Source organism: Lampris incognitus, chromosome 1 (assembly GCF_029633865.1).
Source record: "Lampris incognitus isolate fLamInc1 chromosome 1, fLamInc1.hap2, whole genome shotgun sequence".
NCBI lineage: Eukaryota > Metazoa > Chordata > Actinopteri > Lampriformes > Lampridae > Lampris > Lampris incognitus.
In genome coordinates this window covers 40,725,388-40,797,476 of record NC_079211.1, presented here as the reverse complement: position 1 = coordinate 40,797,476, position 72,089 = coordinate 40,725,388, and the positions used below count along the sequence as shown (strand labels likewise).

General features: G+C 42.7%; 3 protein-coding genes across 3 annotated transcripts in view; 1 reads left to right on the top strand and 2 right to left on the bottom strand.

The window, feature by feature from the left end:
- Positions 1-7,263, bottom strand: part of LOC130110531 (myosin-10-like) — a 17,363-nt gene extending 10,100 nt beyond the window's left edge. The window contains exons 1-4 of the mRNA XM_056277665.1: positions 7,255-7,263; positions 6,934-7,148; positions 2,839-2,926; positions 1,703-1,815 (exon numbers count right to left, since the gene is read on the bottom strand). Of these exons, the coding sequence (XP_056133640.1) occupies positions 1,703-1,815; positions 2,839-2,926; positions 6,934-7,148; positions 7,255-7,263 (425 nt within the window). The remainder of the gene's footprint in view (positions 1-1,702; positions 1,816-2,838; positions 2,927-6,933; positions 7,149-7,254) is intronic.
- A 26,517-nt stretch (positions 7,264-33,780) lies between these two features.
- Positions 33,781-38,374, bottom strand: leprotl1 (leptin receptor overlapping transcript like 1). The gene is made up of 4 exons (XM_056288258.1): positions 38,304-38,374; positions 37,499-37,574; positions 36,668-36,854; positions 33,781-35,882 (listed from the first exon to the last, which is right to left on the bottom strand). The coding sequence occupies exons 1-4, from the start codon at positions 38,317-38,319 to the stop codon at positions 35,766-35,768; spliced, it is 396 nt and encodes a 131-aa protein (XP_056144233.1). The 5' UTR covers positions 38,320-38,374; the 3' UTR covers positions 33,781-35,765.
- Positions 38,375-38,792: 418 nt separating this feature from the next.
- srp72 (signal recognition particle 72) lies at positions 38,793-55,019 on the top strand. Its single transcript, XM_056282520.1, has 19 exons — positions 38,793-38,892; positions 39,419-39,539; positions 40,027-40,150; positions 40,553-40,696; positions 42,247-42,358; positions 42,455-42,486; positions 42,907-43,031; positions 43,540-43,597; positions 44,276-44,407; positions 44,912-45,040; positions 45,498-45,570; positions 45,772-45,836; positions 46,145-46,240; positions 46,369-46,472; positions 46,813-46,890; positions 47,693-47,830; positions 48,991-49,028; positions 50,121-50,280; positions 52,714-55,019. The coding sequence occupies exons 1-19, from the start codon at positions 38,793-38,795 to the stop codon at positions 52,883-52,885; spliced, it is 2,001 nt and encodes a 666-aa protein (XP_056138495.1). The 3' UTR covers positions 52,886-55,019.
- The last annotated feature ends 17,070 nt before the right edge of the window (positions 55,020-72,089 follow it).

The window sequence follows — 72,089 nt, the reverse complement described above, 5'->3', positions numbered from 1 at the left end:
CCATTTAGCGAGTAATAGCCTACAATTATTTTTATTTGCATTGTAAAGTTGTGCACATTTTATCAACATTATTTGTGGATGCATATAGGCTAGACTTCTTCCTTCTCCGCACTTGGAGAATATTCATGGCGGAGATCTGCAATGTGCGGATTTGTTATTGCTAGTTAAGATTAATGCTAACACGGTAGTTCAGAGTGGTATGTTTTTTCCGTTAAGTGTATGCTACTTGGTAATTAGCTAAATGATAAATAAGAAAATCCGTTTTAATCTCCCTATAACACGAAGACGCTGCGTGTTACTTACCAACTCATCATTAGTGAGATGGATGGCACGCTCGTACCGAAAGCGAACCGTACTGTGACTTTTCTGTGCAATGCTGCATTAGCATTCTAACAGTAACGTTACTTAACTTACCTATACAATTTCACTTGGTTCTAGTGATATGATATACCCACACGACCTAACCCAACATCTTGGACCAGTGGTTGAGTTACTTCAGAGGCTATTGTTACCGTAGCTAGATAGCTAGCTAGCTAACGTTAACTGATCACCAACCATATCATCAACTGACTGCATATCACTTACTTTTCTGGGTGCATCCTTGACAGATGTCTGTTGAAGTTTGAGGTTGTCCCGGTCTTCTCCTCAATAGTTCGTTTACATATCGAACATCTAGCAGTGATCTTGCTGGAATTTGTTGTAAAATCTGTGTAAGCAAAGAGCACAATTCGGGGCGTCTCTTGAGGCATCTTCGCGCTACTGAACATGACGGTATGCACGCCAAGTGAATCCGCATGTAGGTGGAACACACGTGCCTGCCCTTACACGAAATTGAATAATGTTACAGTATTAATATAGCTATCAATATATTTTAATAGGGCCTATTATTTAAAAAAATCTAACAAAAACAGTCTTTATCAATTAAAAAGTCAAGAGTCCGGGTCTCCAACTTCCGAGTCATCAGTGCTCAAGTCCAAGTCGAGTCACGAGTCATGAAAATCAGGACTCGAGTCGGACTCGAGTCCGAGTCCTGGACTCGAGTACTACAACACTGCCCCAATCCCCTGTGAATAGCACACACGGCCATTGCAACTCGGTCATGACAATCTGCATATGAAACCGCTGTTAGTGCTAGCTCGCCGGATTCGGTCATTATGCAACTGTGCTCTTTAGTATAAGGTTGGTGATACCTGCAGTCAGCTGAGAGTGACGAAGTCACTGTGATAAGTAACGAAAGGTTTCCCTACTGAACTTGCTATCCAGCTGAACTAATTCAACCTTTGTGAGATGTGCGTTTGTATGTGTGCACAAACGGTGATTAGATCAGATCAGAAAGGTCGAGAACGGGACGTCCGGGTAGTGTAGCGGTCCTGGTGGCTGCACTAGCGCTTCTTCTGGTTGGTCGGGGCGCCTGTTTGGGAGGGGGGGGGACTGGGGTGAATAGCGCGATCCTCCCACGCGCTACATCCCCCTGGCAAAACTCCTCACTGTCAGGTGAAGACAAGCGGCTGGCGACTCCACATGTATCGGAGGAGACATGTGGTAGTCTGCAGCCCTCCCCGGATCCGCAGAGGGGGGTGGAGCAGCGACCGGGACGGCTCGGAAAATAGAGTAATTGGCCAAGTTCAATTGGGGAGGGGGGAAAAAAAGGGGGGGTCCAAAAAAAAAAAGAAAGAAAGGTGGAGAACAAGAAGTGCTTCACCTTTTGACACAGCACATCCAGTGGCGCTGCTGGTGACAAAGGCACTCAAACTGCTCTGCTGTATCCTGCAGTTTCCTCAGGCTCCCCTGGTCCTGCTGCTGGAGCTCTCTCACCTCAGGAACAGAGACAAGAACCAGATGGGAAATGGTTTTATTTTTCTATAATCGTCTCTTAAACAAAGACGTAATCAGAACAACACACAAGAAACAGAAATCGAGAGAGTTCGTGGTAAGTGTGTGTGTGTGTGTGTGTGTGTGTGTGTGTGTGTGTGTGTGTGTGTGTGTGTGTGTGTGTGTGTGTGTGTGTGTGTGTGTGTGTGGTTAGAAATAAATGTCAACTGTAAAAAAAAAGAGGAATTAAAAAAAAAACCCTGACAAATGATCTCTTCTTCTGTGTAGATTCAAATAATGAGAAGAAACACCGCATGGGGTCCTTCTGATCACCGGAATGATGAAGCGGAGGGAATGGACTCAGACTAGATTTAAGATGTGCCCTATAATTCACCAGCATGACGCACCGCAAATAGATGTTCTCCTCAAGTCTTTTCCCCCCAAAACTGACACAGTGGTCTGTTGTTTTGTTCACTTGGACTTTTCGCAGACGTCTCCTTAGAGAAATCACAGTACTTGCGGACCGGTGCTTTTTTCGGTGATGGGCTGGTTTAATCAGGGGGCCAAGAATGGAGCATGTCTTTGAAGCCAAGTGTAAAAAAAGAAAGAAAAAAAGTATAAAACGGAAATAGTGGCCAGATCCAGTATACAGTGATGCAGAATAAGTGCTGGTTAAACTCTGAAGTACCGAGTCAATCAATTTTGGTCTGATTTAAAAAAAAATAGAAGGAATCTACTCTTCCAAGGCCCGGCAGCAGATTCACCAGTTTCCAGCGGCTTGAACCAAGCAAGCTAAGTGAGTGAGAAGTGACTGTTAATACATTACTTATGACTAGGGAATGCACTACAGGGCTGACCTGGCACAAGTCTTACATTACCTCGAACTGGATGAGCTGGGCACTGGGCTGATGCACTTCTGGGTTTCAGACTGAACTTGAGGAAGAAATGGCCAGGGCTGTATCTATTCTCTTATGTACATGCAAAGATTATCCCATATGTCTGAATGAGGAGATGCAGTTCTCTCACCTTCCTCTGGTAGGCGTCATGTAACTCTCTCAGCTCCTCAGCCTGTGTTTTGTTGCTGTTTTGTTGCTCCTCCAACTCCACTGTCTTACTGTTCCGTTAACATAAATGTAAAGGAGGATGGGGGGAAAAAAGATGTTTATACTGTGAGGAAAGACAGAGTGCTCCATCTCTTCTCCTCTGACACTTTGATGATACAACTCTGGTTTATATGACATCTTGGCCAAACAGTGAGTGCAACCGGATGGCTGTGTTTCTTTTCACTTGCCATACCAGACAGGTGAGGCTAACTTCAGTCTGTCCAGTCTGTCCTCTGCACATCCATCACTGTCTGGTTTGGTTCGGCCACCAAACAGGACAGGGACAGACTACATCGGACAGCTAGGTCTGCAGAGAAAATCATTGGTGCCACCCTGCCCTCCATTCAGGACTTATACACCTCCAGAGTCAGGAAACGGGCATGGCAACACCACTGCAGACCTATCACACCCGGTCACAACCAGTTCCAACTCCTCCCCTCTGGTAGGCGCTACAGAGCACTGTACCCCAAAACAACCAGATATAAAAATGGTTTCTTTCTACGGGCTGTCATTCAAATGAATGTGCAACAATGTCAGTAAATCCAACCATTTTCTATATACTGTACTGTACATTGCACATATGGTATGCTCTGTAGTGTCCATCTACCTCAGGCATGTATCAGCATCTCTGGTATATGAAACGGCGGCACAGTGGCGCAGTGGCGCAGTGGTTAGTGCGGTCGCCTCACAGCAAGAAAGTCCTGGGTTTCAGCCCCGGGATGACCTTGGTGGGTCGTCCCGGGTCGTCCTCTGTGTGGAGTTTGCATGTTCTCCCTGTGTCTGTGTGGGTTTCCTCCGGGGGCTCCGGTTTCCTCCCACAGTCCAAAGACATGTAAGTCAGGTGAATCAGCCATACTGAATTGTCCCTAGGTATGTGTGTGTGTGTGTGTGTGTGTGTGTGTGTGTGTGTGTGTGTGTGTGTGTGTGTGTGTGTGTGTGTGTGTGTGTGTGTGTGTGTGTGTGTGTGTGTGTGTGTCAGCCCTGTGATGGCCTGGCAGCCTGTCCAGGGTGTCTCCCCACCTGCCTCCCAGTTACTGCTGGAATAGGCTCCAGCATCCCCGTGACCCTGAAAGCAGGATAAGCAGTGCAGATAATGGATGGATGGATGGATGGATGGATGGATGGATGGATGGATGGATGGATGGATGGATGGATGGATGGATGGATGGATGGATGGATGATATATGAAACACCGAGGGCAGTCTGACAGGATGCAGAAGTGGGGCAGGCTAAGCTAATTGGTAGCCCATGCAGACCGGCAGTTCTGACAGTCACCCTGGCTGGTGTTCAATCTCCTGGACAGCGTTTTTTTTTTTTTTTTTTAGATATATATGTGTTAGTTTGGATATATGGGTTCTTGTAGTTTTTGGGTGTGTTTTTATCTTTGTGTTGCACTGCTGTGGGCTGGGGAAACGATGTTTCATTTCCTGTCTGTGAATGTTCTCATTCATCCAGGTCATGGTTATCCAAAGGAGTTGAATCAAGTGCAACTGGATTTGGTATATATCCGTGAAGACGTTTCGCCTCTCATCCAAGAGGCTTCATCAGTTCGTGCCTTTCTGACTAGACCAAGCTAGTCTGATGTTTCATTTCATTTCATGTGCGCAAGTGCGTGAAGTGAAATGACTGTTTCTGATTTGATATTCTCTGCACCATTACACTTTATCACTTGTATTTCACCTGTATGTCAGTCCACATCTGAAGATTGTTGTGTTGCTGTGTTGTTATTTTATGTTAAGCACACTGAGAGAGCCACGAAACCGCAGTCAAATTCCATCTATGTGCAAATCCCCGGGCCTAAAAGCACAAAATTCCCCGGGCACTGCAGGGTGGCTGCCCACTGCTCCTAGCTACACAGCTAGGATGGGTTAAATGCAGAGGAAGAATTTCCCCACGGGGATTAATAAAGTAGTTATAAAAAATTAAAAAAAACACATGGCCAATAAACATGACTCTGATTCATCAGAGTCATGTTTATTAAGATAGTCAAGTCAAGTCAAGTTGGTTTTATTTGCCCCCAGAGGGGCAATTGTTGTGTAGCAGCGGCAACATTTAAACACACAAACACTCCACAGAGCACATAAGGCAAACAGGTAAATAAATACAACATGTAGTGAGGACAACAAAGCCAACGCAAAGCAATGCAACAGTAAAAAGTGTTAACAGTGTTTATCAAGGTCGAGCTGGTATTACCTCTTACTGTTGGAATATTAATACTGGAATATTGGACAGTGTGAGGTAGGATGCCAGATTTTAGGAAAAATACATCAAATAGAATTTCAAACCCTTTCATGTGATGGTGTGGTCTCTCTTTGACCTGTCCCACATGGCAAACCTCGGCTATGTGACATACAAGTTGGACACTCATGCTATCCGACCAAGGTCTGGCTCATAACATATTAACACCCTTTTACCTGTGCAACTGTTTCAAATAACTCCCCTTGTAACAATCTTCTTTTGGTCTGCATGTTATATTTTGTTAATTTTCCAAGCAATGCAGTGAAGTTATAATACAACTAGTGTATTTAGCCCTCAATCATAAACAGATGCTGGCAAGTGAGCCCAGCTGCACAAAGGCTTCATGATAATAATATTCAGAAAGCTAGAATTAACAACAGAACGTCCACTGTTTTAAGGGTGTGTCACCAGATCTGATATCCAAGCACAATACGCAGTATAGAGACCTCTTTCAGAGGCAAGTGTAAGAACCGATATCATTGGTTGTATTGAGGACCCCCCAAGGGACACAGGAACGTGGATCGATGACGGCTGCACCCTTCACATTGGGCTTTACTTGGAATGTAAGAAACATCAGCTTGTTTCACTGTTCCACTTTTGTAAGTGGTCCAATCTGATGAGGCTCTGATACGCATCTAAAATGTTGAAATGTGAGCATTAAGATAATCTTTTTCATCGTCTCACTTTCACTTGCAGGCCAAAGTGCCCCTGGATCACATGGCTGTGAGGAACGGCATGGCAGCTTTGCATCCATATTTCTAAAAGAATATCTTGCTTAATATGCACTTTACATTTTCTTGTTTATGTGGATTTTTATCATTTCTTGTTAACGTTTAAGCATGTTGTGACACATTAAGCATGAAATGTGCTATATAAATAAAGATTAACTTGACTTGGAATTACAATGTGATAACATATTCTGACACAAAGCCAAATCCCCGACTCAGTGGGAATGGGACTGAGAAGTCGGGATATTGAGTCAATTTTTGCTGACTTGAAAACACAGGTCTGCACTCAGATGTTTTTATTCAGCCTTGAGCTGATAGTGGGAGCCGGAGATCGGTTCTGTATGTTTGCAGAGCAGCTGGTGACAGCTTCACTTGGCTCCAGTTGGTGGGAGATGGTAATCAAAGGTTGGGGATGTTTCATTAGCTTTAATGTTTGCTTGCACAGTAAGCACTCTTATCTGGGTTAAGCCTTTGGTTTTATGCTTTGTTGCGTTTGTACATCTTGGGTGCAAATGAATGCAATGTTAAGTATGCAAATGAAATCACTGCCAACTGAATATATCTTAAGGCTGTAAGAAAACCCAGGGAATGACAGGTTACCAAACTTTTCCCCGCAACTCAAAGTTGTAACATGTTCTGCTCTGCCACTGTGCAACAAGCCATTGGATTTGCACCTTGTTTAAATATTACAATGCTTTGATTTGGGCAACTTAATCAGTGCCCACCACAAGGTAAACGACCAGAAAAATGATAAAAACATTTGATAACAATCGTTCTCGTATGTTGTATTTTCTCTGAAATATCTCAATTTCATGTTATTTCTAAGTATCGATGCTTATTTCAAATTTGAACTGATGTAATGAAACTGGTACATCATTAACTAAATTGCTGTAGTAGCACCATCATTCGGTATTTGAAAAAGTGGTAAACTGAGGCATCAGTGATTGACATCAAGTGACCTCACATGAAGACCAAGGTAGATTGCAATCATTTCAAGTTGACCGCTTTAGATGGCATTCTCTGCAGGCTCAGACAGCTGCTTGCGGACCTACCTGTGCAGCTCTGCCTGGAGGCTCTCTATCAGTGTAGCTCTGTGCCGGGCCTCAGCGTGCAGCTCTTCCACCAGGCTCTCCAGCTGCACCTCAGAACTCTGCAGACACTGCAGCTCTGAGCTGACCTGCTCCAGATGTGTGCCCAAGTGTGTAGCATCACGAAGGCTCTCCTCTGCCACCAGGCTCACACGCTGTTGCAGGAAGTCCACAAGCTCCTATAAAGAGAGATGGGATGCAATGGTGGTGAGATACTTAGGTGAGTCAGATCACAGCAGATGAAACTTAAACGCTCTCTGTGGGGATATTTGGTGGTTGAAGCACCATATACATGAAGATAATGTAAGAAGCGAGGACTTCATTAAAATGCTCAATGAAACTACTATGGCAAATAAAAAATATGAAAATATGTCAGCCTTTGATAGAAATTATATGCAGTCTTCAGATTTTGTGGCTTAGGGGGCTCTACCAGTGTATACACACACACACACACACACACACACACACACACACACACACACACACACACACATATATACGTACATTTACATGCACACACATGCAACTGTTAAATGTCAAGTCACACAAAACTAAAACATATGTTGATGAACACATTGTCTTTCTTTGCTTTAGTTTCTCACTAGTACAACACTCAATGTGAGAATACTGGGTGGTCTTGTTATTTTTACTTTATACAGAAGATACACTAATTCAATTTTATTTACTTGCCAATGTAGATACTCATCATCTCATCATCTATACATAGATAATCATTGATTTTTCAATACTCTCTTCTATCGTTAGTTCAGTACTTTAGAATATATTGTGTCCTTTGTGTTCTTTATGTTGAAAATTCCACAAAATCAAATTCCTTTTATATGCAATATTTGGCCAACGATCAAAACCATGATTGACAATAGGTTAGTACCTGAAATGGCCTGGTTAGCACACTGGTACTCACATCTTGTACAGACTGAAATAGGGATGTGTCTTATCCAAAAACGCATGTAGGTAAGGTAGTATGCAGCAAGCCTTAACATGAGGCCACAGTAAACACAGCAGGGTGGGAAAAGTAAGGCATGCTCTCCTACTCCTCCTCTAAGTGAAGCCTTTCTGGCACTACTTGATACTTTTGGGTTCGCTCAGTTTGTTCAAGAGTCGACTCATTGCAGTGGTAACACCCTTGATCTGGTTTTATCTAAAGGGAGGTTTCTGATCTGAATGTCTTGCCAACCACATCTGCTGTGTCAGATCATTTTCTCATCAAATTTGAAGCATTATTGGCCTGTCCAGTTAATGTCAGCGCAGATGTAATTGCCACTCACCACATTGGTCCCTCCACTGTAGCTGCATTTGGCCAGCAGCTGCCTGAAGTCTTGGCTCCTTTCACTGTGATAACTGACTCTGTTGAAAATGTCACTAGTGACTTAAATGAGGCCCTCTCTAATCTCCTCGATTCAGTTGAACCTCTCACTACCAGAGCTAGACAACTAAAGAGGCCTACACCCTGGTTTAACCACGAGACACATGCTCTTAAGCGGGCCTGCAGGAAACTGGAATGTAAATGCTGAAAATCAAAATGGGAAGTTTTTTAACTATCCTTGTATGAATGTTTATTGAAATACAAACGTGCTTTATCTGCTGAAAAAACAGTGTATCTCTCTCACTTAATCAATATTCATAAACTTAACCCCAGATTTCTCTTTGACACTGTATCTAAACTTACTAAAAAGTAGCTGTCTATTAGCTGCTCACCATTCACGGCCCATGAATTTCTAGATTTTTTCTGCAGTAAGGTTGATGAGCTCTTAAACAAAATTAGTTCTTCAACTCCAGCTACTCCTGCAGATCCTGTCTTACCAAATATATGTCTATACAATGAGTCACTGACAGTCCCAGTTATTACAGCTTTTAAGACTATCTCTCGATACTTGACTAAGTTCATGCCAGCTTCTAAACCAACTGCTTGCCTACTTGACCCCTTGCCAGCAAAACTTTTTAAAGACCTTTGGCCTTTTCTGGGACCTACAATGCTAGACATTGTTAATTTATCACTTACTACTGGCATTATTCCCAGCAGTTTTAAGACGGCTGTGGTTAAACCTCTACTTAAAAAACTACACCTCGATCCAGGGTCTCTTAATAACTATCGACCAGCCTGTAATCTTCCATTCTTTTCTAAAGTACTAGAGAGAGTTGTGTATCGACAAGAGAGTTGTGTATCAACAACTTTCGACCCATATAGAAGAAAACCATCTATATGAACCTTTTAAATCGGCTTTCGGCCCTGTCACTCCACTGAAACTGCTCTGACCAGAGTGGAGAACGATCTTTTACTAGCTATGGACTCTGATTCCACTTCTGTGCTTCTACTACCGGACCTCAGTGCAGCCTTTGACATCATTGATGACTGTACACTATTAGACAGATTAAATTGTAATTTTGGTGTCTCTGGCTTTGCTCTCTCTTGGCTTAAGTCCTACTTATCTGGAAGAAAACATTGTATCTGCTATAGTAATATTACATCAAAATTCTCTGACGTTAAATATGGTGTGTGTAACCCAGTTAAAACATGTGGTTATAAGGGGTGATGCTACAGTATAAATAGTGTTAAAACATCTAAATAAGGTTTAGTTTAAAAGGGTTTAAGAAGGTTAAAATCATTTCTAAAAGTGTGATGTGTTTTTGTTTATTAAAGAGTATAATGTTTTCCTGGAAACTGTCTAAACCAGGATTTACGGGGGTTAATGACATGCTGCAGGAGTACCGGTCGGGGAGGTGTTTCGGCACGGACGAGAGAGGGGAGGGACGGTGGACGACGGAGCCGGAAGGGAGCGAGCGGCGAGTGAGCGCGATACAGATAACTTCTGTGTTGTCTGTTAAGTTTAGAATGCACAAACCATTGTGTAATTTATATTTTAGGATTGTTTACACAACAGTCGGGGTGAGTGTATAAATTATATATTGTCGGAACGTGAGGAATTTCTACCCGAAATTCAAAGAGCGTTTAGGTGTGTGCTACCGCTAATGCTAAGCGCTCGGCGTGTAGCATAGAGTCGGTTCATTACCCGTGAACGGACATTTGCTAGCTTAGGTTTAACTAGCTCAGTTGAACTGTTCGAGGGGTGAGCTGCTGCTTCCAGCCACCAGAGGGCAGAGCAGAGACCTGGGACGAGGTTTGGAGCAACCAGGGCTTCACTCAGCGTGTTTCCGGCGACGCGGGAGAGAGAGGGTAGACATCAGACGGTGACTGAGCGAGATGCCTACCTGCTGCTAAACCTGCAACCGGGACGGTTGAAGAAAGACAAACTAGGAACATTGTCTCAGGTGTAATGATCTGTGCCCTCTGGCTATGTTAACTTATAACATTAATAAAGCAAGGACGACTTCTCTCGTGCTGGGTGTTTATTCACCGACCGGATTCCGACTGACGTTGTTACGTACATCACGTGACTTTGTTGTGGCGCTACGGAAAGCCGTAAGGGACATTACCAAATCAAATATTACTAGCAAATATTACATCTCCCTTTTTCTGAAAAGTGCTGCTTTCTCTGCAGAGATACAGACCACGTTGAGCACGTTTATAAGCGAATACAATCTTAATAAGAAAGAATATGAAAGTGGAACTCTTATATAACTGGACTGCAACAAAGTAGTGTAAAACATTTCCTTCACTGTCTAAATGTGACACCGTAATAACATTTCATCTTTTTTTTCATTTCATTACTGGCAACTGCAAACAGCAGGTAGGTACACAAGGTAAGTGAACACTGTAAATATTTCTTTTCAAAACATAGCAGGTATAGAACAGGTTGGTGTAAAATTCTCTCTTTTTTAACATTCATAAGTCAAGGATTTGTCTTGGTTTGATCGTGCGACCTGACCTCGTGGTGTAACCAGGCTGTGTGTCTGGTTGTTGCTGATTGTTCGTGTCTGGAGGTTCAGCATGCTCTTGCTGATGGGCTTGTGTGTTGTTGTTAGCGCTGGTAACAGTCTGCTGTGAAGTGTGTGTGTGTGTAGTGTGAGTGTTCACTCTGCTTTGTCGCAGGTGTTGACGGTTGCGTTGGTAGATCTGACCTTCTTTGGTTTGGATGTGGTAGCTCCTGTCTGTGTTCGCTGGTCTTTCCACAGTTGCAGGTCTCCAGGATCCATCCTCCTGCCGGAAGCGGATTGGTGTGCCTGCGGGCAGGTGGGGCAGAGGTTTGGCTGTTCGGTTGTAGTATGCCTGCTGGCGCTGTTGACATACCTCTCTCCTTTTGTGAACATCCTCCTGACTGGCGATCTGTGGCTGCAGGTGTTTTGCTGTTGATGGGAGAATGGACCGCAGCCTCCGACTCATCAGTAGCTGTGCCGGTGATTTCAGGTTGTCCACCGGTGTGTTGCGATACTCCAGTAAGCTCATGTAGGGGTCTTTGTTCTCAGCTTTGGCTTTGTCCAGGATGCGTTTGGCCGTCTGGACAGTCTTCTCGGAGAGGCTGTTGCTCTGTGGGTAGTGGGGGCTTGTGGTGGTGTGTGAGAAACCCCATGTCTGTGAGAAGTTGCGGAACTCACCAGAGCTGTAGCACGGACCGTTGTCGCTGAGGATAGTCTCGGGGATTCCGTGTCGAGCCATTGCTGCTTTCAGCTTCATGATGACGGCAGATGAGGTGCAGCTGTAAAGTCTCTCTAGCTCGAAGAATCTGGAGTAGTAGTCCACAGTGACTATGAAGTCCTGTGAGTTCCATGTGAATAGGTCTGTGCCTATCACTTGCCACGGCCGCTCGGGTATGGCGTGTGACATCATTGGTTCCTTTGCATTTGCGCTGTGCCGTTCTTGGCATATGCTGCAGTCTGCTACCGCATCCTCGATCTGTTTCCCCATGCCAGGCCAGAACAGTAAGTCTCTTGCTCGGCATTTGCTTTTTTCCACGCCAAGGTGGCTGGCATGGATGCGCTGTATCATGTCCTTGCGAAGCTTTTGGGGGACAATGATTCTCTCACCTTTGAACAGGATACCGTCCATTTCTGAGATTTCTGTTCTGTGGTTCCAGTATTCCTGGATGCTGGGCGGGCACTTTTTCTTTGTGTCTGGCCAGCCAGTGAGTGTGGCTCGTCTGAGTGCGGTGAGCTGTGGATCTTGCGCTGTTTCCTGCTTGATTTCTGTGAGTCTTGTGTCGCTCACAGGGATGTTGCTGAGGACTGTGTGCACTTGGGCCTCCATCCCTTCCTGTAGGTCACTGTCGTGGTGTTCTATTGACTTGCGTGACAGTGTGTCAGCCACCGGTATGTCCTTACCGGGGCGGTGGATGATTTGGATGTCGTATTTTTGGAGCGCCAGGATCATCCGTTGCAGCCGGGGTGGTGCTGCTGCCAGTGGCTTTTTTAGTATTGCCTCCAGAGGCTTGTGGTCTGACTCCACAATCACTTTTCGTCCGTACATGTACTCGTGGAACCTCTTGCAGCCGAAGACCACAGCGTAGAGCTCCTTCTCTATCTGTGCGTAGTTTTCTTCAGTGCTGTTGAGTGACTTGGACGCATAGGCAATTGGTTTGCCATCTTGGAGCATGACAGCCCCAAGGCCACTTTTGGATGCATCCACTTGGAGTCGCAGCTCTTTCTGCGGGTCGAAATATGAGAGTACTGGACCTGGGTGCTGTGTAATGAGATTCTTCATCTCTTGGAACGCCTTGTCGTGGACTGCATCCCACACAAACTCACTGTCCTGTTTCAGAAGCTGTCTGAGGGGTGAGTTTATCTGTGAGAGGTGTGGAGCGAATCTGGCGAGGTAGTTGATCATGCTGAGGACTGTCTCCAGCTCTGCTTTGTTCTGTGGGGGTTGCATGTGCTTGACCGCCTTCACCTTGTGTGAGAGCGTGTGGCCGAAGTAGCTTACCTCGGACACGCATATGTGACACTTGTCGGGGTTGAGCCTCACCCCTCGCTCCCTTGTGCGCTTCAGCATCGCTCTGAGACGCTGGTCATGTTCCTCTTTAGTCTTGCCGAACACTAGTATGTCGTCCACTATGGCCGTCACACCGTCCGATCCTTCATATGTTTCATCCACGCGTCTCTGGAACTCATCTTGAGCGGACACGATTCCGAATGGCAGTCTGAGGAAACGATACCTGCCAAACACTGTGTTAAATGTCGTCAACATTGAGGATTCAGTGCTCAGTTTGATGGCCCAATAGCCTGACCGCGCGTCTAACACGCTAAAGTACTCAGCTCCAGCGAGCTTTGTGGTGGCGTCCTCCAGCGTGGGGAGGGGGTAGTGAGGTCGTTGTATCACTTTGTTAAGAGCTCTGGGGTCTAAACACACTCTAAGTTTGCCTGTCTTTGGCTTCTCAACAATGACGAGTGCGTTCACCCATTCTGTGGGTTCTGTTACCTTACAGATTATGCCGCCTTTCTCCATGCTGTCAAGCTCGTCCCTCAGTTTGCTGCGTAGGGCGATGGGGATTCTGCGTGGCGGGCAGACGACCGGCGTTGCATCTGGTGTGACGCGGAAGGTGCACTCGCCTGGGAACTCTCCTATTCCCTGGAAAACATCTGCATACTCATCCATTATGCTCTGTGATGTGACATTGTTTTCCTCGCTCACAGCCATCACTATTTTTACCAAGTTTAGGTCACGGCATGTTTTCATTGCCATGACTGGTGGGGCGTTTGTGTCAATGACGTAAAAGTCCAGCATCATTGCATTGTCTCTGTACTTACATTTGAGTTTGCATGTGCCTTTCACGCTCAGCGCGCCTCCTCCATATTCAGTGAGTCTGTGTATTGCTGGTTTCAGTGTCACATTTTTGAACAGCGCCTGGAACAGGTTGGTGGGAACAGTATTGGCCTGTGCCCCAGTGTCTAGTTTAAACTTTACCTTCTGTGGAGGTGTGCCAATTCCAACCTCTACGTAAGCCTGCTCGTTGCTTTTTCCGTTGTTCTCTATTGAGATGCAGTCTATGTACAGCTCTGTCTGTTCTCCCACAGCGGTGCTCTCCACTGTAATGTTGTCGAAGTACAGTTCTTCCTGCTCTCTGTCAGTGGTGTACTCTTCTGGGTTCTCTCCGACGGCATGTACTGTGCCGCGGTAGTACTTTGTCTGTCCCTGGGAGCTAGACTTGCATACTTTAGCAAAATGATTGAGCTTCTTGCATTTAATGCATTGTTTACCCTTAGCTGGGCACAGGGGCTTTAGCACCCTGTAGCCCTCCACAATAGCTACACGCCCTGGCGGCGGTGCTAACGTTACCCTCCCTTTGTCTGAAGTTAGCGTTAGCTGCTTTGGGTGCGTTCGGTTTGTAAGTCTTTCTGCCTATTGCGTGCACCGTTTCATGTGTGCTGCCCTGGCCCATAAACTTTAGCTGTTGCTTTGCTAGCTCGTGTGAGCGGGCTACATCTATGGTTTTTTCTAGCGTTAGCTCAGCTCCCTGGCTAAGTAGCTTTTCTCTCACTCTGGGTGAGTTGGTGGCAAACACGATGCGGTCCCTGACCATCTCGTCGGCATTTGGGTAGCCACAGTCTTTGACTAGGAGCTTTAGCTCAGTTACAAATTGTTCTAAGGATTCACTCTCTCCCTGCATCTTTTCATGAAATTTATACCTGGCATAAATCGGGTTTGCTTTGGGGGTGATGTACTCAGTGTACTTATCGTAGTACGTTTCTAGCTTCTTGGCTTGTTCTCCGCTGAGTGTCCAAGTGTTGTGCACATCGCGCCCTTTTTCCCCTATCCAGAGCAGAAGGTAGCTGCATTTCTCCTCTTCGTTCTTCCCGCGCAGGGGGCCCTTGAACATTAGCTCCGTTGTTTGTCGAAATCGTCTCCATGCTTCAGGTAAGTTCGCCGATTCCCAGTCCATCCGTGGAGCTGGAACGCCGTACGAATCCATATTGGGTATTTAAACTCCGCTACTCTGACACCATGTAATGATCTGTGCCCTCTGGCTATGTTAACTTATAACATTAATAAAGCAAGGACGACTTCTCTCGTGCTGGGTGTTTATTCACCGACCGGATTCCGACTGACGTTGTTACGTACATCGCGTGACTTTGTTGTGGCGCTACGGAAAGCCGTAAGGGACATTAGCAAATCAAATATTACTAGCAAATATTACATCAGGTACCACACTCCTTTTGCTCACGGAGGAGCGAAGGGGCCATTGAGTTTTGGGCCACAACGATCACAAGCACCGAACCAGGCCTGCAACTTTATATTTTGTTTTAACATAATTTTGGTTTTGCCTGCTTTAGGGGACAGTATCCAGGTGTGTGTGTGTGTGGGGGGGGCACGAATTATATTGGTTGAATTTAAGTGACATTGAGATTGGTTAATTGTGATTTTCTAGGAGAATCCATTTTGGTGTTAAAGTGTAGTGTTTTGTTATGCACCTACAGTGTTGAAAAACCTCAAGAGGGTTTTCCTGAAGAAAGGGAAATTTCAGTTTGAAGAACATTCCTATTATTATTTTAGTTTTTCATTTTAAATCAAAACTCAATTCTTAAGTTAAGTAAATAATTGAGACTTATTTTTCTATAAGACCTGAGTTGTGTGATTTTATTATACGTACCTGCTTAGAGGGAATGATTTCATATTGAAGGAGACATACAGACACATTTGGTTAGAAATCTTTATTAAAACCATAACTTTAAAGGTAGCTTTAAAGGTAAGTTCATAATAGGTAGGTTTAAAAAATGCAGGTGTGTACTGTAAAAAGGGATCCAGGACAATAATTAAAACTGAGTTAATCAGGGTTAAAATGTATTAAAAGAACCCAAAAGCCCTGCCCTTATTAATATAACTGTTGAGGGGAGCACTACATGTACCTCAGGGCTCAGTTCTTGGCCCTTAATTTTCTCTCTTTATATTTCACCTCTTGGCCAAATTATACGCAGTTATGGAATAAATTTCCTTTGCTATGTTGATGATACTCAGCTGTATGTGCCTATAAGGGCTGATGATCATACTCAAATGACTAATTTGGCTATACAAATAAAATTGAGTTGACTTGACTACTCTCCACAAAATATCATCTCTTACTTACCAAACAAATACTGCCAAAGAAAGTTGAATCAGTTCATCTGGACACAACAAAACAAATACTGTTGAAGTGTCTTTGAGCATGACGCTAACCCCCTCCAGTTTCCCCTTGTGTTTCTCTGTTCCCTGCCTCCCTTCTGTATCTCCCCTGTGTGTGTGTGTGTGTGTGTGTGTGTGTGTGTGTGTGTGTGTGGCTCTCCCTCTCTCTCCTCATTCACGGTTCTCGAGAAAAAATCTCTTGTGTCACAGACAATGCGACCCTGAGAACTGCTATTCACTCAGGAAAGCCTACTCTACTCACTCCTCCTTTACTTTTGGCTTATGGATTTGCCACTCAGCTGTAAATAAAGTGGAATTTATGCAAGCACTTGCTAATCTGTCAGACATTCAGGTACTAGCCCTGACCAAAACCTGGATATGTCCAGAAAACACTGTCACACCGGCCGCACTCTCTTGTTGACTCTGCTTTCTCACACACACCCATTCTGCTGGGCATGGAGGTGGCATGGGTGTCCTCATTTCCAAAGACTGGAAGTTCACTAAGCTTTCTCTGCTAAGCAACAACTCCTCCCTTGAATACCATGCAATCATGGTTACTGCTCCTATTAAGCTATTTGTGGTTGTCATAAACCGCCCATCAGGGTGTTAACTGGGGAACTTTGTAGTCGAACTAGACATGTTACTCTCAGCCATTCCTGACAATGACACACCACTGATTGTTATGGAAGACATGAATATCCTTACTGAAAAAAAACCCAAAGTGAATTACTTCCTATCTCTTCTATCCTCCTTTGACCTCAGACAGATCCCCATCCCTCCCACATACAAAGCAGGCAATATTCTTGATCTGATTTTGACTCAGAACTGCTCCACAACAAATCTGTCACCCCTCTACATCGTCTGTCAGACCACTTCTTTATTCGATTCATGGCCTTCTTACTGGAACATCCTCATGTTCCTCCACAAATGGTCTCCTTCTGCCTAAACTTCCAGTCTCTTACACCAACCCAGTTTTCCAATGAGGTCTTGACTTTCATGCCTCCTCATAATGAATTCTCTTCACTCCCTGTCAATGAGGCTACAGACACTGTTCCTCACTAGCCTCCTGTCTTAACAATATCTGCCCTCTAGCATCCAAACCTGCTCTTAATGCCCCCCCAGCCCATGGCTTACTGAGGTCATCAGAGGGCCAAAGGCAGGGCTCAGAGTGGCAGAGTCAGAGAGAAAATGGCATAAAACCAGAGTCCACTGACCTCAGTGTCTCCTAGCATTCTCCTCCAGTTTAAAAACTGTTAAGACCACTTACTATCAGAACAAAATCTGTGGTACTACTGATGCTTGAAAAAAAAAATTTTTTTTTGGCTTTTAACTCACTCCTCAATCCGCCTCCTTTTCTGACCTCCACTCTGCTCACTCCTGACATGTTCACCTTGTACTTTACTGATAAGGTTTCTGCCATCAGTAACCAGTTCTCTGAGCCTGACCAACTCTGTCTGCCGCTGCCAGCTAACAGTGCCTCACTCGTCTCATTCTCCCCCCTGACCGAGGAGGAAGTCTCTAAGCTTCTGCTGGACTCTCGTCCCACTACCTGTCCGTTGGACCCGATACCATCCAACCTCCTACAGACCATTTCCCCCACAGTCACACACATTATCAATTCCTCGCTTACAATGGGTGTGCTCCCCACTGCATTAAGCAAGCTCGGGTCACCCCGCTGCTCAAAAAACCTACATTGAACCCAGTCCAGGTTGAAAACTACAGACCGGTATCGCTCCTACCCTTTCTATGAAAAATACTTGAGCACACGGTCTTTAACCGCGTCTCTGAATTAATTGATTATTAATTCATCTTCAGCTGCTTCTCCGGGGTTGGGTCGTGGTGGCAGCAAGCTAAGTAGGGCACTCGAGACGTCTCTCCCCCCAGAAATGCCCTCCAGCTCCTCCTAGGGGATCCCAAGGTGTCCCCAGGCCAGATTGGACATGTAGTCCCTCCAGTGACTTCTGGGTCTACCCTGGGGTCTCCTCCCAGTTGGTCATGCCCAGAAAACCTCCAAAAGAAGGCACCCAGGAGGTATTCTAATCAGATGCCCAAACCACCTCAACTGGCTCCTTTCGATACGAAGGAGCAGCGGCTCTACTTTGAGCTCCCTCCAGCCGTCTGAGCTCCTCACCCTATCTCTAAGGCTGAGCCCAGACACCCCATGGAGGAAATTCATTTCAGCTGCTTGTATCCGTGATCTCACCCTTTCGGTCACTACCCAAAGCTCATGACCATAGGTGAGGGTTGGAACTTTGAATTCTCTAAATTCCTTTCTGAGAATAATCTGTATGATCCGAATCAATCTGGCTTTAAGCAAGGTCACTCTACCGAGACTGCACTCCTGTCAGTAATAGAATCACTGCCTTTGGCTGGAGCTGCTGGTCAGTCCTCAGCTGTATTGCTGCTAGATCTGTCAGCTGCCTTTGATACTGTTAACTACCAAATCCTCCTCTCCACACTCACTGTTCTTGGTATCTCAGGATCTGCCCTCCGCTGGTTTATGTCCTACCTCTCAGGGAGATATTTTAGAGTATCTTGGAGGTGAGAGGTGTCCAAACCGCACAGCTTATCCACAAGGGTACCTCAAGGGTCAGTGCTCGGTCCCCTTCTCTTCTCAATATACACACAACCTCACTTGGTGCAATCATCTGCTCCCATGGTTTCTCATACCATTACTATGCTGATGATACCCAGCTCTTCCTGTCATTCCTGCCAGATGACCTCACCGTCTTGGCACGGATATTGTCACACCTTGCTGATATATCTACATGGATGAAAGAATGCCACCTATCTAAGACTGAGCTCCTTGTCCTCCCAGCCAGTCCATTCTTACATCAACAGATCAATATCCAGCTTGGATCAACCCAACTCACGCCCACAAAGTCTGCCTGAAACCTGGGTGTCATAATTGATATTGAACTAACCTTTGGGGTTCACGGGACCTTGATTAGTCAGTCATGCTGATTTGCCCCATACAACATCAGGAAAATCAGACCCTACCTGTCTGAAAATGCAGCACAACGCCTGATACAGGCTCTTGTAATATCATGCATTGACTGCTGCAACTCCTTACTGGCAGGTCCCCCTGCATGCACTTTCAAACCTTTGCAAATGATCCAGAACGCAGTGGTGCATCTTGTCTTCAACCAACCCAAAACAGCACATGCCGCTCTGCTATTCATATCCCTCCACTGGCTCCCAGTTGCTGCCCACATCAAATTCAAAACCTTAATACTCGCTTACAAAACAGCAACTAAAACTGCTCCCACCTACCTGTACTCCCTCATTCAGGTCTACACAGTCCTGCTCACTAGTTTCTGCCAATGAAAGGCACCTGGCGCTTTCGCCACAATGGGGCCCTAAGTCACTAGCCAGACTCTTCTCTTCTGTAGTTCCCCAGTGGTGGAACAAGGTACCAAACTCCATTCGATCCACTGAGTCCCTCTCCATCTTTAAGAAGCTAAAGACCCAGCTCTTTCACAAACACCTCCACACCTGATGGTATTAATATATATATAAAAAATAAATAAATTTGCTTCTATGCACCCTATGCATTGCCTTTTGTGCACTACCTGTTGACACCTACATATGTTCTATCGGACTTGAACCTAGTTTTTTTGGCACTTACTTGTATTGTTGTCCCCTGACTAGATCCTTGCTTGTGTTGTATGAACTCTCAGATGTATGTCGCTTTGGATAAAAGAGTCTGCTAAATGAAATTGCAACATTGTAACATCCTTCATTAAATCAGCTTTTCCCTGCAAGCTTTTGCCTGTGTCTGCATTTAGGTCCAGAAACAAGCAAGCCATAACAGCCACCTCCCTCCCAGCAGCCCTGGAACTGCTCAGTGGCCAACCATAAAAGACTGTGGTTGTACTGGGAAGCTCCCATTGACCAACAATAGGAGACAGTGGTTATGCTGGGCAGCTCCCATGTGTGAATGTGTGGAACATTAATGTGAGATAAAGCTGTTAAAAAGAGCATGTGTGGGCTCACCAAAAACATCTAGAAATTAAAAGAAAATGGTCAACAACAATTCAGCAATGAATGCTTTTTGAAATCAGCTGACATGATGGAAAACCTGCATACTCTTGGCCCTCCATGAAACATGGTTACTTCTGTCTGGACTAGAAAATAAAAGTGAGTGGTTAGGGTGGGATAGGGCTGAACAGTATATCATTTCAGGATAGACATCACAGTATACACATGAAACAATCACATTGTAAAGGATGCATTGTAATGCAAATTGTTAAAAGCAGCATCTACCATCAGCATTCTTTTTTCTTTTTTCTTTTTTTTTTGTGTGATGTCAGCAAGCGCTGGAAGCTGCTGTGTACCGGAGTCAAATTCCTTATGTGCATAGGCACAGTTTCCAATAAAGTTGACACTGATCTACCTTTGGTGGAATGATGTAACTACTTTCCATTCTTTAATATTGCAATACATACTGCAAAGGAAAAAAAATCACAATGATGGCTTAAAATCATTCAGCCCCTAGGGTGGAGACTTGGACAAGGTAATAGCAGGGGCAGCTATAGACGGAGGGAGAAGGCCAGAGTTTGGGGCTGCAAAGGCTAAAGTGAGGACTCCATGTACCATTAGCCTGGACAGAGAGACAACAATCAGTATTTGGTCAGACAACCTGAACCTTATTACTGTGAGAAGATGAAGGCAGAGAATCGACGTTAGCAGGCCAGTCGGTCAATGAGGTGCACCTCTTCCCAACTGACCACTCCCTTATACATGTGTGATATTGGGCTATACAAATAAAATTGATTTGACATCACTTCACTTAGACTGGGGTATATATAATCCATTAAACAGTGCAGGAACACTTGCAATGTGTGTATGCAATGGGTTTATGCTGGACAGTTGTCTACAGCCTTGAATGAGGATGTTTTTAATGGACTGTGGACTTGTCACAGAAAGGTGAATCAGTTCATCTGGACACAACTTTTAGTGGGAGAAACGTTTGATAATTTATCTACGTGACTTCATCGGACTCAACTGACTGCAGGTATCCCCACCCTTATAAACAATACAGTGGCATAGCGACCTAAAACAACGAATGGGTTTCATATGCAAATTGCTGTGACCATTAGCTAGAGTTACAATGGCCATCCATGTGTACTATTCACAGAGGATTGGGGAATAGCTGCAATCAGCATTGTAAGATGGCAACAGATATACTCTTAGCACCCCCCCCCCAACTGTGCTGTTTATAAGTTTGGGGGGATACCTGCAGTCAGTTGAGACTGACAAAGTCCCTTGGATGAGTGATGAAACGTTTCTCCCACAAACTGATTCACCTTTCTGTGATTTCCTTACCTGGATTATTGAGCATAAAGACCATTGACTTGACATTTAAATTAAATATTGTCTTCAGCTTTGGGCCTACATGAACTGTTACTCATTATGTTGCCATTAAATATGCGTAATTCACCTAAACCCCCCTTTTCGGAGACCTTTCTATGCTAGTCCTCAAACATGCCAAGTTTGTAACACTCCAAAATAAATGTCAATAAAACACAATGTTAACATCGGCATTTAAATACAGTGCAATTATAGTAATTGCTGTGTAGGTGGCCAACTGGCATGACTGGTTACAGCATATGGATGCCTAGTTTCAAGGAACTGAGACTGGAGTGAGGTTAAAACACAAAAAACGCAAATGTTTCGGTGCTGAAATAACGTCGACTGCCAAGTTTGTGAGAGTTGAATGAAACAACAGTAATTATAACATGAAATTATGTGGGTTAACATGGAGCTGAATGTCACACTGCAAATTATGGCACGGTCGATGGCAAGAGTGGAGGAGAGTGGACCGTTCATTGCCTCCAGACTGCAATTAAAAAGCCCACCACATCCAATGCACAGTCCAGTCAGGACCACCCAAATATTTTTTAAAAATTTATTGTTTTATTGATTTTGAAACGGCACCATGATTTTTTTTTTTTTTAGCTATGGCAATGAATGATTTGACTTATATGTTCTGACAACAGCTAGAGTGCATTATAACTATCAAATCACTGCGCATGCCCATCACCCATACGGTACATGGAAGCAGATCCAAACAGGTGGCAGGATGGGTGGAAGTGGCAAGAGCAACAGCAGAGGCAAAACAATGAGCACCATAAACTGGTAGTACACCAGTGGTGGCTGGTGCTAATAATTTTTTTTGGGGGGGGGGGGCGCAGTTTGCCTTGGTGCAGCACACCTGACAGCTGCTTTAGTGTCCACACAGTCACAGAGTTATTAAGAAGGACAATGTAGCCTATAGATCTTATCAGGGTTCATACCCCTTATAAAATCTATAGGCTACATTGTCCTTCTTGATAACTGTGACTGTGTGGACATTAAAGCAGCTGTCAGATGTGCTATGGCAAGGTAAATTGCACCCCCCCCCAAACTGGTTGGCACCAGCCGCCACTGTAGTACATCCTTTTATCAAGAGCAATTATGATCGGTGCATGGTGAATACCTAAGGCTGACATATCGGCTGTCAACAAGAGTTTCATTTCAGGGTCACAGGAGGCTGGAGCCTACACCAGCATGCATTGGACAGAAGGCAGAGAGACACCCTGGACAGGTCACTAGCTCATCATACAGCCCATACACACTACGGGCAGTTTAGAGTCTCCAATTCACCTAGTGTGCATGTCTCTGGACTGGGAGGAAACTGGAGTACCCTGAAAGAAACCCCACACAAACACAGTGAGTACATAATCTCCACATAGAAGGACTGAGATCAAACCCAGGATCCTTTCACTGTGAAGCAGCAGTGCTAACCACAAAGACACCATCATACCCCACTTGATTTTAAAGAGTCCATAGTTTATGACATAGGGCTGTTCACCTGTTTCTGATGGAACTGGCTGACGAGCTGGTTGCGTTTGTCCCTGAGTTCAGTGTTGATCTGCTCCTGATGGAGAAGTCGAGCTGCTAAAACTTCAAGGTCATTTTGCAGGCTTCTCTCTCGTTGCTTGGTCAGGAGACACTCTCTCTCAAGCACTGCTGTATTTACACAGGAGAGTCCCAGTTTATTGACAAGCCAAGCGTGTACTACAAATTTGTCTTGGTTGGATGCTGTACATAAAGACAAAAGGACATAAGTATGGTGATAAAGCAGAAAAAAAATGAAGAACACCTACCATAAAAAAAGAGTCTATATATTTAAGATTATCTGAAAGTCTAAATGTCCAGTTTGCATCCAAGTAAGGAATTATGGGGTGAAAGGCATCTCTGTACACAATGTAAAAGTAAAAACTAGCAGTCATAAATAGGTATTAGAGCTGAAGCCATATTGTGCCAATAGCAAAACTGAGGTTACTGACCGTCACATGGTGAGCTGTAAGTGGTCCTCATGTCTAATCTGATGTCTTTATTATGCTTAGATTATGTCCCTCCTTTGTAAATTGTCAAAATAAAGATGTGATATTTTCTTAATTCTGTCTGTGCCTGCCCCCTTCCATAAGGAGGTCAAAAGTCAGCAACATGCCCTGGAGCTTGTAGGATTTTAGTCTGTTGCTTAACAACACTTCATCTTAACCAAGGTCTCTGTGTGTTAGTTATTACACCTAAATGTGCTGCTGCCGACTTGCCTCGTTCTACCTCAGCCTCAACAGGTCAAAAGTGGAAGTAACTCTAAATAGACAAACAATTAAAATGTAAAGGAGGAATGGAATTAATGTATTATGAAAGCAGTTGTCAGTGTGGTCTGGAGATTGAGGGGGGGGGGTGTTACCCCTTTTTCTCCCAATTGTACTTGGCCAATTACCCCACTCTTCCAAGCCATCTGCTGATCTGGGGAGGGCTGCAGACTACCACATGCCTCCTCCAATACACGTGGAGTCGCCAGCCGCTTCTTCTCACCTGACAGTGAGGAGTTTTGCCAGGGGGACGTAGCACGTGGGAGAATCACGCTATTCCCCCCAGTTCCTCCTCCCCCCCAAATAGGCACCCGACTGACCAGAGGAGGTGCTAGTGCAGCGACCAGGACACATACCCATATTGGCTTTCCACCCGCAGACACAGCCAGTTGTGTCTGTAGGGACGCCCGCCCAAGCCGGAGGTAACACAGGGATTCGAACTGGCGAGCCTCATGTTGGCAGGCAACGGAATAGACCTCAACGCCACCCGGACGTTTGGAGATTTAAAAAAGGCCTTAATACATAGAAGATAGCACTTACAGCACTCATAATGGGGAAGTTTACTTAGGAAATGTAATTTGTTACAGATTATGATGATGTGCTTAATTTTGTAACACGGTATATCCTGCTCAGTAATAATACTCAGAATACTTGCTTTTTGAGCATTGTATATCCCAAAGCTGTTCCAGCTAAAAGTAAACTGAGCATTAATTTTTTTTTGTATTTAGGGCCTAATTCAGTTTTGCATAGCTCACACTGGCATCCTCAACAGTAATGATTAAACATTATTTTAAGTTATAAAGATCAGATTTTTCCATACTTCTACAAACAACTGTGTCTGATTAGTCCAACAAGTAACTACCCATGTAATCTGATTACTCTTTCATTCACTATGATACATCACCTTGACAGTACTCCCAGCCTTGTGGCAACTGATATCCTGAATGACGGATTTTATGTTGTTACAGTTTCACTTTCAAGGGAAGACCTTTGAACCATGTGAAGTTTTGGGTGACAGGTTGCTATCACACAATATGCTGTACATACACATGCAAATAACACAACACTGAAATCTGTATCATGTACAGTCCTACGACTGTTTGGTTTTGGTGGCATTGGCCTGGTATACCTCAAAATGTTTTAAACATCTACTAAATATCTCTCAGACAGCAGTGTAATGGTAAATACAAAGTTAGGTTAACTATGATCTTGTATATGTATTTTCCCATGGGAATACATATATTCTCTATGATTTACATCAGTTATTATAGTATTTATTCTGATTTAAAGTATAAAATGTATATAATGAAGATTTATGTCAATCCTCAAAAAGGTGGGTATGTTATGGTCTGCAAATTAAAAAGGTTGATACCATTACAGTACACGTTTTTGAGGCCTGACTGTGTGATATAGTTGTATCAAAAAACACATACTGGAAACTCATCTCATGCATTTTATATTTCATTCTGTTGCATGCTACGCCAAACTTCAGCAGCCAATATGTTAATTAGTCTATTTGCTTTTCGCTTCAATGGTCAAAACAGTTGTGCAAACCCCCAACGCAATTTACATGGACAAGCATGAAGGGAATGCGGAGTAATGACGGTATGCTGATTTGATCCCACAACCCTGGTAAACAGCATGTACCTTCATCATTACAGGATGAAGACAAGATGAAAACATGATGAGGACAGGATGAAGACAGGATGAAGACAAGATGAACACAATAAAGACAGGATGAAGACAGGATGAAGACATGATGAAGAGATGATGAAGACAGGATTTCCAGTCACCTGAGGAACTCACCGTTCTCCCATGCCAACCGGCCGCACTTGGCCGTCAGGTACTGGATCTGACTCTTGTCTTCATCCCTCTGCGTCCGCAGAAACCTCCTCATCTCCGCTCTGTCCCGATCCAATACTCTCTCTCTAACATCCCATAATTCTCAATTGACTCATTCGCCTCTTCCAACCAACGAACTATAAATGCGATTTCAACTTAAAAAAAAAACGGGTGTGTGTGTGTGTCACACAGTAGTCACGAAGGTCACAATATGGCACCAGCCATAACCCATTTAACTCTCCCTGAGGATATTTCTTGGGAATTTTCCTTTGGCAGCAATGTGTCGTGGATTACTTGTACTTTGAACACACCTACAAGAGGGCATGTGTTACTATGATCCCAATCTGCTGTTTCCAAAACAGCAGAGGTATGGCAGTGCAGTGTGTGTGTGTGAGAGAGAAAGAGTGTAGCTACTAATGTGACCAGGGAAATGACTTATTTTGACGTCCAACCACAAATTGATGTGTTACACCCTTTGCAATGTTTGTGTCTGTTTAGTAAAAAAATGTGATGTGCAAATCTGACATGAATTGTGTCCCCTGAGGTGGTGAGAGCGGAGAGGCTGTACAAGGGCTTGTTGTATCTGGCATACACCCACACATAGGTCGGCACCCTTGGGTCAAAACATTTCAAATGTACTATAGGAACAATTTGTCAAGGAGGGAAAAACACACACTTGACATTTGTTTGTGGTCTTTCTTCTTGTAGGTGAAGTCAGAGGTGAAATTCAGAAGACTTGTCTGCTCAGCAAGTTTTAAGCATGCAATTCTCCCGTGACCTATTTCCTGGGGAAAAAAAAAATCTTCACAACACAGGTTATTAAGTATAAACTCCAGTCTGTGTAGGACCACCAAGAGAATATATACGTCTTCAGGGAGAAAATGCACTGATGGAATTTTGTCGTATGCTCCAAAAATTTTGTACACTAGTAAGTTTGTCAGAAATGGGATAATGGATGGATAGACATAAATCCAAATTGTAGGCAGTGCAGGTCCAGTGAGATAGTTTCTACCTACCCGACATTGGTCATGGATGGAGTCTTGGGAGATTCCCAGCAAAACTGGATGCACTGACTTTCGTCAATAAATTTTTTTTCCCTTTCTTAAAATTGTCACAATATGAGTCAAGTCAAGTCAATTTTATTTGTATAGCGCATTATCGCAATTATAAATGTGAGATATTAATAGGGCGGCATGGTGGCCCAGTGGTTAGCATGGTCACCTCACAGCAAGAAGGTCCTGGGTTTGAGCCCCCGGGTAGTCCAACGATGAGGGTTGTCCCGGGTCATCCTCTGTGTAGGGTTTGCATGTTCTCCTTGTGTCTGCGTGGGTTTCCTCTGGGGGCTCCGGCTTCCTCCCACAGTCCAGACATGTAGGTCAGGTGAATTGGCCATACTAAATTGTCCCTAGGTGTGAATGTGTGTGTGAGCCCTGTGATGGCCTGGCAGCCTGTCCAGGGTGTTTCCCCACCTGCTACACAATGACTGCGGGGATAGGCTCCAGCATCCCCGCGGCCCTGAGAGCAGGATAAGTGGTTTGGATAATGGATAGATGGATGGATATAAATATGAGGGATATAGTATTAGTTACTTTATAGGTTTTATAACAACTGTTCCCTTCCCACCTAAAGTACAGTAAGTTCTGTGTAAAATCTCACTTTCAGCGAGTCTTCTCTTAGATGGTGGCCCTTAGAATAAAAATCAGATGGAGCTCTGTGGTTTAATGCTGATCTATTTCAAAAAGTTTGGAAACACTTTTGCCTTGTGGTAAGACAGGGCTTTTCCGGGAACTCAACGGTTCTCAGCATAACGCCCTTAGACCCCTATGAGTTGTCTTTCTTGCAGAAGGTTGTTGCTAGAGCCCACAAAGTGAAGGTATAAAGAGACGGTGCCAATTGCCTGATTGACAGGTGAACTGCAACCTTACCTTAACCCTAACCAATCAGGCAACGGGTACCACCCATTTGTACTTTCAGTTCACGGGATTTTGCAATTTGTCTATGAAAAGGCACTGGCGATCCAGCACTGAGGGCACTGTTGTGTGACTGACTGCAACCTCTGACCTCCTTGAGGAGAAACTTAAGCAAGACGATAAACACCAACTGGGGCGACATGGTGGCCCAGTAGTTAGCACTGTTGCCTCACAGCAAGAAGGTCCTGGCTTCGAACCCCAGGCCGTCCCAGGTCCTTTCTGTGTGGAGTTTGCTTGCATGTTCTCCCTGTGTCTGCATGGGTTTCCTCCGGGTGCTATGGTTTCCTCCCACCATCAAAAAGACATGCATGTTAGGGTTAATACTCCTGTCTGTGCCCCTGAGCAAGGCAATGGAAAGAAGAACTGGAGTTGGTCCCTGGCTGCTGCAGCTGCCCACTGCTCCTATACAACAGGATGGGTTAAATGCAGAGAACACATTCATTAGAAGAATACAATGTCAGATAAAGTGGCTTTCATTTTCAAGAACTAACAAATCATGTAAAACAGAAACATTCAATTGGGCACCAGTGAAGGGTGTGTGGTACAGTGCTGATGTCTTTAATATGGAAGAAGACCTGCACAGGTAGATTAGACTGGAGATAATGAGCTTTTGTAGAGCATATAAACAAGCTCTGCCCTGAAAAGGTGTGATCAAGTGCATATTTATGTAAGTAACACAAGTATTGGTCGAGGGAATTATGATTTTAAAATCTATCCTTGTTCCAGATAGAGAGGCGCAGCATGTGCATTCTCAATGGGACTTTATCAAGTCCAGAGTTACTGTGTTCTCAGAATTGTCTGAAAAATGCAAAATTGGTCATTAATTTCTGCGTTCCTTTTTTCTTCAGCTCAATTCATGCTTACTCTAAATAGGTCAAAGGTTGTCGGAGGGGGAGGAAGAGAAAGGAAAGGAATAGATATTGAAGTTTAAATGTGTCCGCCCTCCTGACATGAAATTTGAACAAAACAACAAATCTGTGCTGGCGCAAGGAGCAGTGTTCTTTACACAAGAGAAGGGCGAATTGCATTACTTATTACCCATTAGATTTATTTATTTATTTATTTATTTATTTATCTAAAACAATATCATTCAGTTAGGCTTCATTAGTTGCTATCCCATTCCCTTACCAGCTGGGGGAGCCATACGAAATCCAAGTTTAAGGTGGGCTGCAGCCGGTCTTCATTGCCTGCCTTTTCTCCACAGAGAGTTAAGGGGTTAACGCTTTCTATACTTGAAGAAAGAAGAAGAAAGCCAATTTATTTGACATTGTATTGTTACAACGAATTGTAGTCTTACACTGACATTTGTTGTCTGCGTTTAAGCCATCCTGTTTTGCATAGGAGCAGTGGGCAGCTGCAGCACCCGAGGACCAACTCCAGGTCTTCTTTCCATTGCCTTGCTCAGGGGCACAGACAGGAGTATTAACCCTAACATGCATGTCTTTTGATGGTGGGAGGAAACCGGAGCACCCGGAGGAAACCCACGCAGACACAGGGAGAACACGCAAAGTCCACACAGAAAGGATCTGGGACGGTCTGGGGTTCGAACCCAGGACCTTCTTGCTGTGAGGCAACAGTGCTAACCACTGGGCCACTGTGCACGCTTTTTTTTTAACAGGAAACTTGACACTACAGGTGTGCCCCCACGTCCTCAGACCTTCTATTCTGCCTTCCTTCCAACTTCCCTACTGTCTTAACAGGTAAACCTATAAGAGGTCAGTGTCCTGCTTAGCAAAAAGCCTCTTTTGGAAGGAAACTGATTTGAACTGTAGCAGAGTTAAGGGTTCAATTCCCCAGTGCAAGCACATGTTTAAGACAATGAATGCACTGCAAGGTTGTTTTGATAAATGCAAACCAAAAAAATGTCTACATTTTGTAGAGCAATCTAAATGTTATATTCAGCAACATTCAAGACTATTTAGGGTTTTGAGCTTAAAAAGTAAAATTTAAGACAATTTAAAACTTTTATTTATTTATTTATTTACTTTTGAGGGATTTTAAGACCTGTAGATATCCTTGTTGTGTCATGATATGCGTGTTAGTATCTTTTCCTCTCTGTGAATCAAATATAATGGTCCAGGATGTTGAAAATCCCAACTAAGCACATTTAATACCTTCAGTTTAATACCCTCAGAACCAACCAGAAATTATAATCTTGTTCGTTCTTGTTTTTCCTCATTATCAATGGGGTAATGTTCCCTGAAGGTATAGTGTTACCAAAGCACTTGCAGTAACTAGGACATGCAGATCATATCAGTAATGCTTATGCACTTGTGAAGGCATACAAGTAGCCTAAAAGAAACCAACCAAACCCTGTCCGATGCAATGTTATCAACACCATTTAAAAATGCAATTTGAAATCATTCAAAAGGAGAGGATGTTCAAAAATGTTGTTTATTTTTAAAAAAGAAAACCATGATGCTGACTTCTGCCTCTTCAACATAAAAGTTGTAGATAGAAAATGACGCTGGACATCTACACTGAAAGTAAAATAAAACAAATAAATATAACATCCCCCAGGTTCAGCTAGAGAACAGAACAGCTTTCTCAAAAAACAAAACAAACCCATCCCACGACAACAGTGGACCAGATTTCATAGCTAGTGGAATTAACATCAGACTTCAGAACAGAAATTTCTTCAAAAATTCAGTATAATAAGCTTAGAACTCTTACAGTGTCAAAAGTTCACACTTCAGGAACACAATTACCCTGGTTGTCCAGCGAGAGTAGACAAACATACAGGCTACTACAAATGGGCATGTCTCTAGTTAGGAGTGTGTTTAGCATTTAGCTTTAAACTGATGTTACATATAACAGGCAAGATCACACAGGTCATTAGTTTTCAGCGTTACCTTACTTTGGGTTATATAAAAAAAAAATTGAGCTAAAAAAAAAAAATGCTATCAACGTGGTGCTATTCATACAATCAATATCTCCACTGAGGTTGTTGTTTCTGGGATAGAAGAAGGGGGAAGCAATACCGGCTAGCTCACAAACTGAGCCAGTCTCCGGAAGAGGTAACCAAACTTAACATCAGTGCTTTCAATTTCAGTGTGAAGACTTTTGCTCCGAACAGAGATGTCCACCTGCTGATGAATCCCCTACCTTATGTCCCTCTAACATCTATAGAAGCTCAAAGCCAAACAGCACACTGGACAGTGTTTGGTTTTTTAGGGTTCAAATTGAGTTTCTGCCAGTTTATTATCATTTTGTCTTCTGCCGTGAGCTGGAACGAGCTAGAGACACGAAACTTGGCCTAATAACTGGAAATTGTGTGTAACTGCTTCACAAGAAACATGACCACAAATGGCAAGTTAGTAGTGCTATAATTCATATTCCAAAAAAAATTTTTTTTTGAAAGGCCAGGACACACACACCTCGAGCCCGATTGACTTGTAGAGCTGAATGTGCTCTACAAAAAAAGCCAGTTGTACCATAAAAGTCTGCCATGACTGATTTATTGCTAATTTCCAATAAACTGGGAAAAAAAGTAATTGACATCTACTTTTTTGGATTTTAACTGTATTAACGCCAAATTTAGCATACAGTCTTGGGGGACTGAGACACGCAATTTCATTACAAATGAGTAACATCAGTCCAAAAACATGGCAGCCATCGATCAAAAAACTTCGCAAAGGGCGGGTTTAGCAAGAAATTGGTCATACATAATTCGTTATTTTTTTATTATTTTTTTTAATAAACACGAAACTTTACACATTATGTTGAGGGGTGTTCATCGAGCACATCTGGTTCACCCTTAGGGGGCGCCCCTAATGCGAAAAGTTTATACCTCATAATTCGGCTGCATGGATTCGAACGAAATTCGGTTTAGATGATCTAGGCTAGGGTCATGACCCTGTCGATGCATAAAATTTGGTAGTGCTTGATTAAAGTGGGCGAGGCTTATTACAACAAATCTACATTTTTAGATGTTTCACATTCAAAACTTAAAAAAAAAACCCTCGAGTGCTGAAAATTTCAGCACATCCGCTGATGTGACATAAGTGTGCCTCACTGCAACCTATGGTCAATTCAGAAGTATGTCACTTCATATTTTGAAAAATATGCAAAATGATGTAACATCTACATCTCTACAAGTCTTCATTCAAATGCTAAAACTGACAGACATTCTTTAGATACTAGCTACCACGTTTCTCTGGAGGTGATTTAAGGCCACTCCTACTACAAGAGGCAATCTGCCTCCTTCAACCGCTGCGAGGGATGTCAGCTTCTAAGAAAAACCTCGCTGTTCCTGGCTACAGCCAGCGGGGTCCCGCATGCCGTCATTGACGGTGTGGAATCTGCGCTGACCCTTAACAACTCGGTCCTAAAATCCTTTTTGGAAAAACAAGGTTTGTCAGGGATGTTAAATAGCGTTGAAGGCCTGCGACTGCACTTCCTTACTTTAGAAAGCACCAAAATGTCTTTCAATGACAAACATTTCCTTGCCAAACTGTCCTGTGGTAAGCCACTTCCGGCAGCTGCACCTGTTCCGGCCTCCCACGTTGCCACGGCTTCCTCCGTCGACGGTAGCCTAAATGGTTTTCTTACTGACGACATGTAGGCTCTAGTGTTATCAAGCATGCCTTGCTCTTAGCCTTTTTCACAATCTGCTTAATTTTTTTCCCTCATGTTTTTTAATGGTCAGTTTGAATAATTCCTGCACTTTATTCAAAGTTCTGCTTGATTGTAAATTGCCTCCCATTGTAACTGTTTTGTTGTTTCATTACGGAAGGTTCAATGCTGCCTCATGCATGTAAAAAAAAATAAACATTTGGCTTCTTTTGTTGTGGAAAATCTATTAAGTCATCTATACACTTTACCCTTTCACTTGACTGTAGTTTGTCATTTTTAGAATAACAACTTAGTGGGTGATGCTTATTAACATTTAAATACCTGTTAGTTCTGTTCAGCAGGCCTTCCCTACAGTTTAAAACAAAAGTTGTTAGCCTGATTTGGCACTACACAAAAATTTCATAGGACTTAAAAACCTACATAACTTCAGTTAATTCCTTTGAATTTTTCATGAATATTTAAACAGAGCAATTCCAGTCCCTGGCATTGCTAAAATATTTATAGCCAAAAACCCAAGATTGTATGGACCAAGTAATGGATTGACTAAAAAAATGGCAATTGGTTCACCATATTGCAACCACTTGCCATTACTGTTATGAAATGAGGCACAATTGGAAGGTTGTTAAGTTCGCTGTACATTTTTGAGGATACTGTAAAGTTTATTAGACTATGTATTAGACTATGTCATCCTCTCATGTTGGACCGAGGGCAGACTGGACGCTAGTGACTCACTAGCCACCTCTTGAGGTACAAAGTGGTATTACGAGACAGGACGAGCTGGGGCTAGAATATTACATATAGAACCTTTAAGCATTCTCGAGTTCTTAGCCTAATGCATTACCTCGGTATAATTGGACACCTCGTTGTACATTATGAGTTACATGATAAATGCAAAATCACTACATAAGTTGATAAATTTCTTATCAAGTGCTCAGGCACATGTTTAACCCAAATGGGTGCAACATAATATACAATATAGCACATCTGGGCCAAACAGTAGCTTTTGCATTCTATCGTATGCTCATTCTTCACCTGGCTGGCACTAGCTCATATTTCAGTCATGTCTATTGAAAATGCTACTCTAAAGATCATTCATTGACTCAGCAATCAATCAGCTATACCTGGAGTCTTCACGTGTCTGCCTTTTAAAAAACAAATTGTGAGGATAAACCACCAATTCATCTTCAGCATAGCAACAAATCAAACATACCACACAACCTGGATCATTTGTAGATGAAAGAACAAAAATGGCTTAACATCATAACAGCACCATCCATTGCATTACCCCTTTTCTCTTTTCACAAGCCTCCATTAACTCCAGTCAAAGTATTTACTTTTGCCAATTGTTTTTGGAGGGAAATGTTAATAAACAGCACTGAATTAGATTTTATTCATCAATGAGCTCCCCAATGTGTATGGTAGACAAGATAAGATGTTATTTACTACATGGACATCTTGGTTGAATTTAGAATGCTTTTCCTGTATACATTGTAATGATGAAACCAGTGTGTGATTGGTCTCGCTCCTTTAAACAGACTCAAACTAGCTGAAGTGACTTGGCTCAGCTTTGTGAAGCCTGAACTCCGCTCGATGCTGCTACGGCTTTAATTTTGGCCAATGGAACAGCTTCCTTGCATTTAGTGAGGTAAAGTTTGAACCTTGCCGCTTGAGGCCATTTTTTTGGGGGGGGGGGGTTCTTCTGGTTTTTTTATACGCTAGGTGTCAATGGTAAAGTTGTTGGCTGACAAAAATAACACATTTACAGGATTATCTTTTTATTTCAGAAATATTGAATGATTTGCCTTGTAATGATCCCCACCCTAGCAACTAAAATGGACATGTGCAAGTTTGGAGCAGAACTCTTCTTTCCAAGAGACCACTAATTCACAAAAATAACAGAACCATTCATGACACGGCGATAAAAAACAAACAAAACAAACCTAAAAACAATATCCACCCTCTCCACGTGACAGACCAGTGTACTGACATGGGGTGACAGATGCTTAATACCTTGCTTAGCTAACACTAATACAGTTACATGCAACAGCAAACTGTAAAGCTGCACCTGACTTGCTTGCTGCTGAGCCTAGAGATACCACAAATTACACAAGCCCGTGTACAGACCGCTCACAGAAGCCAGAGTACCCATTAGCAACTTCAAGTGGAAATCAAAAAACCATGAGCTTTATTTTTTTTTTCAACCCACACAATAAAGGTGGCCTGAGGACGTCATATGGTAGGTGCTCTGAACCTGGACCAAATGTCATTTTAGAGATAGGGGTTGGTCTAAATATTACTTTTGAAGCAAATGCAATATTTTTTGGATTGTTTTCCAATGAAGCAGCAAGAACCAAATAGCCTCACCTTAACAGTTAAAGGGTTAACATCAATTGACTGAGGCTTGGTTATTAGTAGCATTGGCCTCAAGTTTCCCATCGGGCTGTTGTTCTCGGGGCCTAATCCCTTCACTGGCTGGCTACTTCTGTCTTTTCATGCTTTCTCAACCTTTCCTGCTGGGTCAAGGCAAGGCAAAGACCGCCCATCATTACAGCAAGGTAAGAGAAATCAATGCAAAATGCTTAAATGGACAGAACAGGGCATGGAACTGTCTGCATAAACTTCTCTCCTGGGTATTAATGGGCCATTTGAATTTGATCTCTGTGATGAGGGGAGGGATAAAATGTGATTCCAAAAGGAAAAACAAAAGTCGTGACTCGTGCGTGCCGCATTCGTATTTTTCCCTTTGTTTAATGTAAAAATAAAACAGTCAAGTTCTTGGTCCCTCCGCGCCACAACATCCTCTCCATTAAAGATGTTGATGAGGAACTCAACAAAACGGAAATAATCATCTTCTATGAGAAATGATGAGAAATAATAATTTTTAAAAAAATCGGAAAAAAACCCCCAAAAAGATTCCTGTAATATGTACAAAACCATCCAGCGAACTAGATACCAATATCACCTTTGCCAAGGTAAAAGTGTTGACATTAAGGAAGCATTGGGTGTTGACAGCAACAGCCTAACTCCTTCACACACACATCAACAGGACAATACACTGTCATCTGTGGGTGGTCGAGAGAGAGAGGGAAAAAATAACTTGGTTAAACATGCAAACTAATTGCCTGTATTCGTCCTGTAATGTATCCAACAAAAAAAAAGAAGACAATTCCTAACCAAGAGACCTGAAAATGTCCTTGTAATATGGTTCCTGTTGTCTTGATTCATCGCTCAGGAAAGACTCATTGAAGAGTGTATTGGTTTCCAACATGTACGATTATGTCCGCTGGAAAAAACTCCCAGCTCTTTTCACAGAACATTGCTCAATAGGGAAAAAGATCAGGCAGCTCTGGGCCCTGTCAATTCAAGTCTTGTTTGACATTCAGTTGGATTTTAAAAAAAAGAAGGATATTTTCACTTATAACAAGCAATTGTGATCACTGCTAATTACCCTAAAACACCCCAAATGTACGCAGACAGTGATAAATCACAACAGCGAAGCCTTAAAAGGAAATATCTAAATTATACATATGAAAAATCCAAATGAAAGTCAACTTTTCCATCCAACTTGTGTGAGTCCAACATGATGCAGACAATTATAAAGAAAGGAAAAAAACAAACAAACAGGTATTGCACTGGTTTTGTGTGTCTGTCGATGGGCGGCCATATAAATAACAAGAACCAAATAGTTATAACAACAATAATCATTGAACGCTAATAATAAAAACGGCGCAGACTACCCCTCCTCATGCCATTTTACCACTGCTGCCAACTGAAGTCATCATTGGAGCCGAAGACCAGGAAGAAGCCCAGGATGGTACCGAAGATGACTGCGTTACCCGTTAGCACAAGCGCACACGCACCCCAGGCGATCTGGAAATCAGTGTTAATAATTCACGTCAACAAATGCTCCTTGATACTGCCGGCTCTGCAGCGCGTATCTAGGCCAAAAACATGTGGGTCGCCAAAAAGAATATTTTACAACAACATTTCAATCCACTGCTCTACATGTTCCAGGCACAGCAGGGGTGGGAAATTAACACCAGTCCAGCGCTTGTATACTTTGGGGGTAATTGATAATCCACTTATTCTGAGAATGACTGTGGGTTAGCCAACCCACAGTTTTTGAAATTCGTTTGGCTGGTCAAGTAGTGAAAATGTCATTCAAATTCCTAGATTTTCCAGTTGCTTTGGCCAGTAGATTAAAGAATGTGTTAATGTGTTTCCTGCTTCAATGGAGTAATATGATTGAGTCTTTTGGCTTGAGTTGTTTTCTACAGCAAGGGTTCCTTCCTTCCTACTTAAAGGGATTCCAAAACGATCCAGTGAAATGAGGAATGGTTTAATTTGACTGTTGTTTAATCCACTTCTCATGATCCTAATCAGAAAATGTAAGCAAATAGCTTTTCTGTAAAAAGGCTCCAATATCAAGGGCTAATATGTCACCCTCTATTCAGTGTATAGTGGTATAACTGACAGAGATTCAACAGCAACAAAAATCAAAACTTACAGGGAACCATAGGATTTTTTTTTTGTTTTAATAAAATGTGGGACTCATAATTTCAGATTTTAAATTGTGTCCACTAACAGTTGTGACATGAGAATGTATAAAACCCTCTGACCTAGTTTTCGCGAAGTGCTCTAAAAAGTTCACTTACTACTTGGGCTCTAGCAAAGACGATGGGCAGGCCGAAGGCTGAGATCACGATGCCCGTCGTGAGGAATATGGCTAGCTCTTTGCAGGCATTGCTGGCTGAGTCTGTGTCATCAACTATCCTCCGTGAAATGCAGTATGGGATGGGAGACAAGATATAGAAGAAAAGGAGGAATAGTGGCCAATATTTGCTGCAGAGACAGACAGACAGAAAGAGAGGGAGGGCAAGAACATTGCCATTGGTTTTAACACTGAGGGTGCAGTCAAAGTATAGAAAGGCTATGGAACAAACACTGCCTCATACAGGACAGTCAAAAGGTTTCTAACTGAATTTCAAACAGACTTCAAAAATGTTTGTTATAGGCCAAAATATACACCGACTTGACATTTTAGACTAGTTTAAATTCATCCTCTTGTCAATTTTCTGACATCTTTACCCACTCATTTTACTAGTCTATAACTATCCAACCTCCATACCCCCAGAACAAAGTGATACACTATGATAAGACCTTTTGCTTAACCACTGCTTGTCTTAAGAATCCTTTTCCCATCTACCAGAAGGCATTGTAGACTTTGGCCTTTTTCTCCAAAATAGCTTAATTTCATTCAGGCTTATTTGTTTTACTTAGCTTTCATGCGTTCTGATTCTACTTTGAGCTTTCATACTGCTTGAATGTTGTTCAATTTGAAAAGCGTGTTCTAAATAAAAATGCACCATTAGCATCACACTATATCACAATGACAGAATGGGGAATAAGATGAGCAATAGTTGTGGTTGTATCTTGTGAAAGGAGGTTCAAGCCAGCATCACAACAAGAGGTGATGTAGTACTTACTCATACACAGGAAGGGCACATCCTAGCATGAGAAACATGAGGCCAACGGCTCCACCGAAAGACAGGCTGATCAGAGCTAGATGAGGAACAGAGGAGGGTAATTAGCCCTCAGTCAGACAATGGTCTTTTGTGATCTGTGCATGCAAACGTGTGTGTGTGTGTGTGTGTGTGTGTGTGTTCAGAAAGCCTCAAGAGACCATCTGACCATGCGAGTCGGGCCTCTAGCTAATACTTTCGGTTGAGAGGCGAAACCATCATGTGATGAATCAGCTGATTTCACAGAGTTAAATAAATAAATAAAAAATCAACTGGCACTCAAGAATGACGTGAGCCTTTTAACCGTACACTCACTAAGCATAGTTGTTAGCTATATTTAAAGGAGGCAGTCTAACCGCCTGAATAGACATTAACGCTGACGCCACTTGTCAATCAGACTGCAGGTGTCACAAAAATTCAGGCATGGCAGAGCCAATTAGCGTTAATTATCTTAACAGCAGTGCCGACAGTGCCACATGTAAATGAAATGCGGGTAATAGAAGCGACGCCGCATGATTGCCGATAAGAGCGCATAGGTCTCTCATTGCCAGTGACAAAGCTAGCGGCTACTAGCTGCTTGGCTACAAAGCCAACAGAGTAAAAGGTACTTGTTGTAGCCTATGTTGGCCTTCTTGCGGCTTACTCACTGCAGCTAGCTTGCCGTAATAGCAAGCGCATCAATCTACAGCCGTGAAATGCAACCACGGCAAAAACTCTGCCGGAATTCAGTTCTGTTTCTCTTGGAGAATGACCACAGCAATTTACATACCTTTAATCCCGGCCATCTCTCCTGGACAAAAGCTTGACAACCAGCCCTGGAAAAAGACAACAACACCCCGTCGCTTGGCTTGACACTGCAGCCTACACCACAACGGCTGCGCGTGAGAGCTAGAGTGACCCATTGCGCATGCGCTCCGCGGACCACCGTTCGTTTTAGACGCGTAAAAATCCTCAAACAGTTAAAACCCAGTAAATCAACGTTTCATTTGCTGTAATTTGTTTGAGATATAATATAGTTTGAGGCATATCGGTTTCAGTTTCAATTTAGGCTAAGCCAATTAATTAAACTACGATATCTGTAATTTATTCCATCGCTATACACTGTTTTATGTCTTATAGTACTAATTAAGTTGAAAAAAGTTATATTATTGTCATTGGTTGGTCTTTATGTCTGAACAACCGAGATTAAGTTTATCCTTTAATTACCTGGAAGTGTAAATCTTCTGCTTCCGGTAACCCCAATACCCATGCAGCGAAAATGGCGAGTGGTGGAGGCTTAGCCGCTTCGCTGTGGACCGAAGTGAACCGCTGTGGACAGAATGGCGACTTCACCAGAGCCCTTAAAGCCCTAAACAAAAGTACGGTTTTATTTCATCCGATTTAGCTCCTGCGAGAGCTGCTTATTGTGATGTCGCTGATAATTTCTGATTTCTGTTCGACGTGCTGATTAGCAGAGGGACTGATCGGTGAGCTGAACAGCTGTTAGCCTTTAGCCAGGCTAACGTCAGTCTGCTGCAAACCGTCAAACTGCACAGTGGTCTAAGTTTGTGTGACGAAAGATTCATCCACGCCACATGCTGCAGCGATAAAGCTACCAAGTCATGTGCTGCTATGCGTCTGTTGATTTAAAGAAATAGCTTGTCTTATAAATATGTCGTCCTTGCTGACTAGTGACGTGTCCCTAGCCAGACAGCTTGGATGAAAGCTGTAGCTGATCATAGCCGTCCAGTCTGTTCTGTTCAATGACAATACTGAAAATCACCCCTGTTGTGAGTTTACTGCCCGTAATTGGAAGTAAGAACCACGAACTTGCATCCTTATTTGGAGTTTTGTGCTTTGCACGTTACTTATTTGTGTTTTGACTCGTGTTATTTTCTTTTGCAGTTTTGCAAGAAGTCAAGGATGACGTGACAGCCCTTCATTGTAAAATCGTATGCCTTGTTCAGAATGGCAGCTTTAAAGAGGCGCTGAATGTCATGAACGCCTCTTCAAAAGTGCTTGGCAGGTATATTATGAAATGTAGTGTGTGTGTGTGTCCTGTCCATGATGGAAATGGCTGTGCCGAACAATGAATAAGCAATAATAATAGGATATCTAAGGGGTGCTTTTCCACCCAATTGCCTTTCAAAACCACATGTAAGTATAGTTGATCATCTTGTAACCTCTGAATTTGGTAGTGTTTCTGCCACATGCTGGTGCTCTCTTCATGAGTCACACAGGATCATCAGCTTATTTACAATGCTTCCCTTTTCCAGTTATTCACTGTAAAATCTATTCTGAACATCAACTTATTTTAGCTGGCATGCTATAATTCTTTCAACCAGCCTTTGCTTTTTATTTAAAGTTAAGCCCTTTGTAAATATACATTGTTAGAAATAGGGCTATACAAATTAAAAAAAAAATGTTCCAGGTACCAGCCTTGCTGATTAGGAACTCCTCTAATTGCCCATACCTGGCAACGATACAACCCATTTATTTCTATCCTTCCACAGTGACCTTGTCGTTTTTGAGAAGGCTTACTGTGAGTACCGGTTGAACAGAGTGGAAAGTGCCCTGAAGACCATTGAAAGTGCATCTGAGCAGACTGACAAGTTGAAGGAGCTCTATGGTCAAGTGGTAAGCCTCTGCTGGTGTGAGCCAGATCAAATAGTGGACTGGATATAACTTTTCAAAAATCTGTAGGGCTCATTATTGTAAAAATACTGATTATCAAAAGAATCTTGTGTTTTAATAAGTAAATGAAATTGACCACTAAACTATTCATATCTTTAATAAACATACAAATTTGTTTTCGTGTTTGACACCTGAAAATCTAGGACAATCACTGTAAACCAGATTGTCACTTTTTTCCTTAATTATCTGCAACCATTGCTTGACTTTGATCGTAATCACAAAACCACTGCAGTTGAACCTTTTTATAATTGAAGGCTATTATGTTTGATTCCCATGCCTTTGGGAGTCAAACCTTAGGGTTAAAGGGCCCTGCTGACTGAAGCTATCTGTCATTTCATTGCCTAGCTGTACAGACTGGAGCGCTATGATGAGTGCAAGGCAGTCTATACTGACCTGATCCGGAACTCCCAGGATGAGTATGAGGAGGAGAGGAAGACCAACCTCGCTGCTGTGATAGCAGCAATGAATCAGTGGGAGAAGGCTAATATGGTGAGTGCTTCTCCACCATGACATTTAAATTTTAAGCATCCATCAGATTATCATATCAAATTACAATGTTTTACTAATGTAGTCAGTCTGCGTGTAGAAGAAATTTGACTTGATACATCACTTGAAATGTATTGAATCTCTGCAACTTGCATCAGTGTTCATGTTACAAATATCTGAGGATGTTTGACATATTTGTTTTCTCCATTGTGATTTCATAGCTGCCTGTGCTCAGTGTCTCGTCTTTGGCAGATCAGCCCACCATTAGGAGTTGGATAGGTTATGGTTAGATTCCTAGATGGATGATTTATGTCCATATAACCCAGTTCCTCACACTTTGCCCACAATGACAATTGGATGTCAAGTTAACTTAATCCCCCATAAACTCAAACTTTATGTACAATTTTTCATTACATTCAGTTTCACTTGCGTTTTCAACACTGCTTAAATTTATGCAGCTATGTAATGTTGAATGTACAGAGTGAAACGCAAGCCTGGCATTGTCACTCTGAGCTGTATTTTAAGTCTGTGTGTGTGTCCGTATGTTTTTGTTTTGTTTTTTGGCTGGACCAGCCAGCGGGGCCAGCCCTGCAACCGTGAATGTCTGTCGCTGATCATGTTTGAGTGATCTTGTTTAGAGTGACTGAGAGAACAAGTTACATTATTGGGCCGCTGGATCAAGTGACCAACAACGTCACTGAAGTTACAAGATTGGCCGGCCAACCAATGATGTCACTGGTAAACACAGAAGTGAGAGTTTCCCTATTGGAGTTTCCCTCTTTCAAAATGAATCAGCACAGCGGTTCCAGTGCATTTCCCATTTGTCGCACACTAACAAACGGAATATATTGCTGCTTGTGGATACTATTGAAATGCTTAGAACAGAATATGTTGCTGCTCTTTCCACATCTGGTTGTGCTTTGTAACAGTCCAGCATAGAGCAGAGTGGGAGAGAAAATAGCTCTCCATGTGCTGAGATGCATGAGGGAGAGCGCACAGTTAAAGCACCCCAACAGTCACTTTAAAGAAAACACTGTATATAGAGTGAGTCTTAGAAAAACGAGACATCCACAGATAGAAACAGATGAAAGAGGAGGAGTTACCAGATCGTTAGAATAGTTGTAATTACAATTAAGTTTTCTTTCAACTCAAACATCCCAAGATGAGTGGAAAGTATTGTTCTTGCAACTGCATATATAACTTTTTTTATTATTATTTTTAACTTGCACGTAGCTTAACCATGTCATGAGATATGCTACTTCAGTGCACTTTAACAGTAAATGTTTCTGGGACCACTGCAGAAAATTGTAGATTAACTTTTAATATCCAGGAATTCACATTATAGATAGTGCCACTGACTATCCCTGTGACAAATTGGCCACAATTTTGAACATTGGTCATACACGATCCAGCCAAATACTAGGTTTTGACCTAGTCTTGTTGAAACTTTTTTGTTGTCTGTCTCTGGACCAGTGTCACAGTAAGAAATTACTGTACATTATGATTCTCAGCAATTAAAGTGGTTATTTTGTTTTTGTTTTTCCTCCTTGCAGGATGATCTGGGCCTACCTGAGACAACGTATGAGCTATGCTATAATGCCTCCTGCAATCTGATTGGCCAAGGACAGCTTACAGAGGCCCTAAATAAACTGCGACAAGCAGAAGGTAAATTGTATATCACTCTGCCTTTCCTGTTGAGTCACTGTTTCACTTGGCTCTATCCTTAACATCGCCAAATTGTTTTGTCGTCTTTTGTTATAGAGCTTTGCCGAATTTCCCTGGCAGAAGATTCTGTAAGTGTTGCAGTCATTTCTAAAGAGTCACTGATTTTATGAAATTGTTAAAGTTTGATTGCTCTGATGCAAGGTTGACCAGTTTTGTTTTTGTTTTTTGTTTTTTTCTGTATCAAGATAGTATTTCCCCAATATTTCATCCATATGATACCTGATAGTACCCCAACAACAATGTTTACTTTGAGGCTCTGTCACAAGGTTGAAATAATTTTGTGGCACAAACTCAAATAGATTTTAGATGGTGGCAAAAGAAGTGTGGATATAAAAGACAATGACACTTTAGGAACCAGGTAGACAAGACAGACACCATGCCATTGCGCCATTGTAATCACCGTATGCCTGGCCCTGATAGTTTAATGACTTCCATCTCTGATTTATTGAAACACAGCCACTGACATTTCTGAGATTTCGCTTCTGCAGGATGTAACGGAAGAGGACATTGAGTCGGAGCTAGCTGTCATCCACTCTCAGATGGCCTATATCATGCAGTTACAAGGCCGGACAGAAGAGGCGCTGCAGCTCTACAACCAGGTCATCAAACTCAAGTGAGTCTGTCTATGGTGGTTGTGCCTGCCAGGTCCATCTGTTTTACAGGCTGGAGCATTTTCTTCTTTGTAACTTATCAGTATATAAATCTATGCCTGCATTTTCACTTTTAACATGTGTCTTTTTTTTTTCCTTTGTCAGTATTCTTCCAATATTTCTCAAAATATTGTTTTGCCACAGTGTATAAAACTCATTTCACTTGATTATCGAATTGGAACAGAGAAGAGAGAATGAGAATATTAAAACCATTCTAAATGTTATAAGCTGAATCATAAGTTTCACACACCTTGGAGCTGCCAAGCATGACCTGTCTCCTGTTGTGTACCACTGAGCACAATAGTGGAGCACTTGAGCATTAAGTGTCTTGCTCAAAGGCAATTTGGAATTAGCTGTTGTAGCTTTCCCACCCCAGATTCTACCAGGTCACCCAGGTTTGTACGAGCAACCTTGTGGTCACAAGCACCCAATTTTGAATAGTTCCCTCGTAATGTCCCTATGTAATTGCAGGCCATCAGATGTGGGACTGCTTGCAGTGACTGCCAACAACATCATTACAATCAACAAGGTGGGTAGATCACAAATATTACCACATTTTACACCTATGTGACATAGAGTCCTCCATGTCATGCTGATCATACTGGTTGCCTCTATAACTGGTGTCTATCTCCTCAAAATTGAGCACCACTTCTGAAAGAATTATACATTAAAGTAGGCTTTAATAAACTGAATAGACATTGAGAGGTCTGTAAAGTGTCAGAATCCCATTGGAATAGAAGTAGTTTATATACTGGATTTTTATTTGTTTATTTATTTTTATTTATTTATTTCCGATTTTTCCCTTTTTCTCCCAATTTAGTGGCCAGTCGATCCCTATTCTAGTTCAAACACCCACCCTCGTACTGTATGCGTTCACTGCATCTCTCTGGCTGGCAGTCTCGAAGGAGACGCCTCGCCACTTCCGTGACAAGGCGAATCCAGGCTGAACCACTGCTTTTTCCGACACACACGGAGACGCATTCATGTGACGAACACAAGCCAACTCCGCCCCCATCCTGAAGACAGCATTGCCAATTATTGCTGCTTCATCGAATCCGGCCATAGTCAGATCTGAGGGGACCGAGGCGCAAACCCCGGTCCCCAGTGGGCAACTGTATCGACACAAAACCGATGCTTAGACCGCTACACGACTGCGGACCCTTATACTTTTTTTTATTATAAATTACAACCCTATGTATTCTTGCAGGACCAAAACGTGTTTGACTCAAAGAAGAAGGTGAAACTGACAAACGCTGAAGGTGTGGAGTACAAGCTGGCCAAGAAACAGCTACAAGCCATAGAGTTCAACAAAGCCCTCCTGGCCATGTACACCAACCAGGTATGGATATAGCGGAGTATATTCTGAAGCAAACAACAGCCACAGGAGACGACCTCACAGTGGGGCATCTATAATTTGTTAATTCGCTGTATTCATACCAGTGCTGAAAATACAAGGGTGATATGAGTGGCAAGACTCATAAATGACCATCTTTTACTTGCTTGACTAGACCTTGTTTATCGAAGGTTAAGGATAGTATAGAGATATTATGTCACTATGTGAAACCTCAGTTTCACTCTATAATTTTCATGGCAAATCCCTAACCCTGACCTTTATACAGTAAGGTTGAGTCTGAGTATACGGAGGCAGGTCAAAGACAGTTGGGGATCAGTTGTTTGCGGTGTGAAGTAGGCTTTTATTGTGTCTCTTCACTACTGCCACCAAAGTGGATTCCAGTACATATGTTGTCAGTTGATTAAGATAAGGGGAGGGTACAGAGAGTACCCAGGATCTTTTCAATTCTATCAATAATCAGGATGTTTTTGTGCCACCTGCTCCCAACAGGCTGACCAGTGCAGAAAGCTGTCGTCTAATCTCCGAACCCAGAACCCCAGTCACCCACACCCAGTTCTGATTCAGGTGGCCCAACTGTGCAGAGAGAAGCAGCACAGCAAGGCTATTGAGCTGCTACAGGTACAGAAACTACCAACATAGCAAGGTTGTTATGAGTCTGATACGTGTCCTTGAAAAAAAACTTATAATCCAAATGAATTGAGCAGGGCATGTGAAATGAACATGACCACAGTTATGGGTTTTGAATTCCCTGTGTAGCTGTGTGGGTGGAGTCCGGCAGTGGCACTGACAAGGTTAGGGCTGCTTTTCCCTGTGCTACTTAATGTAAATGTAAGATGGCAATGGAGATTTCTCATTGACATTGAAGCTTATAGTTTGGTTTAAATAGCAATATGTATTAGTTAAATACATATTTGATCATTTGTAATACCTCTATTAAAGACTATCTACCCCAGGAACAGTCGTAGTCTGTGTGATTGTATTTCATGAAAATCAATATATAGGATGACGAGGATATTATGCTTGTTCAAGCCAATGTAATTTATCACACCATATCGTTTGTGCTTCTATTCTTAAGCAATTTTCAGATGAGTATCCAGAGAGCGCATCGGGTATTAAACTGACAATGGCACAACTCTACTTGATTCAAGGTACTCTTGTGTTTTTACGTGGTGTCATGAGCTGAAGACCACGTAAATTTACCATCTGAATATAACTCTACCAGCCTTAGTTCCTCGGGATTTCATTTTCAGTAATGGTTACACAGTCGGTCTTATTTGTGGGCTGAGCCTGCTTTACTTGTCATATCTTTAGCCTTCAGAGGATGTGTAATTAAACTTTTCTGTCCTCAGGTCATGTTACAAAAGCCTGTGACATCCTGAGGTCCATTGAAGATTTCAAGCACAAACAAGGGATGGTAAGTCTAAGCAGTGCAGAGTTCTTTTTAAATTCATAACTGATCGTTTTTGTCTGCCTTTCACTTCTCAAGTTAACCATTTTACCAGCAAGTTTTCTATTTTAATAGACCATTTGGTCTAATCTGCTGATTAGTTAATTTCCAAAGGGACTGCTAAAGTAGCCAGAATTACCAGCCACTGCCAATTTTTACCAGCTGATGGCTGTTTGTTTTTACCATCCAGTTAGTGGTATATCAGTATATTGTTCATTTATCTTACTTACTCACTAAAATAACCATCAAGCTTACCAGCAAGAGTTATTTCTCAGATTTCAGCCCTAGTAACGATGTACTCACATGAAGAGGACATCGACAGTGCTATTGATGTTTTCACCCAAGCTATTCAGTACTACCAGGCCAAACAGGTTGGTACCCAATATTGTGTTCTCGCTGCTTTCTTTTATATTTTATATTGATGTTTTTTTGGTTACACTGTTATATCTCGTATATAAAATTTTTCCATTGTCTAACCACATTGTTCCTGCCACATTAGCCTGGGTCCTCCGTGCACCTGGCTCTTGTACGAGAAGCTGCCAACTTCAAACTGAAGTACGGACGGAAAAAAGAAGCCATCAGTGATCTGGAGCAGCTGTGGAAGTGAGTGCAGCAGCATGGACTGTAATTCAAGATGTGTTTTTAAGACTGTTCGATCCAGCTCATGCAGCTTGTGTTTCTACTTTTGATGTTGTTGAAGTGTCTTGGCAGCACACATCATTCAGTTCAAGTGTTTGTAATGGTTTTCATATAGCCCAGGCAATGTGATCCTGGTGCAAGCCTTTCATAGTGAGACATCCCAGAGAAAATTCACTTGACAAAAGAAAAGAATTAAAACTGAAGCATATTCTGTTTTGACGATGGTCCTTGGTCTGTCCTGTCAACTGTCAGCAAAGAAATGTTCCCTTGTCTTAATTGTCATGCATTGTCATTCCCAATACAGGCAAAATACCAATGACGTCCACACCTTGGCACAGCTCATCTCAGCCTACTCTCTTGTCGACACGGATAAAGCAAAGTCGTATCCTTTTCAGCCAACGTATTTTAGATGGAATACACAAAAACACCAGGAACTTGTGATTATAACAGAACTGCTGATTTTTTTTTAATGCAAATAATGCACACAGTTTGATTATAATCACTATTGCGTGTTAGCTGTAATATCAGTGTTACTGGTAAACGTGTCATCTGTGTATGGGTTTTTCTTTAGAAGTGTTGTGGCAGGTCCGCGGTGGTGTAGCGGTCTAAGCATCGGCTTTGTGTCGATGCAGTTGCCCACTGGGCACCGGAGTTCACGCCCCGGTCTCATCAGATCCGACTATGGCCGGATTCGATGAAGCAGCAATAATTGGCAACGCTGTATTCGGGAGGGGGGCGGAGTCGGCTTGTGTTCGTCACATGAATGCGTCTCTGTGTGTGTCAGATAAAGCAGTGGTTCGGCCTGGATTCGCCTTGTCACGAAAGTGGGGAGGCGTCTCCTTCGAGACTGCCAGCCCAAGAGATGCAGTTGGCGAACACATGCAGTACAAGGGTGGGTGTTTGAAGTAAAATAGGGATCGATTGGCCACTAAATTGGGAGAAAAAAGGGAAAAATCAGAAATAAATTTATATAAAAAAAAAGAAGTGCTGTGGTTGACATTAGAACACCATATTGTGAAAATCTAACTATATTTCTATAGATTTGTAAGAAAATCGGCAATTTTGTGTGTGGACATTTTGTTCAGAATACTTTCATTTTTAGATGTCTAGAACAAAATGAAAATGGTATTTGAAATCAACTGCCAACAAAAATTTTAAAATATATCCTCAGCAATATCCACCAGCCTAAGCAAGCACCTTCCCTCGCCTGATACCATGTCTTTCAATGTGGATGTGGACGAGCTAGAGAACTCCCATGGAGCCAACTTTGTCAGGAAAAAGGCCGCCAAGGTCCCAGGAGAAAACCTCCCTAAAGAACAAGGGTAAGCCACCATTACTGTCTTTTGGCTGTCAAATGTTTGGATTTAGGCTACAAAGGGCATTGCTATACGTTTGTACTGCTTGCTACCATAGAAGGGAGATGCCAGGTGCAAAATGCACACTCTTTCCATCATTGTAGATTCCAGGGAAAACACGTTTTGGACGCTGGCAACAGGCATGGATACAAGTTCATGAATACTGGGATGGCGGCCAGTGCTTTACCTGTGGCCCCATCCATAGTTAGTGGTTGCATCCAGAAGGGCATCCGATATAACATTTTGCCAAATCATTATGTGGATTGACAAGACCATACCGGATCGGTCTAGGCTTTATACAGGATCAGTCATGGCCCGGGTTAACAACAGCCGCCATTGGTGCTGTGCAGTACCAATGGAAACTGTAAAATCCGCTGTGGCGACCCCTGAGAAACGGGGAACAAGCCAAAAGAAGAAGAAGACGAATCCGTTGTAATCTTTTTTGTTGAGTATCAACTTCAACTACCCAACTGGCATTTGTGCAACTACTGTTCTCCCTACAGGGCAACGGGAGCTGGTTTAATCCTAAAAGTGTGGTATGCTTCCTGCAGTTAGGTCAGATCATGTTTTTTACCACAAATGAACTGTACCAGTTTGTTCGTAACCGGACCAAGACCACCTCTTCAACAAGGTCTTGGTCTGGTTGTTTTGGTCAGCACCCGACTGTGATTGTTGTGTTCACACCTGCCCAAACGAACTGCACCAAGGGGGTAAACCCTCCAAGGTTTGATTAAACGGACCAAACAGCTCAGGTGTAAAAGCACCCTCAAATAAAGGCGGAAAATCCTGAACAAATATTGTCCATCCATCCATCCATTATCCAAGTCACCTATCCCAACCAGGGTCGCAGGATGCTGGAGCCTATCCCAGCAGTCATTGGGCGGTAGGTGGGTAGACACCCTGGACAGACCGCCAGGCCATCACAGGGTTACAAATGTTTAAAAAAAAAGAAAAAGAAATGACACTAATTATTTTGCCTAGTTTTTCAATTTAATTGATAATTTCTAGTGAATCACACAGAACTAAAGCCTTAAAACCTTAGTGCCCACTTTGCAAATCATTGACCTACAGTGGTCATATAGTCCTTTTATAAATGAAGCCTTGATTGGTCTGTGCTCTCTTCTCAGCCAAGGAGACATCAAAAAGAAGAGGAAGAAGAAAAAAGGTTCGTTGTTACTGCTTGGCCCATGAATCAAACACTGTCAACCTCCAGGCAACGTTATCTGTGCCTGACGCATAAGTTTACTCCCAAAAAGAGTGAGTCATTTGAAATGATAGTGAAAGCATGGCTTGAAAAGAGGTTTCTCTGAATAACATGTTGTTGCTGGCATAAAGACAAATGTTCTGCTGAAATCCGTCTGTTTGATTATTTTTTTTTAAGATTTAGAATGTGGTCAAAATGAGGCTAGTTATCCACACATCAGAAATGTTTCAGGATTTCTTAATATGTAAGTGACTTTGGCTCCTATTTTTCCTCAAATAAAACTTCCCATAAATAGTCTCCCAAAAGGGAGATATTAAGTAATACCTGCACTTCAATTGATTGAAACAAAAATGTAAATACATTGATGCCTGTTAAAAGGATATTCAGTGGGCCTCCGGGTAGCATAGCGGTCCATTCCGTTGCCTACCAACACAGGGATCGCCAGTTCGAATCCCCGTGTTACCTCCGGCTTGGTCGGGCGTCCCTACAGACACAATTGGCCGTGTCTGCGGGTGGTACGCCGGATGTGAGTATGTCCTGGTCGCTGCACTAGCGCCTCCTCTGGTCGGTCGGGGCGCCTGTTTGGGGGGGAGGCTGAACTGGGGGGAATAGCGTGATCCTCCAATGTGCTATGTCCCCCTGGCGAAACTCCTCACTGTCAGGTGAAAAGCGGCTGGCGACTACCTGTATCAGAGGAGACGTGGTAGTCTGCAGCCCCCTCCGGATTGGCAGAGGGGGTGGAGCAGCGACCGAGACGGCTCACAGAGCGGGGTGATTGGCCAGGTACAATTTGGGAGAAAATGGAGGATTTTTTTTTTTTTAAGGATATTTGGTGACTTAACATCTTGGTCATCAAGACACTTGCGCAGACCAGACCTTGTCCAATGAAGACTTATTTCATTGAACTTGAGATAGTGAATTGTGGTCAAAATAGACAGTCTGCATTATAAATTCATCAATTACCGTATCATTCATCTTGGACCCCAAGATGGCACATACTGTCATTTTCATCAGCTCTGCTCTTCGGCAATGTACTCTTGTTTAATTTTCTAGGCAAACTACCCAAGAACTTTGACCCCAAAGCGACTCCTGACCCAGAGAGATGGTTGCCCATGAGGGAGCGCTCCTACTACAGAGGACGGAAAAAGGGCAAGAAGAAGGAACAAATTGGCAAAGGCACACAGGGAGCAACTACAGGAGCTTGCGCCGATCTGTGAGTTCACCACTTTGTACCAATGGAGTCGAGCTCAATCAATGCACAACTCTGCTAGAGTCAAGTTTAGGTGGTAGAATAATTTACTGGGCGACAACGGCAATCCAGTAAAAAAAAAAAAAAAAAAAAAAAACAACCAACAAACTGGTGTGAATGTCTCACCTCTTTGCTTTTTTTTTTTTTTTTTTTTTACATATTAAACACCAGTAGTTTACACAACTCAACAAAAACAGGCAAACATTCTTCCAAGTGGATCTGTAGCGCTATAAAGAGTGATGGTGCTCGATCCCACTGCTAGTTATCTGGCCTTTGTAATTAAGGTCCCATGTCTACAAGTCTGTAATTGTCAGTTAGGTGGTAGTGTACAGTGCATCCGGAAAGTATTCACACCCCTTCACTTTCCCCACATTTTGTTACGTTACAGCCTTATTCCAAAATGGATTAAATTCCTTTTTTTTTCTCATCAATCTACACACAATACCCCATAATGAGAAAGCCAAAAAGGTTTGGTAGAAATTTTTGCAAATGTATTAAAAATAAAAAACTGAAATATTGCATGTACATAAGTATTCACACCCTTTACTCAGTACTTGGTTGAGGCACCCTTGGCAGCGATTACAGCCTCAAGTCTTCTTGGGTATGAAGCTACAAGCTTGGCACACCTATATTTGGGGTATTTCTCCCATTCTTCTCTGCAGATCCTCTCGAGCTCTGTAAGGTTAGATGGGGAGCGTCGCTGCACAGCTATTTTCAGGTCTTTCCAGAGATGTCCAATGGGGTTCAAGTCTGGGCTCTGGCTGGGCCACTCAAGGACATTCACAGACTTGTCCCAAAGCCACTCCTTCGTTGTCTTGGCTGTGTGCTTAGGGTCGTTGTCGTGTTGAAAGGTAAACCTTCGCCCCAGTCTGAGGTCCTGAGCGCTCTGGAGCAGGTTTTCATCAAGGATCTCTCTGTACTTTGCTCCATTCATCTTTCCCTCGATCCTGACTAGTCTCCCAGTTCCTGCCGCTGAAAAAAATCCCCACAGCATGATGCTGCCACCACCATGCTTCACTGTAGGGATGGTATTCGCAAGGTGATGAGAGGTGCCTGGTTTCCTCCAGATGTGACGTTTGGCATTCAGGCCAAAGAGTTCAATCTTGGTTTCATCAGACCAGAGAATCTTGTTTCTCATGGTCTGAGAGTCCTTTAGGCGCTTTCTGGCAAGCTCCAAGCGGGCTGTCATGTGACTTTTACTGAGCAGAGGCTTCCGTCTGGCCACTCTACCATAAAGGCCTGATTGGTGGAGTGCTGCAGAGATGGTTGTCCTTCTGGAATGTTCTCCCATTTCCACAGAGGAACGCTGGAGCTCTGTCAGCGTGACCATCAGGTTCTTGGTCACCTCCCTGAACAAGGCCCTTCTCCCCCGATTGCTCAGTTTGGCTAGGCGGCCAGCTCTAGGAAGAGTCCTGGTGGATCCAAACGTCTTCCATTTACGAATGATGGAGACCACTGTGCTCTTCGGGACCTTCAAAGCTGTAGAATTTTTTTGTACCCTTCCCCACATCTGTGCCTCGATACAATCCTGTCTCGGAGGTCCACAGAAAATTCTTTTGACATCATGGCTTGGTTTCTGCTCTGACATGCACTGTCAACTGTAGGACCTTATATAGACAGGTGTGTACCTTTCCAAATCATGTCCAGTCAATTGAATTTACTAGAGGTGGACTCCAATCAAGATGTAGAAACATCTCAAGGATGATCAGTGGAAACAGGATGAAACTGAGCTCAATTTTGAGTGTCATAGCAAAAGGTGTGAATACTTATGTACATGCAATATTCCAGTTTTTTATTTTTAATAAATTTGCAAAAATTTCTACAAACCTTTTTCACTTTGTCATTATGGGGTATTGTGTGTACATTGATGAGAAAAAAAAGGAATTTAATCCATTTTGGAATAAGACTGTAACATAACAAAATGTGGGGAAAGTGAAGGGGTGTGAATACTTTCCGGATGCACTGTAGTCAAAGCTGCCAAAGTACAGTTGGTAATTTTTACCAGGAAAACCTGAAAATATCCCAGTAATTTGTTCTGTGAGGGGAAAAGCCTTCTGGATTTCTAAAGTTATGATTAAAAATCAACAGACTTCTCCTGGTAATACAAAAGCTGTCTGAATAGGCCCTTCTAGTAACTTTCTCCAAAAAAACAACAATGTAAATGGTACAAGGACAACTAAACCATAGATGCACTGCTGTTGGTCATTCAATCGAGAAGGTGAAAAATAAATTTCCAATGAAGCAGCAGTGTAGCCTAACAACCTTACGTGACTGAACTGCAGGGTATCCTGCTGAGTTACAAATTGTAAGTTGCTCTTGATAGGAGCCACCAGATGAATGTAAAAGCTGTTGTGATTTTTTTTTTCCTTCATTGAAATTCTTCTTGATCTCTTCCAGTGATGCCAGTAAGACAGCCAGTAGCCCGCCCACCTCACCTCGGCCAGGCTCTGCATCTGGCTCTGCCACCAGCAATGTGGTACCCCCACGCCAGCAGAAACCTGCTGCCTCAGGGGCAACCCGAAAGAAGGCCCCTCAGAAGAAGAAGAAAGGAGGCAAGGGAGGATGGTAGAGGAGGGACAGTGGGGTACATCGACAACTGCAAAACCATGGGGGGAGAGAGAATCACGGTTTTTGTTTTGTTTTTGTTGGGGTTTTTTTGTGTTTTTTTTGTTTTTTTTTTTAAGATTACATTTTTATTTTCTGTTTTGGACCATCCATTCATATGTGGACAAGAAATGTCTTGGTAGGTTCTTTATGTTTAAATGAGTTTAAAATAAGTCTCTCTATTTCCCCTCCTTGTCCCTGCCACCTCCTTGAGGTGATTTTAAAAGGCGCAGAGGCAAACAACTGGAACGTTAGCAGAAATAGGCTGAGACCCAGGTTGTGTTTTTTTGTAATTGGCAAGATCGGCCCATTCTTACACTGACATGCCAACTCCGCATGGAGAGTCCTTCCTTTAAAGAGAAATTCAACAGTGATTGATTCTTAAATTGTTCTGCAAAAGTAGACATTTTTTCAAGATGTCCCATCCACTCATATAGTTTTTGAGTTTTGAATAATGACTTTAAGATCAAGGAAATGAAATTATGTTTGCTGAGGTAGTGCTGGTTGTCCATCGTATCTGATGATGACCATCTTCTCCTATTTGTGAGTCCTTTGTTGGCTAAATAATCTGATCCTGGATGCACAGTTGCGGTTGCAGACCGGGCATGTAAAAGTGGTGCTGGTGGGGGGCAAGGGTAGCTTTGCAAGCATGCCTCTTTGCACGCTTTGCTACACGGTGTTGTGTGCGCTGGTTTTTCATATACTTCACTCCCTGTGAGACGTGAAAGCACCAGATGATGTGGCAGGAGCCAAGTTCCTCCAAAGAAGAGGTGTTGATCTGGCATCTTTTCAATGTGGTCTTCATTTGGTCTTTGAATTGCTTCTTCTACCCACCAGCAGTGCATTGACCAAGGTGTAGTTGGCCATAGAGGACTTTGCGTGGGAGTTGTTGGCTGGGCATGTGAATGACATGCCCAAGTTGATGGTGGTTTAGGGTTGACTCCATGCTGCAGCTGTTTGCCCACTCCAGCACCTGTGTGTGTGGCACTCTGTCCTCCCAAGTAATGCTGAGGATCCTCTGGAGACGTCTCACATGGAAGGCCTCCAGGCTTCTGAGACGGTGGCTGTAGGTGGTCCATGCCTCACATCCATAGAGTAGTGTGGAGATGCATACTGCTCTGTAAACAAGCACTTTGGTGTGGAGACTGAGGTTGCTGTTCTGGAAAACCTTTCTCCTTAGATGACCAAAAGATGTTGAGGCTTGTTTGAGGCGGTATTGGATCTCATCATCCATTGTGCAGGTGTCAGATAGTATGCTTCCCAGATATCTGAAGGCAGGAACAGTGGCCAGCTGTTGCCCTTCTGCTGTGAAGGTTGTTGGGTGGCTTAGGAGGCCGGCACTCATCTGACAGATTACTTCTGTCTTTTGGGTGTTGATGATCAGTCCCATTCTGCTGTATGCAGGCCAGGCAGGAGTCTTGGTGAAGGAGAAGCTATGTACTGGCGAGGGAAGGCTTACATGCTAGGATGCTTCCCTGTTCACCACAAGGGCTAGCCAGCAGCAGCAAGCTAAAAGCAGGAGGGTTGCAAGCAGGTTGGAAGAACACATGCATCTTCCCTCCAACTATGTACTGCTGCACTAAACGCATCACAGCACCCTGTGGGCAGCCACACACACGCTGAGATCGTAGAAACTTTGAGGCAGACATGTTCTCTTCTGTTAGAATTGTCGTTGAGACATCAAGAAGTTGATTTTTGGGACCTCTAATAATTTCCCTTGATAAAACTCACTGTTGGGAAAATGTTTAGATTTTTTTAAGTCATTTATTAAAGTCTACCTTTGCAAAATAATTAAGATCTTCAATTTTGGTGGAATTTCCAATCCTTTCAACCAGGCATGGTTTAAAATGCCAATCTGAACATGTTGGACATGCCCCCTTTCTATTGGCAGAACTTTGTCGCCAATCAAATACAGACTGGATATGGATGCAGAGTTCAAATTTATTTTCATTGCCCTTAAATTTATGCAAAATAATTCAGATATGTTGGTTGCATGTTTTAGGAACAGTTTACAATGAAGAGAACAATTACGTTGGTCAAACATGTCTGATTTTTGTTATGTCTTAATAAATAGTGCTCCATGAAAATGGCATTACATCTCCATGAAACGGCTGGTTTAGGTTTGATTTATGTAGTCTGTTTGGATTTTGTGTGCCTTGAAATACACTTTTAAGACTGATTACACTATCAACCCACTACTCCACTACTCCCATCTACACAAGCAAACTAACAGGAGTAGACTGCCGCTGGGCACTTGTCTTTCCTGCCCCAGGTGATTTGTTCTCATAGTGCTGGGCAATATGGAAAATATCATTTTAAAATAACGCAAAGATATTGCAAATGTGTGATATTTTGGTTAATAGTCTTATTAGTAATGGAGACAACAAAATTGTGCATCATGATATGACAGTGTTCCCATTTTATCACATTACCATTTAAAGACGATAAATAATAATATGGAATTACTGCCCAGCCCTTTTCTCATTTGGTCAAAAAGGATTCTAGTTGGGCAACTATAAGATTTAAAGGATTGGTTCATACTTTCTTCCAAATCTATTCCTATTCTATATTCTATACTATATACTGGGCGGCACAGTGGCCCAGTGGTTAGCACTGTTGCCTCACAGCAAGAAGGTCCTGGGTTTGAACCTCAGGCCATCCCAGGTCCTTTCTGTATGGAGGTTGCATGTTCTCCCCGTGTCTGCGTGGGTTTCCTCCGGGTGCTCCAGTTTCTTCCCACCATCAAAAAAGACATGCATGTTAGGGTTAATATTCCTGTCTGTGCCCCTGAGCAAGGCAATGGAAGAACTGGAGTTGGTCCCCGGATGCTGCAGCTGCCCACTGCTCCTATACAATAGGATGGGTTACATGCAGAGAACAAGTTTCACTGTATGCATGTACAATGACAAAGTGTCTTCTATTCACTGGTATGTAGGTTTCATTTTCAGTTATCCATCTTTTTCTTCACACTGGATATACAGCTCCAGCTTGCCAATTACAGTTCAATACATTTTAATGGCGAACAAATCCACAATTTACATACGGTATAAAAAGAAGCACTCCAGGGTTTGGCCAAAGCTAACATGATGCTACCTACCCTGCTACTTCCTGCAACGCTGAGTACATGTGATTACCAGCAGCAGTCCTTCCACCATTGCACAACAAAGCAAACAGTCACAGGAAATTTAGCCGTTTAAGTGACTAACCATTTTTTAAATGACCACTCAAGTTGGCTTTGATTGCTGTAGCATCACAAACCCTGGAGTGCTTTTTTTTTTTTTTTTTTTTTTTTTGGTTAACATGGATTGTGGATTTGACCCCCATTAAATGAACTGAACATTAAATGGCAAGCTGGAGCTTCGTGTCCAGTAGGAAAAAGATGCATAACTGTGGAAATTAAACCTAGTCATATACCACATGAGAAATAAGTATAAAATAGGGATAATTTTTTTTAAAATATCCCCTATTCCTTTAAGCTGATGATTGGCATCTATTATATTCAGCTTTAAAGATTTATTCAAAAGGCAACTGTTTGTGTGAAGCACAAGATGGCCTAAAACAGTGGTGTCCACTCATAGGCTCATTTCACTGGTTAGCACTCATTCAACAACACCGCTGAGGACTAATCAGTGAAATTAGCTGATATACTGTTGGGGTTTTGGGGATGAGACGTGGTTGGGTACCATTGTCGTAAAATCAAGGAAAGACTGCACCTCTCGGTCCCTGGGAAGAGGCCAGTCTGCGTTAACTGACAAAAGCCTTTAATTGGTGGCACGCATCCTTGTGACTCAGTGAAAAGCAGGAGCGCCATCTGAGTAAGAGCTCGGTGTGTAGTAGTAGTCTCCTGGAGGCCGGAGGAGAGGCGATTAAGTTTTTCGAAATCGTTTCGCAGAAAGACGATAATGGGAGAGAATCCAGAAAGAGAAGTGATGAATTTTTCTGGACTTTGGACTTGGTGGTTGGCATAAACTGGTTTGTGACTGGCTCAGAATGGTGACTTGGGTAGGTGAGGAGGATGATGATATGAAGTTTGATGACTGGGTTGAAGTTTCTTGTAGGAGAGGACAAGGAAATAGGGGAAACAAGCGAGATGTAAGTCAGAATAGCAAGAGAAGCTTGGAAGAGAGCTGTTCAGATGAAGACAGGAGAGTTGTTTGGCAAAAGATTGTGAGAGAAGAATTTAAAGGATTCATTAAAGAGCTTAAAAAGAAACCAGAAATAATGTGTTCAGGAAACCTGGCTTAAACCACAATTATAATTTATTATCAAAGGATATGATAGTTTCCACAGAGATAGGGGGGAGGGCAACGGAGGAGGGTGTATTATATTTTTTAAACAAGGGATGCAATATAGAGTTTTGGGGAAAGGAACAGAGTTGGAATATTTGGTAATTAAAGTTTGGACAAGAGAGGGAAATGTTAAAGCTGTTAACTTTTAAAATCCATGTAAGAAGCTATCAATCAAATTAATGGATGAGCTCACTGTACATTTAAGAGGGAAAGCGTTATGTTGTGGTGATTTTAATGCCCATAGCACATTATGGGGTAATGATGACAATGATTGAAGAGTCGATGGAGAATAAAAACCTAGTATGCCTAAATGATGGAAGTGGTACAAGAACTGATATCAGAACAGGCACAGAATCGGCATTAGATCTTACACCAGCGTCAGATTCCTTGGCAGGTGTTTGCTTATGGGAAGTAATTAGAGGAACGACTTTAGGAAGTGACCGCTATCCTATAGTGATTGAAGTAGGGTTGAGTTTGGAAGAACATGAAACTGATGGGTTATAGAAATGGTCTTTCATTGGTGCTTATTGGGAGAAATTTACATCTTTCAGTAAACAAGAAATGCAAAAAATTTATATTAATGAAGATATTGATAGTTTAAATGTTTCTATTTGTAAAGCTATTCTAGAGGCTGCAAAGAAGTCCATCCAGATGAAGGGAGGTAAGCACAAAAGAAAGATGGTACCATGGTGGATAAAAGAATGTGATAAAGCAATTAAATCTAGAAATAAAGCTTTTAAAATGATGAAAAGGAATGACAATTTTCAGAATCGTATTGAATGTAAAAAGATGCAAGCAAATGTAAGAAGAATAAAAAAAATGCAAAGAATGAATTTTGGAGATCATTTTGTATCTCAGTGGGAAGGAAACAGAAATTGCTAAAATTTGGAGAAGGGTAAAAAGAATGAATGGGGTCAAAAGAGAATACGGGTATCCAATATTAAATGATGGTGAAGTAAAAGCAGTGAGAGATGAACCGAAGGCAGAGATGCAGGCAAAAACTTTTGTTGAAATTCACAGTTCCAACAATATTAATGAAGAAGGGAAAAGACGAAGGGAAAATACAATAGCAAAGAATGAAGAACTATTACAGCTAGAAGAAGACTCCAATGACCTATTAAACAAGCCATCCACAAAGACAGAACTGGACCACTCTCAAGAAAACAAAGATGTCAGCACCAGGAAAAGATCAGAGCTGCTATTTAATGACAAACCATCATAGTGAACCATCAAAGGTTATTTTATTAGAATTATATAATAAAGGTTGTGAGGGTGGGAAATTGCCACAAAGCTGGAAGGAGGCTGTTGTAATTCCAATATGTAAACCAGGAAAGGATTGTACTAACCCTGAGAATTGCAGACCAATTGCTTGAACATCCAACGTATGCACAATAATGGAGAAAATTATAAATTAAAGGTTAAAATATTATATAGAAAATAAAGGTTATATATCTAAATACCAGAGTGGCTTCAGGAGAGAAAGAAACACCATGCATCCAGCTGTATGTTTAGAACATGAAATTAGAAAAGCACAGATAAACAGAGAAAGTATAGTGGCTGTCTTTTTTGATATAGAGAAGGCATATGATATGATGTAGGGAGAAGGATTATCAATCAGACTTTATAAATTAGGTATCAAAGGTAGAATATATAGATGGATTAAGGACTTTTTACAAGGAAGCTCAATACAAGTTAGAATAGGGAAGAACTATTAAAAAAATGTGTTGTCGAAAAGGGAATACCACAACGAAGCATAGTAAGCCCTTTATTATTTTCCATAATGGTAAATGATGTATTTATGGGAATGGAGAATGAGATGGGCCTTTCGCTTTTTGCAGATGATGGGGGAATTTGGAAGAGGGGAAGCAATGTCGAATTATTATAAAGAAACTGCAGGGGGCTATTATGAAAGTAGAAGAATGGTCATATAAATGGGGTTTTAAATTGTCAGTTGATAAGACAAAGACAGTGTTCTTTACAAGGAAAAGAATTGATAACGAAATAAAACTGAAATGATGTAATCAAGAATTGGAAAGAGTGAAACACTAAGTTTTTAGGGATATGGGTTGATGAAAGAATTACATGGCTTATACATATTCAGAGAGTAGTGGACAAATGTAAGAAGGTACTAAATGTAATGAGGTGTTTAGCTGGAAGTGAATGCGGGGGCAGATAGAACTGCTTTGAATGTCAGATCCGACTATGGCCGGACTCGACGAAGCAGCAATAATTGGCAACGCTGTCTTCGGGAGGGGGGCGGAGTCGGCTTGTGTTCGTCACATGATCGCATCTCTGCGTGTGTCGGAAAAAGCGAGATAGCAGTGGCCCGGCTTGGAGTCGCCTTAAGGCGTCTCCTTCGGGACTGCCGGCCGGAGAGAAGCAGTTGGCGAACCCATGCAGTACGAGGGTGGGAGTTTGAACTAAAATAGGGATCGATTGGCCACTAAATTGGGAGAAAAATCAGAAATACATTTATGAAAAAAAACTGCTTTGAAGGCCATATACAGTGGTTTAATTCGGTCAGTTTTAGATTATGGTTGTGTGGCGTATGGGTCAGCAGCAAACACTTCTCTAAAGAAATTAGGGTAACACTTAAGTATGGGGAACATAGATGTCACTTTAGTATGGGGAACATATTCTAAGTAACAAAAACTTAATTTAGAGTAATTTAACACTATTAACACTTGTACTTTTGTGTTTTGTTATGTAAGAACAGACCATATTCATTACGTGTTAGTAAAGGAGAATAACTCTTCTTGTGGTACTACCACCTTATAAAGTACGCACCTACTTAATTGTGTATATGTTCCCCATACTAAAGTGTTACCGAAATTAATTAAGATACAGTATCAGGCTTTGAGGTTATGCACATGCGCATTTAAAACAACCCCAGCAGCAGCATTACAGGTGGAAATGGGAGACATGCCACTAGAAATGAGAAGGATACATCGATCCTTGAACTACTGGGTTAATTTACAGGGCCATAGTCAGGATCATCCAACATGGACACTTTAATCTCTTGTTGGGAAAAGGACAGGAGGGAAACAAAAAGCTTTGGATGGACAATGACACAGAAAGCAATAGAACTTGAAGCAGATCAATTAAACATTAGTCCAACAGTGCCTTTGCCAGCAATACCACCTTGGATACTTCCAGATGCCACCGTAGATTTCACATTATTAGAAAAGAAGAATAAAGAGTTCAATTATGATTCCCATGCCATACAGGCTTATATTGATAATTACCACAGTTACATCCAGATTTATACTGATGCACCGAAGAGTTCAGTAAATAAAGTAGGAGTAGTATTTATTGTTCCAGAATTTCATATTAAAGTAGGGAAAAGCATCAATGAGGAAATGTCAGTATACACAGCAGAAATACCTGCAATATTGCTAGCAGTGCAGTGGATTGAGGAAACAAGACCATTGAGAGCAATTATTTGTTCAGACTCAAGTTCATCGCTAGCCAGTTTACAATACAGTCATTCACACAGCAGACCAGACATTTTAATAGAGGTACAACAAACATTATATAGAATTCAAATGGTGGGTCTTACAGTATCATTTGTATGGGTACCGGCACACAGTGGCATTGAGGGAAATGAAATAGCAGATAAGGTTGCAAAGAAGGCTACAAAATATAATCACATTGATTTGGCAGTTACTTTAAGCAAGACAGAAACAAAGAGCATTATTAAGCACAGATTGAAGGAAAGGTGGCAAAAGCGATGGGAGGAAGAGAGGAAAGGACGATGGTTTTGCAGAGTTCAAAGGAAAGTGGGAGAAGTGAGGTGTGCAGGAAGGAACAGGAGAGATGAGACAATAATTTCAAGACTCAGATTTGCACACACTGGACTAAACAGCAAACTTTTCAAAGTAGGCAAACACAATAGAAGAAGACTGCGCAGCCCAGCTCAACAGGTTATGGGCCCAGGCAGAGTTGGACACAAGCTAGCATTCCGGAAGAAGTTTAACGCGACGTATTACACGGAACTTCTAAAGGCTATGTGGACCAGCTTGGAGATAAGTGAGCGCTTATATCACAGAGTTTCTTAATCTGTGTTTATATTCTCGGAAGAAGTTTTACACGACGTATTTTGCGTTAGCCAAAGAAGCTAACAAGCTTGCTTAGCAAAGAAAAAATATAGCAAGCTAGTAGGCCATGTTGTAATACAGTAATTTGACAATGGGTGTCGCTAATGCGCTGTACTGTCCTCTAGTGTCTGCTTGTAGTTCCGGTTTGACTTTTCTGAATAAACACGTGAAAGAGCAACAGGTTATGGGCCCAGAGCGTCGCTAAAAGGCTGTTTTACACTGAGTTTTGTGTGAGATAAACGGTGTTGTGGAATTCACAATGGAAGATAAGCTGTTTATTGACAAGCTGAGCGGACCAGAGCACTGGGCAACGTGGAAATTCAGATGGAACGCTTGCTGAAGGCGAGAGGACTACGGAGCATGCTAATGGAGACGGATATCCTAGCCGCAGATGCTAATGCACACGCACAAGCTGAATTCACGACACGGAGAGAGAAGGCATTCTCTGTGTTAGTGCTGAATGTAAGTACACCACAGTTGTACCTAAGAACAAGCTGCCAGACTCCAAAAGAGGCGTGGAACACGGTGAAAGGACATTTTGAGAGAGATACTTTGGTAAATAAACTTCCTGAAGAAAAAAAATATTTCAGATGTGAAATGAAGGAAGGAGAAAGTTTAAATGGAACATTTAAAACGAATGAAGGAACTGACTGATCAGCTAGGAGCAATAGGTTCTGTGATTGAAGAGGAAGACCAAATTGTAACACTCTTGGGTAGTTTGCCACCAAGCTATGCTACAACTGTCAATGCGCTAGAAACAAAGATTGACAATTTGACACTGCAGTTTGTTCAGCAAGCATTAATAAATGAAGAGCAAAACCGAGTGAATGCTAATGATTACTCCAGTGGCGCTATGTCAGGTGGTGCATCAGCCATGTCATCACAATTTCGTGGAGATATGCAGGCTAACTCCAAGGCAGTGGGAGCTGAAAGACCAAGCACGTGGAGATGTTACAAACGTGGGAAAGAAGGACATATACAGCGCAACTGTCAAAGTTGGAAAAGGAAAAGAAAAAGAAAACCCACAAGGCCAAAAGCATGATGTGTGAAGATGCAGAAGATTCATCTGAAAGTGCCTTTGTCGCTAAAGAGGCAAACCCGACTGAGAGGCCACAACAGGTCGAATGGTTGATTGATTCGGGAGCATCAAAGCACATGACATGTGATAAAGAGATTCTTCAAGACTACCAGCATTCTCAAAAGCACAGTCTGTAAAACTCGGTGACGGCAGGGTGGTTGATGCCCTAGGACTTGGCAATGTCAAAATGAGAATGACTTTCAAAGTAAGTGATGTAAAAAATGTCACAATGTATGACGTGCTGTATGTTCCAAAGCTATCTGGGAATCTATTCTCAGTGGGAGCTGCTGCCATAAAAGGAAATACGGTGCAGTTCAAGAAGTCTTGCTGCTACATACGTGGGAAAGATGGAACTCTTCAAGGAATGGGAACACAAAGATCTGACGGGCTGTATCAGCTGGACGTCGAAGGAAGTTCGTCTGTCTGTCATGGTGCATCAAGTGCATCAGTAGCAGCCAGCCTGTGGCACCAGCGCCTGGGTCACACCACCAAGCTGAAGGAACTTAAAGATCTGGTGAACAGAGTGAACTTCTCTGCAGTGACAGAGGTTCCTTTCTGTGAAGGATGTGTGGAAGGCAAGCTGTCTAGAAAGCCATACAAGCCAGTTGGAGAAATCCGTTCCAAACGCAAGTTGCAGCTGATCCATAGTGACATCTGTGGCCCTATGCAGACTGAATCTATAGGTGGAGCAAAATATTTTGTGACTTTTATCGATGATTACTCTAGATGCTGCAAGGTATACTTTCTGAAACAGAAGAGTAAAGTCCTTAGCAAATTCAATGACTTTGAGAAAACATTCTCCAATGAGTGTGCACAGAACGTCACGAGACAGAACAGACAATGGTGGTGAGTACACATCAAAGGAGTTTCAATAATATTTGAAGGCTCAAGGTGTCCACCATGACTCCATGAGATGACTGTACCTCACTCACCGCAGCAAAATGGTGTTGCAGAAAGAAAAAATAGGACAATAATTAAAGCAGCTAGAAGTATGCTGTCTCATGCTAAGTTGCCAAAGATGTACTGGGCAGAGGCAGTAGCAACCACAGCTTACATACAGAACAGGCTGTCTACATCTGTCCTGAAGCAAGAGACACCCTACGATAGATGGTGTGGCAAAAAGCCGAGTCACATGAGAGTGTTTGGCTGTGTTGCTTATGCACATATCCCAGACATAGAGAGAAGAAAACTGGACAAGAAGGCTGTGAAGCTTCGTTTCATGGGATATGCAAACAATGCCAAAGGCTATTGCCTGTTTGATGAAGAGAAAATGAGGATTCTAATTCGTCGTGATGTCATCTTTAATGAATCAGACTTCGACTGGAAACAGGAAGTGGAAGTGACCTGCTCAGAGAACGAGGTAACCATGAACACAGATGAAAGTGGAACACCAGATGACGAGGTCACTGTCGATGAAGCTGCTTAGAGAAGGCGGCAGAATCAGAAGGGTTCCAAGGAGATATGGATATGATGAGTTTGCTGATATAGTGACTGTTGATCATTATGCCAAAGAGTGTCGTGTCATAGAGCCAAGCACACTGAAAGAAGCAATGATGAGTACTAACGCAATATTGCCCAACAAATGACATGAAGGCAGATATCTTGACCAAGCCAGTGACTAAACAGAAGTTTGAATATCTTAGGGGAGAGATTGGGCTTTTCCCTATGTAATTCTGTTTACTGTAATAGGCAGTTTTTCTGTGGAAAATGCTAAGAAAGCTGTAAGCAAGGTAAAAGGAGTAAGAAAAGGAATCTTGCAAGTTTTTTTCAGTTTAAAGCTTTATTATCTTGACATTATTTGTGAAGGAGAACACAGCTCTTAGTAATATAATTTAGTGTGAAGTGCCTTAATGCCATTGTAAAAATTTAGTGGGAGTGTTGTAATACAGTAATTTGACAATGGGTGTCGCTAATGCGCTGTACTGTCCTCTAGTGTCTGCTTGTAGTTCCGGATTGACTTTTCTGAATAAACACGTGAAAGAGCAATGGGCCACGGTAAAATTAGCGCGTTAGCAAAACGGCAAGCAGAGCAACAGGAGTCTTGCCACCGCATCTTTTATTCGACGGATCCGAAGATAAGTATGACCTTTGAGAAACAATATTCCTAGGCTGCTTACATAATACTCTGAAGCCAAAAGAGACTATTCTACGCGAGCCCACCGGCGCTGATAGATGATAAAAGCCTATCGCTGATAAGACATGAAGCCGCTGATGATGGCAGGAAGGCTCTGAAAATACTGAAAGAACAATATTCTGGAAAAAGCAAGCCCCGGATAATAAATGTATACGCATCGTTGACCAAGCTACGCATGGCAAATAACGAGATTGTTACCGACTACATAATAAGGGCGGTGTAGTATATCAGACCCAAGCATGAGACAGGTTGAGGTAGACTGAACAACGTTTACTTATTCGACTGTGGTATATCAGTAGTGTGGGGTTCTCAAGGTTACAGCGTCACTTAGAGGTACCCTCCAGTACTACAACTTCAATACGTCACATTTCCCTTTTTCTAGTTATTTATTTTGAACTTTACTAGAATACTCAGTAGTTAACAACATCTTGTAATATACTGCTCAAAAAAATAAAGGGAACACCTAAAAACACAATATAGACCTCGATGAATGAAATATTTCAGCTGAAAATCTTTATTTATTAGACAGAGGAATGTGTTTAGAGCAAAATAACCTAAGAATGATCAATGGAAATCAAAATCATTAGCCCATTAAGGTCTGGATTCAGAATCATACTCAAAATCAAAGTGGAAAATGAGAACATAGGCTGATCCAACTTCTGTGGAAATTCTTCAAGACGATTCAAAATGAGGCTCAGTAGTGTGTGTGGACTCCACGTGCCTGTATGCACTCCCTACAACATCTGGGCATGCTCCCGATGAGACGACGGATGGTCCCCTGAGGGATCTCCTCCCAGACCTGGATCAGGGCATCGGTCAACTCCTGGACAGTCTGTGGTGCGACATCGCGTTGGCGGATGGTACGAGACATGATGTCCCAGAGGTGCTCGATTGGATTCAGGTCTGGGGAACGTGCAGGCCAGTCCATAGCATCAATGCCCTCGACATACAGGAACTGCTGACACACTCTGGCCACATGAGGACGAGCATTGTCATGCATGAGCGGGAACCCAGGGCCCACTGCACCAGCATATGGTCTGACAATGGGTCTGAGGATCTCATCCCGGTACCTAATGGCAGTCATGGTACCTCTGGCTAGAACGTAGAGGTCTGTGCGGCCCTCCAAGGATATGCCTCCCCAGACCATCACTGACCCACCGCCAAACCGGTCATGCTGGAGGATGTTGCAGGCAGCAGAACGTTCTCCACAGCGTCTCCAGACTCTCTCACGTCTGTCACATGTGTTCAGTGTGAACCTGCTATCATCTGTGAAGAGCACAGGGCGCCAATGGCGAATCTGCCAACCAAGATGTTCTCTGGCAAAGGTCAATCGGGCTGCACGGTGTTGGGCTGTGAGCACAGGCCCCAATTGTGGACGTCGGGCCCTCATACCATCCTCATGCATTCTGTTTCTCACTGTTTGAGCAGAAACCTGCACATTAGTGGCCTGTTGAAGGTCGTTTTGTAGGGCTCCGGCAGTGCTCCTCCTGTTCCTCCTTGCACAAAGGACCAGATAGCGGTCCTGCTGCGGGGTTGTTGTCCTCCTGCGGCCCCCTCCACGTCTCCTGGTGTACTGGCCTGTCTCCTGGTACCTCCTCCATGCTCTGGACACTGTGCTGGGAGACACATCAAATCTTCTTGCCACAGCACGCATTGATGTGCCATCCTGGATGAGCTGCACTACCTGAGCAACTTCTGTAGGTTGCAGATACCGCCTCATGCCACCTCTAGTGGTGAGGGCACTAGCAAAATGAAAAAATAACCAAAGATCGGCCAGAAAAGATGAGGACAGGCAAATGGTCTGTGGCCACCACCTGCAAATCCATTCCTTTTATAGGGGTTGTCTTGCAAATTGTCTAATTTCCACCAGGTGGAAATTAGACAATTTACCAACAGGTGAAATTGATTCACAAATCAGTGTTGCTTCCTAACTGGACAGGTTGATATCTCAAAAGTGTGATTGACTTGGAGCTACATTGCATTGCTTATGTGTTCCCTTTATTTTTTTGAGCAGTGTAGTAAGTCAATAATTAGGTTTTTTACCAAACTGCTGCATTAATGAACTCCATAATCTTTTAGTACATAACAGTTTTTTCAATATGTTGCAATAGAAACAGTCAACTCAATCTTTTACTGAAGTTTCACAGAGAACATCACAGTTTTAACAGTTCTTGATTTCTTTCAGCATTAGTTTCGGAACTTCAAGGGAAGTCGAACTGGTCGACCACAACGTGTGGTTTTTACAGTCTCATTTGTAGCTGCTGACTTAGGAGAGACAACTGGTAAATGAGACCTTACAGGTGAGTTTCCTTCTGGAGTGAAAGCTGGTGGTGGTGGTGTCTTTGCAGGTGAGTGTCTTTCAGATAAGAGTCATTCTCAGATCACTTCACCTCGTTCTGGTTCTCGTCCTGCATGGAGCTGTCCATTATCCATCAGCTGTGGAGGACCAAGTGTGTGTTCCGCAGTCTCTGTTGGTTTTGGTAAAATCCTGTTTTCTTTTGTTTTCAGAATGTGTCTTCTGTTCCTTCTGTAGATTTGGTCATTGTCGGCTTGTACTATGTATGACCTTTGCTTGTCATGTTTATCCAGTATCACGGCAGGTTGCCACATTTTTGTGTTCTGCCGTCTGATTCTTACTCTTTCTCCTTTCTTCACCTCTTGCAGTTTCCTTGTTCCACGATCAAAATAGTGTTTCTGCTTGTTTTGCCTGTTAATCAACTTGCTCCGCATGTGTTTGTATACTCGTGGCTTCAGCAGGCTCTTGGACACAGGTATTTTTGATTTCAGCCTCCTACCCATAAGCAGCTGTGCGGGGGAGTAGCCTACTCCATCCAGCGGCATGTTTCTGTACTCTAATAGAACGATGTATGGGTCTGTGTGACTCTCCTGTGCTTTTTTCAACAGACGCTTTACTGTTTGAATGGCTCGTTCTGCCTGGCCATTTGATTGTGGAAACTCAGGACTCGAGGTGGTATGCTTGAACTCCCAGCTGGTAGCAAACCTTTGCATTTTTGCCCTTACTAGATGCCTTGCATTATCTGAAACAAGTTCATCTGGTGCCCCGTGTCTGGCAAAGATAGATTTTAGAGCAGTTATGATGTGCTTGCTTGTTGTACCACTTAATTTTGTAATTTCGGGGTACTTTGAAAAGTAGTCGACACAGAGCAAATATTCTACATTATTGAAATGGAATAAGTCTATTCCAACCTTTGACCACACCCTCTCTGGGACTGGATGAGATATCAAAGGCTCTCTTGGATTTTGGTTTTTATGTTTGTTGCACACTGCACATTTCTGCACAATGTCCTCGATTTGTTTTGCCATCCCCGGCCAAAACAAGATATCTCTGGCCCTTTCTTTACTTTTCACAATTCCCATATGAGACTCATGAATTTTCTCCAGCATCTCTTCTCTCATCTTTGCAGGCACGATCAGTTTTGAATTTTTGAACAACAGCCCGTCAGAGTATGCTAACTCTTCTTTAAAAGTCCAGTACTGTTGTATGGCTTTTTGAACTTGACTCCGTGACTCAGGACATCCATCCTGCACTGCTGCTATGACCTGTCTTAGTTCCTCATCCTCTTGAGTTGCCTCTTTGAACTGCTGGAGCTTCTCCTCTGACACAGGTAGCTGTTGCACAACACAGCTCACATTCAGCTCCTCCTCCTGTGTGCTATCTGTGAGATCTTTTAGGCTGGCTCTGCTTAATGCATCTGCAATGTGCATTTCCTTACCAGGCTTGTAGTTCACATTTAGGCTATACTTTTAGAGTCGCATCAACATTTTCTGCAGCCTTGCTGGAGCCGTATGGAGAGATTTTTTGAAAATAGTTTCCAGTGGTTTGTGATCTGACTCAACCTGCACTTGCCTACCATATAGATATGGGGAAATCTCTCACCGCCAAATACGATTGCTAATAGCTCTTTTTCTATTTGAGCATATCTTTGTTCACATTCTGTTAGTGATCTTGAGCTATATGCTATAGGATGTCCTTCTTGCAGGATTACGGCTCCCAAGCCACCTGAGCTAGCATCAACTGATAGTGTGACAGGCTTTTGCACATCATAATATTTCAACACTGGTGTGTTACTCACAAGCTCCTTGAGATGTTTGAAGCTCTTTTGTTGTTCATGCTCCCAGTGCCAGATGGTTTTGCCTTCCAGTAGCTTCCTGAGAGGAACAGACACTTCGGAGAGATTAGGAATGAATTTGGCTAAGTACTGCACCATTCCCATGATTCTCTGTAGCTCCGTTTTGTCCTGTGGCTCTGGTATTTCTTGTATGGCTCTTACTTTTCCCATGTCCGGTTTCAGCCGATCCTTGCTCAACACATGTCCGATGTAGCTGATTTCACTGAGTCCAATCTTGCGTTTGTCTCTGTTCAGCTTCATGTCTATGCTTCTCAGTCTGTCTAACAGCTTTCTCAGTCTGTTGTCATGGGACTCTTTATCCTCACCCCATACAAGAATGTCATCCACCACATTCACTACCCCTTCAAGCCCTTCTAGATGCTGCGCTAAACACCTTTGAAAGACTTCTGGTGCTGATGATATGCCAAAAAGAAGTCTCTTAAATCTGTACCTCCCTAGTGGTGAATTAAATGTACATAGTTTTGAGCTTTCTTCATCTAACTGGATTTGCCAGTAACCATGATTGGCATCTAAAACAGAGAACATCTTTGCGTTCGGCATTTCTGCAACTACTTCCTCTACTCTTTTAAGAGGGTAGTGTTCCCTTTTTATTGCTGTATTTAAATCCTGCGGATCTAGACATATCCTGATCTTATTCGGCTTCACTATAGTCACCATGCTGCTGACCCATTCTGTTGGTTCTGTCTGTCTCTCTATGACATCAAAACTTTCCATACGTTTTAGTTCTGTTTCAAAGTCTTTTTTCAGAGCAACTGGGACCTTCCTAGGGGGATGAATCACTGGTGAGACATCAAGATTTAACTGAATATGGTGCACACCAGGAACACAGCCTAGTCCTGTGAATAAATCTTCATATTCACTCAAAATGTCTGTCTGTTTTTTCTTCTACCCCATATATCCTCTTAACCATGCCTAGGTCAACACTCGACTTGCTACCCAATATTGCTTTTGCATCGTTTTATCACTTGAAAAACTAGATCATACTGTCTGTCTTTGTATTGGCATTTAATAGTCTTCTGCCCTAGTGGCTTTTCTTTTTTTCCCAAAGAAACCCGCTAATTTGTGGCTTGACTTTTGCAGCTTACTGTCTTCCAGTTTCAATTTATCTAATTCTCCCTTGGATATGACATTACAGTCAGCCCCTGTATCTATCATGGCTGTGAGTGGCTGTGTATTTATCTTTAGAGTTTCTTTCCAGACATCTCTGTACGTTTTCACATCCACTTTGTTTACATGCATGTGTTTTTCTTTCACTGTAACTGTCCCTATGAACATATCATCACTTGCTGTGTCACGGTCAATTCCTTGGATTTTCCGTCAGTTATCCGTATGTCCACTTGTCTTGCTCATTTTGGCATAGTGATTCTTGCGGTGACATTTATTACAGGTTTGGCCAAATGCAGGGCATTGCATTACTTCATGTTTATACCCGCATCTCCCACATTGTGCTTGTGGTTTTTTCTTATTTTCTTGCAGTCTGTCCTTTTTTCCATACATTTTCTGTTTGTGTATTTTCTGTACTGGCACTTCAGTTTCCTCGTGTAGCTTTTTCAGCTGGCTCTGGCTAACTTCACTTGCCCGGCATATGTCAACTGCTCTTTGCAACGTTAGCTCTGGCTCCCTTAGCAGCCTGCCTCGGATCTGATCGTTTCTGATCAATGACTCAGTTAACCCTCCAAATTCACAATCTTTGGCTTTGTTTTTAAGATCAGTGACGTATGCATCAATGGATTCGGCACTGCCTTGTACCCTAGTGTTAAACACATGTCTCTGGTACGTGACATTTTTTTGCGGTTCACAGTACTTCCTGAACAGCTCTTTTAACTCATCCAAGTCGTCGACATCATCATCATCAAAATCAAAAGTATTAAATACTTTGATGGCGTCGTCTCCCGCGACGTGAAGGAAAGTGGCTATCTTTACCTTTTCAGACTTCTCTGAGATTCCACTTGCAACAAGATATATTTCAAACTTCTGCTTCCACACTCGCCAATTTTCTGCTAGGTTGCCTTCTAAGTTTAACATCCCTGGAGGTTTCTGCTGGTCCATTTGTCATTTTATGAGTTCTTTTCTGTCTTTCAAGACAAACTTCTGACACCATGTATTGTATCAGACCCAAGCATGCGACAGGTTGAGGTAGCTGAACAACATTTACTTATTCGACTGTGGTATATCAGTACAGTGTGGGGTTCTCAAGGTTACAGCGTCACTTAGAGGTACCCTCCAGTACTACAACTTCAATACATCACAGGCGGAGAACCTCATTACGGCTCTGAGAGACGCAGGCGAGACCATGAGTGATGGACTGATCGTAGCCATGATACTAGGCGGGCTACCAGACTCCTTTAAGCCGCTAGCCGTCCACATAACGCAAAACGAAGATAATGGTATGTTTGCAGACTTTAAAAGAAGACTATGTGTCTATGAAGAGGCGGAGAAAATGAACACGGCCAACATCTACGGATAATGTGATGAAGACGTGCAAGGCAAGGCCGAGGCCCCACCGAGACACACGCTAGCAACAGTAAAGATGAAGATGCCAATGTGACGTGTTACAAGTGTGGAATAAAAGGGCACAAGGCAAGAAAATGTTTTCGAAAAGTGTGGTGCAGTTACTGCAAAAATAATACACACCAAGAATCCCTGTGCAAGAAAAAGGGGGAACAACATGGTGTCAAAAAAGTCACAGAGGAACAAAATAGCGACCAAGACCATCTTTTCGAGGCCAAGCAAACAAAGAATGAGAGACCACCAGACAACGTGAAGATGAAAGGCATCATGGTGGATGCAGAAGCAACATCCCACATCGTGAACGTCATCGGAAAGTTTAAAAGCTTCGACAACTCATTCCAGCCTGACACCCATTCAGTGGAGTTAGCCGATGGGGCCAAGTGCAATGGAATAGCACAACGAAGAGGAACGGTGATGATATTTCTACTAGAAGTGCAGTCTACTAGAAGGAAGTGCAGTCAGACCAGATCAGTTATGTGAAGTGTGTACAAAGGGCAAATTCACCCAGATGAGAAATAAGGAGCTGGACAGAAAGGCTAAGAAACCCCTAGAACTAGTTCACACTGACTTAGCCGGTCCCATGCCAACACCGAGCATAGAAGGGTACAGATATGCACAGTCTTTTACACATGACTACTCAGGTACCATGTTGGTGTATTTTCTAAGGTCCAAGAGTGATACAGTGCAAGTCACAAAAAGGTTCTTAGCAGACATAGCACCTTACGGAGAAGTCAAGTGTATCCGTTCATATAACGGCACTGAGTTTACAAGCCGAGACTTCCAGGCACTGTTAACGAAGAATAGGATTAGACACAAGACATCTGCACCCTATTCACCCCACCAAAATGGCACAGCAGAGAGAGGTTGGCAAACTCTATAATATGAGCAGATGCTTACTGCTAGAAAGCA

Coding starts and splice junctions, on each gene's coding strand:
- leprotl1 (XM_056288258.1), bottom strand. Junction 36,855..37,498: donor TGTGCCCTTCCTGTGTATGA/GTAAGTACTACA, acceptor CTGTCTCTGCAG/CAAATATTGGCCACTATTCC. Junction 35,883..36,667: donor TCTTTGCTAGAGCCCAAGTA/GTAAGTGAACTT, acceptor ACTGATTTCCAG/ATCGCCTGGGGTGCGTGTGC.
- srp72 (XM_056282520.1), top strand. CDS start 38,793: ATGGCGAGTGGTGGAGGCTTAGCCGCTTCGCTGTGGACCGAAGTGAAC. Junction 38,893..39,418: donor CCTTAAAGCCCTAAACAAAA/GTACGGTTTTAT, acceptor TTTCTTTTGCAG/TTTTGCAAGAAGTCAAGGAT. Junction 46,241..46,368: donor AGTACTACCAGGCCAAACAG/GTTGGTACCCAA, acceptor CTGCCACATTAG/CCTGGGTCCTCCGTGCACCT.